This window comes from Phoenix dactylifera, unplaced genomic scaffold, assembly GCF_009389715.1.
Source record: "Phoenix dactylifera cultivar Barhee BC4 unplaced genomic scaffold, palm_55x_up_171113_PBpolish2nd_filt_p 000806F, whole genome shotgun sequence".
Lineage (NCBI taxonomy): Eukaryota > Viridiplantae > Streptophyta > Magnoliopsida > Arecales > Arecaceae > Phoenix > Phoenix dactylifera.
Window position 1 is genome coordinate 36619 of NW_024068173.1, and position 65489 is coordinate 102107.

The following is a 65489-nucleotide window of genomic DNA, read 5'->3' on the forward strand; positions in this document are numbered from 1 at the left end:
GAAAGATTTGCTGCCATTGAAAGAAAGCTGGATCTGGGCGAGTTCGGTGGATTACAAATCACAAGCTCCACAGCCCGTAGAATATCGACACCCCCTGCCAATGGTCCACCCTATTCCTTACCATGTGCATCGTAATTGCAAGGATTTGTGGATACAGACACAAGTCAAGCGGACTCAACCCCTCGGATTAGTTGAACATGAAACTCTTTGATTAGTTAAATATGTTCTTCAGATTTATTTCGCTTCAAGAATTTTAGTTCTTGTGAATATCTCTGAATGATGTGGTGCCGTATAGTGATCCAAAAATAGCCAGTTAACTATCGTACATCTCATGATTACATTTGAAAGTTCTAATAGAGAATGCTGCCCACATCAGCTACCGTGGCATGTGTGGATTAACAGAATATTTTGTGAAGCCTTGAGAAGATTCTAGGAGATCAATTTATGCAACATCCTCCGAGTCAGAAACACACTAAAACAGACCTGCTTGGTAATGAGCCGGAGAGGTGGAAGCAATCAGGTCGGACAAGATACGCAGAGGGGAGTTGATGGCCCCTGCCCTCCGTGATATGATATAAATTGGATCAAACTGAGTTCAGATGTTTCCCACAACCAGTAGAGAACAATTTGAGCTCGTTACCATATATATTGAATTTCAAAAAGGATGCAGAATTCATCAAGCTGCCTTCTTACAATTTATCAGAACTAGAAACACAAGCCTGCCCGAAAACATTTCAGGTGATTTCACTGCTTTTGCAGCTTGTCTCGCATACCAACAATCAGGCCAAAAATAAAGTCATCAAAAGAGGCGTAGAAGATGATGGTGAGTGACCATCCACAAGTTTACCCAAAAAAACAGGGCCATCCACACATTGAGTTGCACACCTCCACCAGCAAAAAGAATAAAGCAGGGTAGAGAGTGCCCATACAAAAGCATTAGCTTCAATCCTTGATCTGACCTTGGTTTTCCACTTTCCCAGCTGTAATGGGTGATTAGATATCTGAGTAGAAAACTAACCCTTCAATAACTGCTTGCAACAACCATGGTCGACGCCACAGAGCAAATCAAGCAGGGAAGAATTTGGCAAACCCATTGTCTGCTGCATTCATGTTTTATTTACTGTCATATTAGCATACCCAAACACAGGTTTGCAAACCAATAGCATGCATTCATGTTTTATTTACTGTCATACTAGCATACCCAAACACAGGTTTGCAAACCAATAGCATGCTTCTACGCAAGAAAATCAATTGTTCATAGATAGCACAACCAACAAATCGATGACAAAATTGACATCACAAGAAAAATCAAATAAAAAACTTAGAGAAGCAGTCAGAATTGATTAAGCATATTTCATTATAGTGCTCCAAATAAATTAGTTTGGTCACCAATCAACTCAAACAGAAAATGCAGAAAGCAACTATTACCTATCAGAACTACCACAAGTCCATACCATCCACTCTATCAATGGCTGGCATTTATCTTCTCAAAAAAGAACCATTTCTAAAAAAGCAAAACTAGAGCCACATTCTCTTAGGCCCCAACAACTTCTGGTTCACCTTCCATGGGGACATCATCTGCAGGCCTCTCAATCTTAACACCCACATCCTCCTTGTAGTCTCCATGAACCTGCAAACACCAATAGTCAAAAGAATTAGACAACAATGTAAGCTTTCTACTCAAGCTCCAAATAAAATGGCATTCTACAATTGCAGTGGCACAGACAGAGACTGCATAGAGAGAACGATAATGAGTACCTCCATGAGCTTCCCCAGATCAAATTTTGGGGCCTTCAGTATCTTGACCTTCCGAATGAACACATTCTGAAGCGGGTAAATGCTCGTTGTAGCTTTCTCGATCTCCTTCCCAATGACTTCAGGTATAAATTTCTGTACAAGGTCTTTGAGATCACATGACGTGGCTTGGTTGACCATAATCTCTCTCATCTTGCGGCGTATCTGAATATAATACAAAAAATGAACTATTACACTTCTTTTTGGGTAAACTTATTACTACTTCATAAAGATAATGATTCACATATAACTAGGGTTGAAGCCCAAAATGTTATTTACCTGCCGGATCTGGCTAGTTTGAGCATAGCAAGTGCGCTTGACCTGATTTGGACGTCTCTTGGTAAAGCCAATACAGAACATCCGCAATGTGTAACTATCAGTGGTCTTCACATCAACATGAGCCTCAATAAGAGTCTGCCACTTCCGCACTAACGACCTAAGCTTGTCAGTCGTAAAATTCATGCCCTGGAAGGGATAATTATAAGGAGATGAATAACAAAAAATATTGCAGTTATGAAGCTACCACCCAAGTAACGCACATACCCAGAAGTTTGTGAGGACATTTTTCCCTTGAACATCCTCTGCACGAAGCCGGATCTTTCTGTAAGCCTGGTCCTCATCATTCTGAAGGTCCGCTAAAGAAACTTCGAACACTCTGTGCTTCAGACCCTCAGATGCAATCTGGATAATGAGGGGACAAAACAGTTTAAACATGACCAACTACCAGAGAATAACAAACCAGGCATGTACATGGCAATGGAAGAGACCTGTCACAGGTGTGAGTATCTAGATGATTGATTCCTTAGGGAATCATAAGAACAAAATTACCCTAGATGTGTATCACAAAAATAACATTTATACACAAGACTGATGTGTGCAGTGATGCACAGATCATCTCAGATCATCTCAGATATGGTATTTAAGAAATCACAGCCTGCTATAAATGACAGGATGTCAATAATTACAGTACTTATTTTTCTAATCCAATAGGAATCTGTCTCTGAAGTTGCTAATTGGCTACATCAAATGAGATTCAAACCAAGCCTGAGCATAACAAGACAAATCAAAGTGTGTTGAAATCTCTCAGAGTAAATATATATATGCATAGACAAACAGACAGAAATACAAATTATACACCAACCAAGAACACCATTTTTAAAGAAAAAAAAATCTCCCACAACCAGCCCAAACCCTCTGCATGCCCAAAGTGCACAAGCACACCCCTAGAAGATCAGAATGGCCTGTCCAAGCCCCTTATCTCATATTACTACACAAACAAATCATACAGCTTCGCACACTGTTCTCATCAGGCACAACCACATCTCATGCGAGATTGCATCTTGACATGGGAACTAGACTCATGGTAAACATAAGTAACTTGAACTAGTACAGGTGAACAAGCAGTGAAGAAAGGATCTCTAGAAAATTGGGGATGCAAAAGCTCATACAAAAGCTTCAACCACTAAGCTAAACTTGTTATAAGAGGAAAAAAAATCTCACCTATTTGGCAAATGGTTTATTAATTAATTCTTTTAGAAGTGCCATTCTAATGTCATAGATTTCAAAAAACAGAGCTACAAGTGTACCGATATTTTAATTAAGCTCAGTCACCATAAAATCTGCAAGCATGAATGTCAAGAAACAGATTGGCAGAGTGAGCATGAAAGCAACATCCAAGGTAACCATCCATACACAAAAAGTGGATCATCCAAATTAAAATTTGCACGATCACAACAACCCATATAATTACTCTTGCTCACAGGGTCATTCATCTGCAAACCCCTGTTCCACTAGCATGTCTAATTGCCTGTACTTGAATTTGCATGAGTGCGAGCCTGCTGATGTCTTGCAAGCAAAAAAGCAACCTGATTAGAGCCTATGTGAGAACAAAGTAGTCCCACGGTTCTACCATGTTCGCTTAATCAACATTATATCCCGCCAAAAATGCAACCCATAACATCTTCCGAAAAAAAATATCAAAAAGATACCTACCAAGTATGGAAACGAAGTAACCATCTGGAATTAATTCACCCGCCAAACGAAGTACAGAGCTTTCATGAAATTATAAATAAACTTAAAGGAAAAAAAAGAAAAACAGATAGGCAAATTCAAATGCAAACAAAAAGAACCTACAGAAGAAACAAGATCTGAATGCTCAAACATCCTATCAAACAATTTGTGCAAAAGATCGATGCCAAGGACTCACGGCTCAAGTTATAAATCTTTAGACTGAATCCAAATATCCTCATTTCACAATCTCACACCGTTCTTTGTTCTCTTTCAACCAAAGACTAACTTTATAATTAGGTAAACGCTAGCAAAAAAAAAAAATTTAGACATCTTCAAGACTCAACACAACAAAAACAATACACACAGAAGTAGCGGAAGAATATTCTATGAACAACACTAAAAAATATCAATCAAGCACGAAAATAATAATGACTAACCTTGGTACCCTGGGTCCTTGAGACTAGGGTTTTCCCGATGTTCCTCACGTTGAAGACTGAGGGCGCCTTGATGTCGTACCAGTCCTTCTTCGAGAAGGGATCAACACTGCAATAGATTAATCAAATCATAATTGAGCGATAAAAAGAGGAAAAATAGGAAAGGAGTTGATATTAACGTACGCCTTCTTCTTGCCCCCCTTCTTTCCCTTCGAGATCCTCTTGTTCTTGCTGAAAGGATCGGAAACGGATATAAAGAGATGAGAGATTGAAACACAAAGCGAAGAAAAATAGAGGAAAAACGGAGGTAAGGATCGCATCCTCACCCGACCGCCATGTCTGCGGTTGCTGCCGCTGCTCCTCCTCCACGATAGGGTTTTCGGCGCCACGCAACGAGAAGGGCGAAACTCCTTGCCCTAGAACCCCCTCTTATAGCCGCTAGTAGGGCTGCACGGGTCGGATCGGACTCCCCCAGACCTTACCCGGTTTCATATTCGGGTGGGGCTTTTGGACCCGCCCCAACCCCTGAGCTGATCAGGTCAGATGGGGTCGGATCAACCAAACAAACTAAAAAAAAAGACAAAAAAAAAAAAAAAAAAATCATGTGGATCATCCAAATCGGGTCGGGATCGTATGATCCAAATATAACCTAAAATATTTGGATCCACGTTGGACCAATTTAGCCGGATTTGCCATTCCAATCAAATTTTTAGTTGTTCTTTTTAAAAAAATTTTGCATAAATATCTTTCTAAAAAATTTAAATTTATATAAATATCTTTTTAAAATTTATATTTATTTTTATCCTCATAAAATAATATTTTTACACAAATGCCTCTAGTATAATGGTTCTTCTAACACTATTAATAAAAATTATATTTATTTAAAATAAAAGAGAATTTTGTAATTACTTTTTTTGTCTCCATCGTGATCGTCTTATAAATATTTTTTTTTTTGCACATCTATCCATTAAGAGTATTTTAGTCATTTTAATTGAAACTGTTAATTTTTTTAACAGCGTTAGATTGCATGGGTATGTATGCAAAAATAAGGATGGAAAAGGATAGAATAGTAAAATAAGTATTTTACGAGAGTATACAATAAATATTAATGGTATGTCTTTGTGGCATGGATTGTTAAACGATACCACTCTACATACTGATCCCAATGATGTTTTAGTAGAAACTCCTACTATCCACTAGACCACTAGTAATGACAAGGGTGAGTATGGTCGCACGGAGATTCGGGCTCATTATGTCAATTCAAGACCTCACCCAAAATGGTAGCTGGAAGGTGTTATTGGGGTTTATTGATTCTATATGAGTATCCAAGATCATCACATACTTTCTGAAAGAGTAGATGCCCTATAAGCCAATCATTTGATGGGTTTCTCTTTGTAATCCTCCAAATCATGTACTTTGACACTCGATATATATCAATAAAGGCATTGTGTTTCATCATTTGCTGCTTATCTATTTTATTATTGGATGATGAACCCCATAAATTAGGACATTGGTTTTAGGGTTATGATGAGATCATACCAGTGAGACCTAAAATCCTAAAATCCTAATTTAGAATATTCCCAGTCAAATTGGTATATTGAGTCGGGGATCAATATTACCGGAAAGACTGGCACATCTTATGTATGCTCAATGTAGAGGGTGATTGATCTCACAATCACTTGTGTGAGACACTAATACAAAGATGTGGGTGCTCATTAGAGGAATGAGTTCACTGAAATGACCAGCCATGAGAACATCTTATGGATTCTTACTTAATTATCAAAAGATGGTTCTCATAGTGGGAGTTGTGCAAGTGATCCTTAGACCTGAGATCACCATGGTACCTTATGCACTTGAAGCTATGTTTTGGTTTACCCTCATTCACGACATTGCGTTGTGTACGGGGTATTCTGGATATGGTGGATTTTGTACGAAGGTTGTGAGTAGGTCAACAAGGAATCAGTCACTTCTAGTAAGAGAAGGTAACATCCTACTTACTCTAATCTTATGATGATTCAAGAAGCCTTTGATCAAAGCAAAATGAATATTAGAAAGAGTTTCTAATGTTTCATTGTTTGAATTATCATATAAAAGATTGAGAGAGACATGAATAAGTGATTGAGTTTGATATTGATCCATACTCGAGCACTTATTCAGGATGTAGTATGACTGAGGGATTGAATTGCACAGTAACTTTCCACTGAAGGGTATGTTTGGATTTGTCCAATACATTCCTCATCTTCCGGGTAGACATGATACGTTGCTAGACGTCAATCATGTCTTGTGGGTTGATCGGATCAAAGAGTTTGATTAGATCAAAGCATCAGAAAGGTTCTGATTGCTAAGTCAGGTTTAGCACTAAATTGAACCTAAATTGGATTAGAGGTATTCTAATCAGGTTAGGTCAACTTGCACCTGCACCTACTGCTGGCTAAGATAAGGAACCCAATGGGTCACACACAAGGGAATTGATCAAGGGTCTAATTGGATTAGATCATGTTTGCAAGATGAACATGCTAGCACGTGTTGCAAACCCTAGCTCCTGATTCGAATTAAATTCGAATATGATTCTTAGATTAGGTTGATCTAATATGATTAGATCATGACCTAATATGGGTTAGCCAAGAGTTGAAACCCATTTGGCTTTAATTAGACCTGATTTGATTAGGTTTAATGTTTTCTTTAAGTTGGTTAAACCCAATTGGATTGGGTTTGATAGGGCCTTCACTTCTGGACCATTGGATCGCTTCCTGGATGAAGGATCTGGTCCACTGGTTAGCGCCTGAATCTGGACCACTGGATGGCTCTCTGGATGAAAGATCTGGACCGTTGCTCAGCGCCTGAATCTGGACCACTGGATGGCTCTCTGGATGAAAGATCTGGACCGTTGCTCAGCGCCTGAATCTGGACCACTGGATGGCACCCTGGATGATGATGCCCTGATCTGGACCATTAGATGGCGCCTAGATCTGGACCATTGGCTTTGGTTCACTGCATTTGGGCCCTTGGATCATCAGGATTTAAGAGGGAGATGTGAGAAAGAAGTTGATACACCCTTCTCCTTAGCACCCCATCATGATGGGATGCATCTCTTGGCACATGCCTCATCATGATGAGGTGTGTGGATGGGATGCATCCCTTTATGATGCATCCCTCCATCTCTTATAAATAGGAGGTGCCTTGGGGTTCTAAAGATCATCCAAGAAAAAGCCTCTCCTTCTCTCTCCCTTATCCCTTCTTTCTTACAAGCCTCTCTCTTTTGTCCTAACCCAAGACAAGAGGATCTTCTTTAGGACAAAAAGGCTAGTGAATGTTTTAGAGGTAGAAAGGAAGAAGTGAAGGAAAATCAGCCAATTAAATCCTTTGGAAGGATTGAACAATTAGAATCAAGTTTTGGTGGAGCTAGAGTCTTGAACCCATTCCTGTGTGGATCAACATCGGAGGGTGAACATTTGGGCACCTTAGGACATCTTCAGACATATTGGATATAGCGTGATAGGTATTCTTCTATACCAAGATTATATTTTCTACATTATTTGGTTATACTATTAAGGTGATCTTGGCTTATTAGGGTTTCATATAATGGGTTTTATAAGAAAATTTTATAATCCCGTATCTTCCGCTGCGCCCTAGGGCACTGGGAAACCCTAACAGTGGTATCAGAGCCACCCTTAATCAGTTTAACCAAATGATAATACATGCTATTATCTTGATGCTATGAGATAGCTAGGTTGTTTGTATGCATGATTAGTTTATGCTATGAGATAGTGTTATATTCATGTTGTAGCACAGTATAATTGCTAGTACTAAATTATAGAATATGCAATGAGACCAATATAGTAGTATGAAAACTTTGGGCTGACCCATTCTGGAACAATCGACTCAGTTGGTGTCTAGGAAGGAAGCCACAGGTGGTTACTTAATTAGGACCTCACTCTCTGAGTGAGGGGTGCCTCCCACCTGCTTTCCTGGCCAATTATTTGATTGTCCTTTATGGTTGAGCTTAATGTTAGTAAGATACTATTATTTGAAAGCCCTCACTAAATTCATAATTAAGTCGTAGTGTTAATTGCTTTAAGCTGAGCCATTCTGAATCAATTGACTAAGTTGGTGTCTAGGAAAGAGGCTACAGGTGGTTATTTAATTAGGACCTTACTAAGTAAGGAGAGCCTCCCATCTGCTTACCTGGCCAACTATTTGATTGACCTCCATGGAAAAGCTAATTGCTGATATAACACTATAAAGGTCCTTCCTTCATGCTTAGATATTATTATGTCAATATCTACGCTAGCTTGTTGTGATTCCCACAAGGCTAGTATTAGGGATTGATATTGTAATATCTTGGTGCATATGATGCATATGGCATATTTTAATATGTTGCCTTGTTGTGATTCCCACAAGGGCAGCATTATTCAAATATGACTGTATAAAAATGAAGGGTTTGACTTAACTAGACACAATAGTTTGTTGTGATTCCCACAAGACTATATGTGTGCTAGAGGACAGAATAAAGTTGGGAATTGCATGGGATACAATTGGAAAGAGTTTCCTACCTTTGAACTTATAAGGGCTTGTTGTGATTCCCACAAGGTCTTTTATAAGGAATTTGGATCTCAACCCCACTAAGAAAATTAGTATTTTCTCGTTCATCATACTTGAGGGTTATGATATTCGATAAAAATAGTGGGAGTAACAATTAGATAAAAGTCCTTGTCTGATTGAATACATGTCATCATGATTGGTCTGCTTATATTAGTGTTCTTTGTAATTATAGATTAATTCTGCAAAAATGGCATCTTCACTCTCACTTAGAGGTATCTTAGATACAAACAAATTGACTGGTCCCAACTATGTGGATTGGTTGAGAAATTTAAAGATTGTTCTCACACAAGAAAAACTTTCCTACATTCTTGAAACCCCTGACCTAGGGTCAGCAGGGGAAGATGCAACTGAGGAGGAATTGGCCACATATCGTATGTGGAAAAATGATAGTTTGACTGTCAAATGTATCATGCTTGCTTCTATGAATAATGAATTGCAGAGGCAGCATGATAGCATGGATACTCACTCCATACTCCTTAACTTAAAGGAGTTATATGGTGAGCAGAGCAGAACTGCTAGATATGAGATATCTAAACAGTTGTTCCGTGCTAGAATGATCGAGGGATCATCTGTGCAAGACCACTGTTTAAAGGTTATAGACTTAATCACTCGATTAAGTCAACTTGGTTTTGCTATGGACAGTGAGCTCAGTCAGGATTTGATCCTGCAATCACTACCCGACTCATTCTCGCAGTTTGTCGTGAATTATCACATGAACAAACTGAATTCCTCCCTGCCTGAGCTTCTAAATATGCTGAAAACAGCAGAGTCTCACATCAAGAAGGACAAGGGTCCGATCCTTCTTGTTGGTGAGAGCTCAAAGAAGAAGTCGGGCAACAAGGGTTCAAAGAAAAAACTAAACCCTAAGAGTCGCATCAAAAAGAAGAAGGGAAAGAAAATCTCTGGACCCGGTACCTGTTTCCACTGTGGCAAGACGGGGCATTGGAAAAGGAACTGCAAGAGCTTTCTTGCAAGTGTGAAGCCTGATGCAAGTGTTGCATCAAAAGGTATGTTTTTATTACATGCCAATATGACATTAAGTTCTTCTGATTCTAATTCATGGGTATTGGATACCGGTTGTGGTTTTCACATATGCAAATCTTTGTATGGACTGCAGAAAATTAGAAGTCTGAAGAAAGGTGACTTCGAGCTATATGGCGCTGGAGGAGAATCCATCCAGGCTGAAGCTGTTGGCACCTACATACTGGAGCTACCCTCCGGAAAGTTCTTGAAGCTAGAAGACTGTTATTTTATGCCAAAAATCATTAGAAATATAATTTCAATTCCTTTGTTGCTTAAGAAAGGATTCGAAATAAATGGAAAGAGCAATGGTTGCTCTATTTCTTTATCTAATGAGTATTATTGTCATGGCACTATGAAAAATGGTCTTTTAGTATTATGTCTTAATAATGTTATGTTTCATATTGGCAAAGATAATAAAAGAAAAAGAGAGAATATTAATAATACCCTCCTCTGGCATTACCGATTAGGTCATATTAGTGAGACAAGGTTACATAAGTTGTATAAAGATAAATTCTTTGACCCTTATGATTTTGAATCATTAGGAACTTGTGAATCTTGTCTTATGGGTAAAATGACCAAGTCTCCATTCTCGGGACATGGAGAAAGGGCAAGTGAGTTGTTAGAACTCGTACACACTGATGTGTGCGGTCCTATGTCAACTCAAGCTAGAGATGGATACTCTTACTTCATCACATTTACTGATGACTTATCAAGGTTCGGTTTTGTGTATCTAATGAAACATAAATCCGAAGCCTTTGATAAATTTAAAGAGTATCAAAGTATGGTCGAAAAACAAACTGGAAAGTGTATTAAAATCCTTCGATCTGATCGAGGAGGAGAATACCTTTCTAGTGAATTTTTAGACTATCTTAAATTAAAGGGTATACTCTCTGAATGGACACCTCCATATACGCCACAATTAAATGGTGTAGCTGAAAGAAGGAATCGTACCTTATTAGATATGGTACGGTCCATGATGTGCTTCACAAATCTTCCAATTTCCTTTTGGGGACATGCCCTAGAAACTGCTGCATTAGTATTAAATAGAGTACCATCTAAGTCTGTATCTAGCACTCCATATGAGATATGGAAAGGAAAGAAACCTAATCTTAAGTATCTTAAGATATGGGGTTGTCATGCTTATGTCAAAAGAAATTTTGGACATAAGCTAAGTGCTAGATCGGACAAATGTATATTTGTAGGTTATCCTAAAGACAGTTTAGGATATATCTTCTATGATCCTACCGAACAAAAGGTATTTGTTGCTAGGCATGCCACTTTCTTGGAAAAAGAGTTTTTCTTAGAAAAAGGCAAGGATAGAAGAATTGAACTTGATGAAGTTCAAGACTTACAAGGTGAGACACATAATAATCCTCAACCAGATGTACCCATGGAAGAGGTACAACCACTACACACTACTCCTCTCCGAAGGTTAGAAAGAGTGCGAAATGCACCTAAGAGGTATGGATTTATCATTGAGAATGATGAAGCCCACATCATTGATAACGATGACCCTCTGACCTATTCGGAAGCTGTCAAGAGTAGGGACTCTGACAGATGGCTAGACGCCATGAAATCCGAGATAGATTCTATGTATACAAACCAAGTGTGGACTTTGGTTGATGCACCTGAGGGAGTGATTCCAATAGGGTGCAAATGGGTATACAAGAAGAAGATAGGAGCTGATGGCCAAGTAGAAACCTACAAGGCCAGGCTAGTGGCAAAAGGTTTCAGGCAAAAACAAGGCATTGATTATGATGAAACTTTTTCGCCAGTAGCTATGCTCAAATCTATTCGGATTATCCTTGCTATAGCTGCATACTATGATTATGAGATATGGCAGATGGATGTCAAAACCGCCTTTCTTAATGGTCACCTTGAGGAAGAGGTTTATATGACACAGCCAGAGGGATTTGTCTCAAAAGGGAGAGCAAATCAAGTATGTAGGCTTAAGAAATCCATTTATGGATTAAAGCAGGCATCTAGGAGTTGGAACATCCATTTTGATATGATAGTCAAAGAGTTTGGCTTCATTAAAAATATAGATGAACCTTGTGTGTACAAGAAGACTAATGGGAGTGCTATTGTCTTCTTGATATTATATGTGGACGATATATTGGTCATTGGAAATGATGTTCCAATGATGCAATCGGTCAAGACTTGGTTATCAAAGAAATTTTCCATGAAAGACTTGGGTGAAGCATCCTATATACTTGGTATAAGGATCTATAGAGATAGATCTAAAAGGATGCTAGGTTTGTCCCAGTCTAGGTACATTGATAATGTGCTGAAGAGGTTCAGCATGGATGGAAGTAAGAAAGGTTTCTTACCCATAGGACATGGCATACAACTCTCTAGGAAGATGTCTCCTAAGACATCTGAAGAGAGGAATAGAATGAGTTCTATTCCCTATGCTTCAGCAGTAGGGTCGATCATGTATGCTATGTTATGTACCAGGCCTGATGTAGCTTATGCCTTGGGTATGGTAAGTAGATTTCAGGCAGATCCCGGGGAGGATCATTGGAAAATTGTGAAAAGCATTCTCAAATACTTGAGAAGGACTAGAGATATTTTTCTGATTTATGGAGGATCAGAATTGAAACTAGAAGGCTATTCAGATTCTAGCTTTCAATCTGATCCAGATGATAGCAAGTCAATCTCTGGATATATCTTCACTTTGAGTGGTGGAGCTGTGAGTTGGAAAAGTTCCAAACAGCAAACTGTAGCTGACTCAACCACTGAGGCAGAATACATAGCTGTTAGTGAAGCTGCTAAGGAAGCAGTCTGGATGAAGAAGTTCATCACAGAGCTGGGTGTAGTTCCTGAGATTGCCGGACCAGTCCCAGTTTATTGCGATAACACTGGAGCTGTTGCACAGGCTAAAGAACCAAGGTCTCATCATAGATCCAAGCACATTTTGAGACGCTTCCACCTTGTTCGAGAGATAATCGAAAGACAAGACGTCAAGATTGAACGAGTAGACACAAAGAACAATATAGCAGACCCATTTACTAAAGCTCTACCACAGCAGCAATTCAATCGTCACCTCGATTGTATGGGGTTAAAATATAAGGGCGATTGGCTTTAGTGCAAGTGGGAGATTGAAAGAGTAGATGCCCTATAAGCCAATCATTTGATGGGTTTCTCTTTGTAATCCTCCAAATCATGTACTTTGACACTCGATATATATCAATAAAGGCATTGTGTTTCATCATTTGCTGCTTATCTATTTTATTATTGGATGATGAACCCCATAAATTAGGACATTGGTTTTAGGGTTATGATGAGATCATACCAGTGAGACCTAAAATCCTAAAATCCTAATTTAGAATATTCCCAGTCAAATTGGTATATTGAGTCGGGGATCAATATTACCGGAAAGACTGGCACATCTTATGTATGCTCAATGTAGAGGGTGATTGATCTCACAATCACTTGTGTGAGACACTAATACAAAGATGTGGGTGCTCATTAGAGGAATGAGTTCACTGAAATGACCAGCCATGAGAACATCTTATGGATTCTTACTTAATTATCAAAAGATGGTTCTCATAGTGGGAGTTGTGCAAGTGATCCTTAGACCTGAGATCACCATGGTACCTTATGCACTTGAAGCTATGTTTTGGTTTACCCTCATTCACGACATTGCGTTGTGTACGGGGTATTCTGGATATGGTGGATTTTGTACGAAGGTTGTGAGTAGGTCAACAAGGAATCAGTCACTTCTAGTAAGAGAAGGTAACATCCTACTTACTCTAATCTTATGATGATTCAAGAAGCCTTTGATCAAAGCAAAATGAATATTAGAAAGAGTTTCTAATGTTTCATTGTTTGAATTATCATATAAAAGATTGAGAGAGACATGAATAAGTGATTGAGTTTGATATTGATCCATACTCGAGCACTTATTCAGGATGTAGTATGACTGAGGGATTGAATTGCACAGTAACTTTCCACTGAAGGGTATGTTTGGATTTGTCCAATACATTCCTCATCTTCCGGGTAGACATGATACGTTGCTAGACGTCAATCATGTCTTGTGGGTTGATCGGATCAAAGAGTTTGATTAGATCAAAGCATCAGAAAGGTTCTGATTGCTAAGTCAGGTTTAGCACTAAATTGAACCTAAATTGGATTAGAGGTATTCTAATCAGGTTAGGTCAACTTGCACCTGCACCTACTGCTGGCTAAGATAAGGAACCCAATGGGTCACACACAAGGGAATTGATCAAGGGTCTAATTGGATTAGATCATGTTTGCAAGATGAACATGCTAGCACGTGTTGCAAACCCTAGCTCCTGATTCGAATTAAATTCGAATATGATTCTTAGATTAGGTTGATCTAATATGATTAGATCATGACCTAATATGGGTTAGCCAAGAGTTGAAACCCATTTGGCTTTAATTAGACCTGATTTGATTAGGTTTAATGTTTTCTTTAAGTTGGTTAAACCCAATTGGATTGGGTTTGATAGGGCCTTCACTTCTGGACCATTGGATCGCTTCCTGGATGAAGGATCTGGTCCACTGGTTAGCGCCTGAAACTGGACCACTGGATGGCTCTCTGGATGAAAGATCTGGACCGTTGCTCAGCGCCTGAATCTGGACCACTGGATGGCTCTCTGGATGAAAGATCTGGACCGTTGCTCAGCGCCTGAATCTGGACCACTGGATGGCACCCTGGATGATGATGCCCTGATCTGGACCATTAGATGGCGCCTAGATCTGGACCATTGGCTTTGGTTCACTGCATTTGGGCCCTTGGATCATCAGGATTTAAGAGGGAGATGTGAGAAAGAAGTTGATACACCCTTCTCCTTAGCACCCCATCATGATGGGATGCATCTCTTGGTACATGCCTCATCATGATGAGGTGTGTGGATGGGATGCATCCCTTTATGATGCATCCCTCCATCTCTTATAAATAGGAGGTGCCTTGGGGTTCTAAAGATCATCCAAGAAAAAGCCTCTCCTTCTCTCTCCCTTATCCCTTCTTTCTTACAAGCCTCTCTCTTTTGTCCTAACCCAAGACAAGAGGGTCTTCTTTAGGACAAAAAGGCTAGTGAATGTTTTAGAGGTAGAAAGGAAGAAGTGAAGGAAAATCAGCCAATTAAATCCTTTGGAAGGATTGAACAATTAGAATCAAGTTTTGGTGGAGCTAGAGTCTTGAACCCATTCCTGTGTGGATCAACATCGGAGGGTGAACATTTGGGCACCTTAGGACATCTTCAGACATATTGGATATAGCGTGATAGGTATTCTTCTATACCAAGATTATATTTTCTACATTATTTGGTTATACTATTAAGGTGATCTTGGCTTATTAGGGTTTCATATAATGGGTTTTATAAGAAAATTTTATAATCCCGTATCTTCCGCTGCGCCCTAGGGCACTGGGAAACCCTAACACTTTCTCCGTTTAAGCCTTAGCGTCCTTGCCAAGATGAGATCCAAATCCATGCAAATTCAATCTTAAACACTACGATCAGCTCGTGATCAGCTCAAATATACACGTGTTGCAATATCTCCTAGTCCATGTAGGTCACATACCGAGTCCGCTCTAATACCATTTGCCACAATTCAGGACTTCATCCAAAATAGCTAGTCGGAAGATATTATTTGGATTTCTTGATCCTAGATAAGTACTCAAGATCTATCCAGCGAATAACCAATATGAGACTAAATATGCCTGCATGGGTCATCACACATGGTCCTGGTAAAATGCTCATGGATGATGATTGCAGTCTATTGTGCAGTCCGGAAGATCCCCTTGTTTCTGAGAGATGCGTCTAGAACCAAGGGAAGCAGTGGCATAGGTGTTAGCTTGCAAGGAACAGTTAATCAGCGGCACTGGACTTGCTAGCAGCCCACAATGGCAGATCTTCTCGGAGTTGCCATCAGCATTAGAGACACTAGAAACTTGGAAGCAAGACAGGCTGAAGGATGGTATATTTCCATTTCCATATTGAATCCAAGAGCTTAGTATTTGGTGATGTGGGAGGATGTGAATGGCAGCAATTTTTCTTTCAACGTCAACCACAGATTATTGGTTAACATGCAGGGATTAACTGATTCTTCATACAGATATTTTTAATGTTTTTTTATCTGTGTTCTGATCAACATAGCTTCTTATCTTTTATGATAATATGAAGGTCCTTATCAAACGGCTTCAAGCTATCAAATGGCTTCTTGTCCCCCCTCCTCCTTGTTATGGAAAAACTGACAACTGATATGATTTTCGCCCATAAAAAAAATTAGAGAGATGCATGCAGAATGCTCTCAGAAAGCCTTCAAAAAGTGATACATTGAGGTAGCAGTTTGTTGAGTTTGCTCTGTTGGCTTTACATTTGTAGAAGGTGGCAGGTGTGATCTTTCATGTAATGTAGACAGTGCTGCAGGCGCTTAAGCCCTTCAAAGATTTATTTTACAAATTAGGCTACATTATTACTAAATAAAATATGCACCAAATGAGGATAAAAGAATATATCTTTTTGCCTTTATTATTGGGAGCTGATTAGATGCAATCTCATTTCGTGAAATCCACTAAATTTAACATACAAAATTCATACACCAACATGTTTATCTATGTATCTATTAGGGATGCTCATTTTGGCATTATGATATGAGATAATGAATCACATAGGGAACTAAAATCTACATTGGTGATTATAATTGAGGTGCAAATAAATGCCAATACCTGATGAATCATGAACACAAAGTCATCTTGTTATAGTTGTGGTTGCATAGAAAAACTTAAGCGAGGTGTATTTGCTCAGAAAAGAAAATAGATTTTATGTAAATGGTTGGCAGTGGTATGCAGTACCGGTCGGTACCAGTGGGTACCGGTACCGGTACGTCAGTGTCGGTACCCTGACATACCGCATATCGTACCGTACCGACACTCGGTACGCCTATGCTAGTGTGGCACTAGTACGGGGTCCGGTACCGGTACGGCGAACTTTGGTTGGCACCAACACAAATTGACTTGAAGGACAGAATGAGAAAGACATCAACAAAGAGAAAAAATGTTTTCTTAATCTCTAAATAACCAAGCCTAACATAATTCCAAGGGATCAATTAACCTCTCCGTTTCTTCTATGGTCTTCAAAGGAATACATGCACTACTATCTACAGCAAACATTCCTTTTTTTTTTGAATAATAATAAAGAGTCTAACAGACCCTCCTACCTGAGACCTTTATTAAAATCATACCAACACAAACTGTACAAAGAAAATAAAAGAAAAACAGAGAACAAAGAGCAGAAAAAAAGAAAAGAAAAATAGAAGAGAGAAGGGAAAGAAGGAAGCTATGATCCGGAGCAAGAAAGGATAGCTTGGAGAAAGACAATCCATTTAGCCTGGGTCTGCCTGGCTGCACATCAACAGTTCCACCCCCAGCATCCTAGAGAGCCTTAAGGAGGACACTAATTGTCACGCCCCGGACCTGGATCCGTGACACGGCCGTGCTATTGCCGACTACCGCCCACAATAGCACGCAGCCTCATACCTGGGTAACAGGGTAGTCAAACCAACTAAATCTTTTCATATGAAAGCATTCTTAATACAACATGCTGGTCAGTACCCAAATATAGAGCTTCTATGTAGTTTATGTACACAAAAGTATACTTGCTTTACCCCAAAAGAAAGAAGCCCTGATACCAAATTAACGTGTCTCTGGCAGCTATCAGTGATGAGGATCTGAAAGAAAAAGTAAATAAACGGATATGAGCTACACGGCTCAGTAGGTAATCATACATAATCTTACCGGATCGAACATAATGGTAACCATGTTTATGCAGGGTTTGAGAAGCTGACATGCGTATTATCTCACAATTTATCATGGCAAAATATGTATGCTTGGAAAACAAAGCAGTATTTTCATAAAACATAAGAATTCATGCGATTAGCATCATTAAAGGAGATAGCGGTTTTAGCAAAATACAACATTTCATAAGGATATATTCAAAAACCCGTTGTAAAACAATATATGCTTTGGCCAGGCACGTTCATAAATGTCACGGCCCGCCTTCGCAGGGCACGTGACTATCGGGCCTACATGAGGGGGAAACACGGGGCTCCCCTGCCAGATGTTGGCCGGTTTCGGAGCTTCACGCAAGCGTCCTTCACCCCTCACCGATTTTGCTTCTCCCCAAAACGCATCTGCAGGATTTGGAAACACCCGCCTCATATACCCAGGCTCTGAAATGAGCCTCATGATCATGCTTCAAATATCATTTTCATAAAGTATGCATATGAAACTGTGCCCCCGGCAAGCCGTGGTCCATTCTCTCGGATGCTACTGCGAAGTCCATTCGGCCACTGGCGGAGCCAGCTAGTCATTCTCGGCCACTAGCAAGGCCAGCGAAGTTATTCTCGGCCACTAGCAAGGCCAGCTCAGTAGCATCTTTGAGCCCATTATAGTGCCTCTTGGCTAGCTAAGACTTTATAAACTTACATGCATGATTAAAATATCAGCATCATCATGTTGCATACATAGCCATAGCTTCTAAGATCATGCAAGTTACTTATGCATTGTAACATATCGTGCATGAAACATATATACTTAAAATAAATGCTTAGGAAACATTAATAACATGACATGATCCATTAAAGGATTAGAACAGGTTACTTACTTTCTTCACAAATCATGTATACAATTCAAATTGTATGAAAAATACTGGTTCATCTTATAAAACGTAATACAAGATCTATGATAAGATTAAGACAGATTACTTACATCAATTCGCTTTCCAAATTGCTCAAGTCCAGGTGACAAATCCTTAATCACCTAAAACAACATCATAGGGTTTACATTATTCCCCATTTATTTATTATAAAATTTCTTAGTTCATCATACTATGAACTTACTTGCTTGGATCCCATCCAAGGATTTAGCCCAAATCCAATTTGAAGCCTTTGGGGTTCGATTTAAAACCAGATTGGGTCCACATGGTTTGATTGGGTTTTTAATTAAAGGATGGGGCCTCGTTTATAATTCAGTCCAACCTTTTCTAGCCAATTGGGTCCTCTGATTTGGTCAATGTGGCTCATTTGGGCCTGAGTCAGGGTTAGCCCAAGATCAATTCGATCTTCTGTCAGTTGAATTGGGCTTGAATTGGGCCTGATTCACAATCAATTAGGTCTGCTGAGACCAACTCAGCTTAATTGGGTTCGGACCCATTTCTAGTGAACTTAAATTAGCTCGGATTTTACCCAATTTATAGTTTGGGCTCGTTCAGACTTAGCCCAATCTGATTGAGCTCAGATTTAGACTTAGCCCAGTTTAATTGGGCTTGGGTTAGTCAAATTTGGCTAAACCCATTTCATTTTTTTTCTTTTTTTTTCTTTTTTTTTTTCTCTTTTCCTTCTTTTTTCTTTTTCTTTTTCTTTCCCTTTTTCTTTCCTTTTCTTCTCTTCTCTTTTTTCTTTTCTTCTCCTTCCCGAAGCTTCCTCTCCTCCTCTCTTTCATCCCGATCTCCCATTCCTCTTCTCCTCTCCTCTTCTTCTTCTTCAATCTCCCTTCTCAACCTCCCATATCCTCTCTCGCTCCCAAGCCCTCTCTCTTCTCTCCTTCATCTCTATTGTAACCCTCGCCTCCGGCCGGGACCCTCGGCTTTCTCCTCCTCCGGTCCTTCTTCCCCTTTTCCCTCTCTTTCTCCCTCTATCTTTCTTTCTTCTTTGTTTCCGCCGAAAACCCTAGTCTCCGACCCCTTTGTCCCCCTCCGAAACCCACTGTCTCCTCCCCTTTTTCTCCCGCAGGCAACCGGGGAGACGAGGCTCCCCCCGATCCACCAACCGAGGCGGGGTTCCCCCCCCCCCCCGGTGCACCGGCTGAAGGGAAGGCCAGCCCTTCCTCCCTCCGAAGTGATGCCGGAGAGGGGAAGGGCTCGGAGATGGGTCGGGATCCGGCTATACCCGAGAGCCTCCACCCGCTCCGTCCACGGCAAGGCATGGCCGGAGGGGATGAAGCCTCAAGGTCCGGTGAGTTCATTTTTCTTTTTTTTTTTCTTTCTTTCTTCTTCCCTTCTTCTTTTTCTTTTCTTTGGTCCTTCCCTCCGGCACCACTGCCTCTTGCCGGAGAGGAGGCAGTGGTCCGGCCGGGGCTGGCGGCCTTGTGGCCACGCCGGTTGCCGGCTCAACCTGACCGGCGGCCCGGGGCTGCCCCCCGAGCCCTAGAGCAGCCGCAGCCGAGGCTGCGGTGCCCTGCAGGCGGCTCGGCCCGAGTGGTCATCGGGCCTGGCCTTGGGCCGCGGCCGTTCTCAGGCCGGTCCGGGGTCTATGGGTCCGGCCCGTGACCCTTCTTCCTTCTGCCGGTCTCCTCCCCTCTGTCCCATAGTTGAAACAGAGGGGAGAATACCCCACAGAGGGTTTCTCCACTCCCTAAAATTTTATTAAAAGGGGCCACTTACCTGGATTTTTGCCGGTTACCGTTGGGCAGTTCTTCCCCCTGGTAGTCCCTCCTTCCTCTTGGAGCTTCAGGGCTCCTTCACCTTCGGCTCCAGGGCTTCGGCTCTCTGTGTTCTAAGGGGTCTGTGATTTTAGGTTACCGGCTGAGGCTTATATAATTTGTTTAAGGGATGAGGCTTCCTCTGAGAGGTCCCATCCTCTCCTTTCCTCCTTGCTCCGGGACTGACAGCTGCCCCCCCCGGTCTCAGGCGCGCCGGAATCGGCTGCCAGTAGGGGGGTTGAGGTGGCGGCTCCAGGTTCTGCATGGCTGGGGGTCCCTCAGTGAGGTCCCATCCCCCCTGCTCTCTTAGCTTCGGGAGCTTCCAGCTGCCCCCCCCCCCCCCCCCCCCGCTCTGCCGTTGCGTCTGGCCTTGCCACGTGGGGCGTGAGGTGGCCCTCCCCTGTCGGCCAGTTGTGGCCTTATCCTTTCTCTTCTCAGCATGAGGTGGCAATCTCTTCCCGGTTGCCACTTTGATAGTACTGCCCACAGTAAAAATTTGGGCCCAAACCTCTAACTGGGCCTATTTCTTATTGGGCCTAGTAGGTTGTGGGCCCGGACATTACACTAATGATATTGCCCTGCTTCTTCTGGAATAGCCTGGAGTTTGTTTGCCACCGAAGGTTCGAACAAACAACGATAACTAATTGGTCCCAGCCATATCTGAAAGTTCTTGAGACCCTCGTAGACATTCAGGTTATCCACAGGGATAGTAGAGATAGGGTATCTCCCCTAATTCCTAAACATGTATTCACACAAATCAAATACTTTCACTGAAAATGCAATGGAGGAACAAATGCGAGCCTGTTTCGTTACACCAAACAGGCTCGTACTGCGGAGCAAGTCTGGGAGTCCTTTCCACTCATTGAAGATTCTATCTACAAAAGAAGGTCACTCCTATCTACCTCCTATGGGTCCGCGGATTGCTGCCTGGGGCGAGGCGTGCCTACCACTTACTGTCTGACGGACAAAGGGGCCTACTCCAAGACCCGGGCAACACAATGTTTCCTCCACTCCGAAGGTCACACTTGCCCTCCGAAAGCCATTCGATGTCCAGCTTATGTAAAATCTTCAGTTGTTACCAGTCCACCATTATCTCAAGCTTGCTTTCTGGCAAAGGGACTTCCTGGCATTACAGGCATCACCTGCCAATTTGAACATAGTGATCTTTTCGCAGGCCATTGGAATTCAAATTATTGATATATAACATCTATGGTTTACCAGCATGTACTGTTGGCAAGAGTAGGTCTCCATCAGTTTCAAGATAATGGCTTGGAATATAAAAGCCTGCTTTTTAAGATGAAATGCCTCCATGGCCCTGGAAATTGGAATGAAGCAGTTTTAAAGGAGGGAATCAGAGTGGCTTCAACATCATGCATAAAATTCCTTCGTGAAACAAAAATGAGAGTCCATTGTACATACCTTGAAAACAGATTTTTTTTTTTTTTCTTTCTCACTGTAGAACCACACTTAACTACATACCGAGCAGAGATGCCAATATATCCAGAAAGTAAGAATGATAATTCACTTGTGACACTAGGTTTCTACTGAGAAGAAAGATAAAAGCCCAGTGCAGTTCCAGATATATTTATTGTCATATAATGGGTATTTACAGGACAATCCCATCCTGTTTTTACACTTGACTTGATCTATGGATACATAATGACTTTTTGCTGCTTCGAGAAAAAAAAAATACAAAGAGACAGACAGACATTACATTATCCCCAAATAAGAAAACGTCTCCGCATTAAATTTCTCAAGTGAATTTGCTCGGAGTATCTGTACTTTCGCTGAGCAGAATGCAACCCAAAAGCAAATCACAAATATTATTTACCTGAGCAGGAAAAAGATGAGGTCAAGACAACAAACCGCAAAATTCAAACAAAATAGACTTCAAGTTCAATGTGTTAATTTCTAATAGCAAGTTCTATCATTTTATAATTTTCAGGGAAAGAGAAACACAATATACTAGATGAAGGAACCCACCATCGACTATTTCATGCCATATCATGATTTTGTATGATGGCAATACAAACATTATGGTGACCAAATAATATTATGAGCATTATGAATATGTTATGACAATTACACTGGGGTTGTATAAAAAATGTTATTACGCTGATGAATAAATAAAATAGCATAAAGAAAAATATTTTATCATTCTTTATATAAATAGAAATATCAAGGTTAAATTAACATTGTTTTGGAACAAGTGATTTCATTAAATGACATTGTTATTTCTCTGTTATAATCCACCATTTTCTGTTATAATGGTTAAAAACAGATGTTACATCACGATAATGAAATTATATGAAAAGCAGTTCTCTGAAAACTTTTAGACAAATAATAGTCCTCTATAACGTTATAATGGCTGACACCAGTTAGGAAAAGGGTATTCATTTTTAAAAAGCTAGCACCAAATAAAAGATGCCATCAAAGAGCAACTTTCTAGGATAGTCTCTAAATTAAATAAATACATATTACTCCATTGTCGTAAACCATAAATTTCTAATAATGAGAAAGCTCATACCCGACAAGCCTTACCAAGATATTTGGAGTTGAGTAAATGAATATTGAGCTGCCATCTGTTGGTCTAGTTTCCGTATAAGTATAGTTTAGAAAGCACCACTTCCCATGCCATTTTAGTGCTTCTTATCTCCTTAGACTCATCTAGCCAAAACTATATCTCTTGTTCACATGAGTTAACTTTGGCCTCGATACATGACAATATCTTGATCAAGCCTCTATCACCCTTGGTGGCTACTCTATCTGCTGCCATGCTTCTTGAATGTATTCATTTCTACATTTGTCCTTCACTTTTGCACATATTGTTCTTATTATCCTTGGAACACTTTGTTTTTATGCTATGAAAGTCTATAATTATTAAAAGATGAGTGCCTTCCAGCCATCTTAGCATCAATTTTTGCCTTCAACATCCAGATATAAAATGTTAGTACAGCAATCAAGTCATGGACTCAGTGCACTATTTCATTCCTAAAGATTTGGTCAAATGTCGGCAAAATGGAAACGCGCAACCTCTACTACTGGTCTATCTACAAGCTTGACTTAAAGGAGCAGTTTTCATTAACAGATGATCCACCAAAACCTCTTCTGAAAGTTCTATATCACATGTATCACAGATGCAGATAAGTTTTGTTTGTCATATGTAAAAAATAGAAGAGGCCATTGCTTGGAAATGTCAAGCAATGCTCAATGACAAGTTCGCTTATTCACAAAGCAAAATGTTATATCTAACATAGATTCCTAAGGAATTCACTTTAGAAGTGGCAAATAACCAAATTAAAACTATAAGACCATGGAAAATGTTAAACTAAGGTGCTGATCAAAATAATGTTAGATGATTAAGACTGATATTTAAAGTTTAACTTTCAAGTGATCACTACATCTTCTACTAATATAACTTTTGAACAAGATTAAATGATTTATGCCACAAGATTCCTTTCGCCAAGTCATATATGAGAACCATCACGAAGCACACTAGAATGAGGTTGAGCCTACGACATAAAATATTCAAGGAGGAATATATATTTACTTACAAGCATAATCATGAAACAGGTGCTAAGGCAGGACAAGGATCACACCTGTTGGGAACTCTCAAGCCTAATACATATCACAAGGAAAAGATGTTGGGTTTGAATATCTGAAATCAGACCCTCTTCTTTGAGAAATAGCTGATCATCAACTAGTCAACTGCTGGTCCCTCTCTTACAAATTTGGCTATTAGAGTTAAGATTTCATACAACTTAGCAATCCAAGTAGCAAGACAAGGATGTTAGAGTTCAGTCTGTACAAAAACAGGAAGCACTCTCACTCTTGGGTCCTTAAAAGTTTGTATAGCCCATTTCAAATTCTTTACCTATTAAACTGTAACTATATGTCAAAACAAACAAGCACTTCTATTGCCCTACTTATGACAACCTTTCAGTATTTGGGACAAGCACATGTTTTTTCTGTCTGAAACATGCTAAGCTGGATTTTTTCCTTTGTTCTGGTAAGTATTTGATTATATTAAGGGGTATATACAAACATCAAAGACCATTCAAGGGTGCTCAAAACCCTAAAATGATTATCACAAAGCAACACTCAAGAACTCAGCAACCAAAAAAAAAAACAACAAGGACAATAAACGACCATGCAGAAATCACAAACCCACTAAGCTGGAACTTTATTTGGGTAATTATTTTACTATTTGGGGGTATATAAAAGTATCAAAGACCATTCAAGGATGGTTAAAACCAAGAAATGATGATCACAAAGCGACACCTAATAACTTAGTGACCACATACCCACAACAAGGACAGTAAACTAGTTTTATTAATTTTATATGCCAATAGGAAAGAATCATAACGGAGGCTTCATCCATAAAATAGTTTTATTATTTTTATATGCCAATAGGAAGGAAAAAGATAAACATTAAAAGAATAAAAAGATAAAAACTAAAAAGGATAAAAATGATGCAAAGGAATCATCCATTGATTATCTTCAATTTCAAATTTGTCGGTGGAGATGCATTGAATCAATCTGAGGAGACATTACTTCAAGTCAAATGGTTACATCTTGTTACATTCATCACTGTCTGTGGTCAATTGTCAGCTCAGTGATCATCACAACAATCATGATGGAAGATAGGAAATGAAAGAAAAGTGTTCCTTCACTTAAGACTCCTTAGTCTCTATTAATTAAGAGATTACAGCACCAGATCTTATAATCAATTTTAGCAAATCCTCATTCCTGTCCTTATTAGACTGGGTGTCTACACTACCAAGATAAGCAGGTATTATAGCTTAATATCTTAAAAGAGTTGTGCACTTTGTCAAAGAAGATTGTATAAAGACTTGCAGCTATCAGCAAGGAATCTCAAGGAAAATACTTCTATTAGTCTTGCTTAATCAAATTTGTCCTCAAGTTCCTTTTTATTGTTTCATAATGCTCCAACAGAAAATTGACCACTCATATGGACATGTCATTTGGAAGCACTTGACAGTGAAGCTGTATTGCTTAAACCCATCATGTAACATTTTTCCAATATCAAGTTTTATTTCCTAGGCTTGACCACTAAATCCTGATTAGCCTCTTGATATATGGGCATTGCAGCTTATTGGGAAAGGTCCCGAGATAAGTTTCACTCAAACTCATATGCTGAAAAACTTAACTAAATCAACAATAACTCCAAATATATAATTGTTGATTAACATTAACAACAGCTCAATTTAGGCAATACTAGCAATTTAAATAAGTGAACCAGAATATGGCAAAACAAAACAAGTATCTTTTCTTATTCTCATATATAAGAATTCCAGAATATTCATTAGCTTTAAAAAAAAATAAATTGTTTGCACTTTTGAACTTCATTTATCAAAATAATCTCATCAGCTTACACGATCATGGTCGATCCCCAAATCAGCTAGTATTCATTCCCATCTGCCACTGCACCCATGAGACAAACCCAAAATTTAAAAAACGAGGTGAATAAAAACAAACAAACGATTTTTACTTCTCTCTGCATTAATTTTAACCGAAAAATCAACGATCTTTGAGGTCTAAAACCACCTTGAGAACCGGTTCTCCTTTGTCAGAGACACTGGATTGCTTCATTGCTGCCATCTGCTTGATTGCCGCTCTCCCAGCTGCCGACTTCTCAAACTGCTCTTGCCTACAATTCACCATAATGTGTCAACGGAACCAATCTAAAAGTCGAATAACAGAAACCCTAATCGACATTCTCGTCAATACACCAAAAAAACTCGATCTTTCTTCGTTTTTAAATCAAAGAAAAAACGAGAGAAAAGCACAGGCTAATGGAATCTCGATTCCGATGTTGTAAACTAAAAATTCCATCTACAAACGAGGATTGGATAAGATTTAGATTGGGGATTGGAATTGCTTGCCTCCTCTGAGCCGCCTCGGCGGCTCGGAGACGGGCTTCTTCGGACTGGATGCGCTCCGCCTCGAGCCTCTCTGCCTTCGAAGGTCCGAAGCACGAGCAGAACGCCATCGCCCGTCCCCTTTCTCGTTTCCTTTTTTTCCCTCTTCGTGACCTCTTCGTGACCTGTGGGTAATTAATCTTTTGCCGGGGTACACCAGGACACGCGGGAATACGGGATATGCCGTGATCTTGGCCGGCAACGGTGGGACCTCCGCGTTGCCTTTTTTTCTATTGTTGCCCCGTGCATGGGCTAAAGTCTGACCTCGGCGTTGCCTTTTTTTATTTTGTTGGGCCGCGTTCTTGGTTCGCCGTTGGAGACCACACCGATGACGTTAGACTGCAAAACTTCTGACTGTTTTTGCTATTGAATTGGTTTAAGCTAGACATGATTGGATGAAAGATGGACAGATTAGTTTTTATTCACCATGGGATGGATGAGGTGGTGTCTTAACTTAGAAGGATTAATCAAGACAAATAAATCCTATCACATATTAGTAAAAACTTGTCTGCTTTCTCTCAACTCTAACCAATCTATTAAATGGTTTTCACTTGTATGCTTCCCTCCTATCATATATTTACATCCATTGTAGTTAATACATCTCTTTATAAAATACTAAAAAGAAAGAATAATTCTGATAAATGGGACAAATATGTCAAATTTACTCTAAACAAATTGATTATTAGTATCACAATCATTCTACTAGGATGTACCCCTTTCTATCACATTTGCATTATTATGCCAACTACTAGATTTGTTATAATATAAACTTATGAGTTAGAACACACCTTTTCCAAGCCATGCCTGAGGGTATTTGATACTTTTCATATCTTATGGCGACAAATGTTAAGTCGATATTTTATTATTATTATTATTATTATTATTATTATTATTATATATACATATATATATATATACATATATATATATATGTACAATATATGTATATATATACATATATAGATATATGCATATATATATACATATATACATATATATACATACATATACATATATATACATATATATATATTACATATATATACATATATACATATATATATAATATATATATATATATATATATATATATATATGGATATATTTGGTAAACCGGCGTCTCGCTACTAAGTATGCCTCGACCAATCACAGTACAAAATGCGGGCTAGGCCATGCGGAACGAGGGTAGTGCCCTCCCATACAAAAACTTCCAGTATGATGTACTGCAAAAAAGGCAACCTAGTCAGCCGCACTGTTCGCCTCTCGAAATACATATGTGACTCCAAAAGAGTCGAACCTCTCCAAAAGGTGCATACATCATGGGGGAAGAGGATGTAGGTCTGGCTCGGTGTATCCACTTCTGATTCAGTCAATCACTACAACCGAATCATTCTCCAAAAGTATCCGCTGAGCCCCTAGGTGTACTTTAGCATAAACGAGGCCCTCCCACGCTGCGCACAGCTTCGCCACTGGGATTGACTCGTCAAATATGCGCCGTCCTCCTACCACAATCATTCTGAGTTCATGATCTCTGATAATAAAAGCCCATGTCACATCTACTGCCATTCGCTGAAATGTTACCGTCAAAGTTTATTATATTATTTTTTGCATGGACCGTTGGTATGCAACTTTTAAGTAAGTAGGAGAATAGAGCTAGAAAGTTTAATGTTATGAATACACTTTTTATTTATTTATTGATTTTTTAAGTAGATGGAAAGGGAAGCAAATCATTTTGAGTAAACCTGAGCCCAAGCCAACCTAATTTATTTTCAAGTTACAATAAATCTAGAGCCAACTTATTGATCAATTAGGTTGAGTTGGATCCAATATCAATATATCATCTTAGCACTTCCAATGGTGTGCGATGGGACCGGATCGGGTCATGAGTTGACCCGACCCGTTAGCATTTCAAGACCGTTGGTACCATCAATTGCTTCGTGCCCGTGAAGCACTCACGTGCGTTGCACTTGCTTTAATGAAAGCAAGTCGCTTTACACTTCGCGTCTTACGGCCTTACCGAAATAAAAAAACTCCGACCATGAGCTCCTCCTCCGCCGCCGCCGCCGCCCGCCGGCGGCGACCCTTGCACTCCCTCCCGCCGACCGAAACCCTAGAAATCGGTTAGCGGCCTGTCCCTCTCCCCCCGTCTCAAGCTCCTCCTCACCTTCTTCCGCGCCGACCCCGCCGTCAAGCCCGTCGACGAGTGGAAGCTCCGCCTCTCCCTCCTCGACTTCCTCCGCTCTCCCTCTCGCTCTCCGTCCCCGATGACGACCTCCTCATCCGCAAGCGCTCCGACCTCCAACAAGCGCAAGCGCAACGACCCCGTCGCCTTCGGTACCCTCTAACGTCCGCGAGCTAGGGTTCCTCAAGAGCAAGACCACAAGAGACAAAGACCGTGACGAAGAAGACGACGAGGAGCTCCTCTGCAGGAAGTTCTTGGACTGGCGGAGCTCCGTCGTGGACCGGCTGGCCGGGATCAAGTTGAATCTGGAAGGAGTCAAGTTCGAAATGAGCGTGGAGATCCCTCCCTCCGAAGATTTTGAGAAGATGGAAGAATCTTGGAAGAAATTCTATTCTGGTTCGCAGGGAGCTTTCGACTTTAGTTCCTTTCGCACTGCTTGGTTCGGAAATTTTCATTTTGCTCCTGTTTACAGGGAATTATGCAAGCGGTGCGGCCAGGCGGGCAGACACCATTATTGTGCAAGGGGTTCCTTCGAGATGGTTTGCTGAGCCACGAGTGTCTCAAAGGCCTCGATGCTGGTCACACATTACCATTTTTTCGGTGTTTGGGAAAATAAGGGTACATTTTGTCTTCTTTTTCAGTTGTAGTTGCTGAAATGTTTATCTTTCTATCTTTTCTGCCATTGTCGCTATGAATTTAGCTTCACGATAGCAACGCTTTTCTAGAGAGAACAGTCAATACAAACTTGTTTCCATACTATAATGGTTAGTGGCCAAAAGTAAAAAAAGGAGTTAATTTGTGGCAACTTTCATCGATTATGCTCCAGAAACTAGCACATGGCTGTGCTTAGAAAGCACTTGCTTATTCATACACGAATAAAGAGCTTGTCCCACTTAATTGCAGATATACAAAAGGTTGCAAATGGACTAACTGAACTTAAATTAATTGACTCATCCAACTCAAATATTTTATTTTGCTGGCAATCTGTGGCATTAGTCTGCATTCAGAATTCAACAAAATTGGGTTTGACTCTACTGAAGTTGGAGCCAATCATATTGAACCCAAATAGGATTTTTTAAAACAATTCCTTGATAATATTTCTTAACAAGCACTGAACGAGTTAATAAGTGTTGCTTTTCAACATGGAAGACCCTCTTTGAAAAAAGGGAAAGCAATATCAAACATGCCTGAATAGGGGTATGAGCCCTTTAAAAAGTGGGAAACTAGCTTTTTCTGATCATTATATATTATATATATATATATATATATATATATATATATATATATATATATATATATATATATATATATATATATATATATATATATATTTCCAATAAAGGCTTAAGGAGTTCAAACAAGGAGAAATCAAGGGCAAACAATTTCAAGGCTAAACTTCTTAATTTTCTCAATTGTGGGGATCCTCTCCCTTTATATTTATAGGGTGCTTATTTAGCAATTTTTGTGCTTTGTGGCTAGTTGGTTGATAATGCTTTAGGGTGTTTCTGTTTAATCAAAGTTCATTGAGATGGCAACTGCAATTGGGCTTTTCTTTCCCTTTGTGTGTGTGTTGGGGGCGAGGGGGGGCGGTGAGGGGCTCCTATTCTTTCTATAATTCATTGGATTTAGAAGGGATGACAGATCATTCCAAGAGTCTTGATTGTTTAACTAAGTTCATGCTCACTTTCTATGTAATGGTTCTCGCTTTGAAGGGACTTTTGCTTAAAGGCCCATAAGTGCTAATACCAGGGAAGAAGTAAGGTTTATAGAATGTTTGGAGATGGTCTCACTTATAAAAGTTTCAGCTGTTCTATTTGAACCTAAAATATTTCAAGTGTATTTGAGAAATGAGACATTTTGTTTGGGCCCCTTTTCTTCACCGTGTGATAATAAGGGTATGATACATGCACAAGATTTTCAATTGGATGATCATAGCCATCATTTATATTTTTAGAATATATGATCTCTTTTTGTTTGGATATTCTTTCCCTTTAATTAGGTAGCTATCACCATGCTTAACCCAACAACCTGCATCATTTGTGAGACATTCTGGGTACAATTAATCTTTTGTGGAGGACATTGATGTGATGAGATTAGCTCCTTCAGCCCAATGTCCTGGCTGGTTACTAGGAGAATTGCTATATTCACCAATTAAAACTTCAAAAAATATATACTAGGAGTGGGAAAACTTCTATATTGTTTTGCCTAGTGGTGGTTTAATAGTATGCATGCACAGACTATGATATTCACTTCATGATAAAAAGATACATCATGTATTGTGGGTTATAGGCTCTAGCATATTATCTAATGGAGGGGGGAGTACGTTATCAAGGAGAGATCATATATTCTGAAGTTATAAATGATAGCCATGATAATCTAGTGAGAGGATCCTTCATCAGGTTCCTAACCCTCGTTGGCTCAAGGTGAAGAAAAGAAATGCCAAATAAATTTATTTCATCTTTCAAATGTATTTGAGTTCCTTTTAATTCAAATGGAACAATTTGAAGCACCCATAAGTGAGAGCATATTTGGAGCTTCTGTAAAATGCTATATTTTCTGATAAAGGCAAGCATAAATCCTTTCAAAGTGAGCTCCAGCCATCACTCCCATTGCAACATGAATTAAAGAAAGTATATTAGGAGCCAGTATAGTCGGCTCTTGAGCCATCATCTTCGTCACATAAAAACTCTAATTCATTAAAATGCTCTAAAGACATTATGAGTGTAGCCATTATAGCAAGAAAGGATGCTAAATAGGTTTCCTTTGAAGGATTGAATTATAAAGAAGTTAGCCTTGGAACTAGCCTTTCTTTTCCTCTTCTTGTTTGAGCTCCTTGGGCCCTTGTTATAATATATTTGGTCACACACAACTTACTTCCTACTTCTTGAAGGTCTTTTGCCAGATAAATCATTGATTAAACATGCAATAGCTCCCTTAAACTACTAAGATAAAAATGCCCTCTGAGATAAAACAGGTGATTGTTTGGGGGATAAACTTGTCATACACATTACCATGTAATGGGAACGCTCCACTAGTTTTTCAATTTTCCTATGAAAATATCCCAGTCTCTCCTTAAGGAAAGTGGCATGTTAGCCTTCAAGCATTATAACTTCGCCAAAGCTCTAAATAATTTTAGGTTTTTATTATGTTCTCTTTCTAGAAATCATTCTTCCACCCAAACTTCCAGCACTTTACTAACAAACTGTATACTCATGCAATATATTTTCAGGGTTTGCAATGGGTTTAGTTGGATTGGGTTGGGTGAATGTCTTATATTTATCAAGTTCATATGGGCTTGACTTGAACCGGCTCGTCCTACTAGTGATCAACTATATCTCACTTGAAAGCCAACCTGGGGTCAACGCAACTGACCTGAACTTGAGTTTAGCCATCTAACAAGAATGGTGATCAAATGTGGTAGGCTAACCAGAATTAGGTGTGATAGATGATGGATGACGTGGAGTGGGCTAGATCAAATAGTGGGCAAACGGAAGTCATGTTTAGGTGGTTGATGTGGTGATAGGCAATCATATCTTTGTAGGGGTGCGGGCACCTAATTTTGTGCATAGATAATCATTTGATGCGATGATTGAATTTTCTATTGGAAAAGGGGGTTCAGGCATGGATTGGCAGGAATTTGCATGTGGCTGAGTCTGGTGATGTGGTGGCTCTATTTGGTGGTGTTGCAGCCAAATTTGTGTTAGCATGAGTAGATTTGGCAATGGGCCAATCTGAGACGATGAGTGGGGGAAAATGGGGAGAGAGAGAGAGAGGAAGGAGTAGGAGAGGAGTGGAGAAGAGGAAATGAGGACAAAGAAGAGGGGGAGAAGAGAGAAGTTGAAGAGGGGAGGGGAAGGGAGTGTGGGATGAGGGGTGGAGGATAGGGGAAAAAGAGGGGAGGCAAGGCGAGCTGGAGAAAGGAATGAGGATTTTGGTTGGATCACCAAATCGATTATGTAGATTGGTTTACTTATCCTACAAAATGTAACAATATGGATAATGTAAACTATGTTTATTGTAATTAGATATAAGATTCTGATGCATCCCAACCTGAACATAACCCAATTTTGTATGGAAAGTCTGGTTTGCTTGAGCTGTGGACCAATAGGTTAGGCAATCCAGATTCAGGTTCAAGGTACGACCCCTATATATGTTAGTCTAGTCTTTGAAGGTCATCTAAATCAGTATATTTCCTTTTATTCTGAATTTTCCTTTCCTACATGGATGACCAAGCAGCATGTTATAACTTATAACCTTAGGATTTTAATAGATATATTTCTTTCAGAAAGCCTCATGGTTCTTAATCCTTCCATTGTGTGATATTTGGATCGTAGATTAATGAGCAATAGATAATCCATAAAATATGCGTACTGGTGACTTTGAGATATAACAGAGTAATTTGCTGGTTCAAAATAACACCCGAAATGCAATTCATTCAATTACCATTTATATAATACCATTAGGATCATGTGGAGCAGCCAGAGGTTCCATAGATTTATCTTTTATAAGGATGGCTAAATTCTGATAGAATTTCTACATAATGTTTGGGGATCCAATTAGGACATGGATTCCCAAGGGAATCTGGATAAATTCTAGAATAGTCTCCACCAAGGTTCGCCGTACCGGTACCGAACCCGTACCCGGTGCCGCATTAGTATAGGCGTACCGAGTGTCGGTACGGTACCGTACGCTCGGTACCGACCGTACCGACATTGGCTGTACCGATACCCGGTACCCATCGGTACGGGTACGGTACGCTCAGGTACCGACCGGTACCGACCGGTACAGCGAAACATTGGTCTCCACTATTTGGGAGATTTGAGTTTGAGGCTTAAGGAATTCTAATAAAACTCTTGCGGTCTCCCCACATGTGGGGTTGTACCCAAAAATCCCTGAAAAGGAATGTAATAAAACTAACCCTGCAAAGTGAAAGCTATAAGCTTTATAAGCGCATGTACTAAAATTAAAAGAAAAAATTGTTTCAAGTTCACATCCAAATTTAAATCCATAAGAAACTATTAAAAAATAATTCAAAGCTGCAATCATATATGTATTACACCTTAAACCCTTGGATCTGATTTCCCGACCCCATTGTGCATGAATTTTGAAACACAGAAGGCAAACAATCTCTACAAAAGTGATAAAAATATAGCATCAATATCATGGACATGGTCCTGAAAACTTGACAAGTTAAAAAGGGTGTTGAGCCTCTCACATTCTTTGGACTCATAAACAAAAGGCCAGGGGGGCATTTTGTTGAAGCAAAAAATAAATTGCAATAATATGTTAATCCATGTTAAAGGAAAAAAGCTTGAATATTTGTGGGCATTGGGAATAGGTACTCTTTATAAATATAGAGAAAAGGAGATTACAAGGTCTTCTTGTTTCAACCAAAAGAATCTAACATTACTGACTTTGATGAATGAATTATTCCTTTGACTGCTCTGAGCTATCAGTCGGTTCCGCATCCCCATAAGTCCAATTTCTAACTTAGCCACTATTAAAGAACCCAACAATCTAAAGGAAAACATATTTGAAAACTGGAAAGGTAAGAAAAAGATGTTGTAATCAGCATAGCCTGTCAAGCATAGAAAAACTGAAAAACATTAGTGAGAAGACATTGTATCGCCATGGCTTTTGGTCATCTAAGTGCTCATGTTAGCCTATAACCTCTTCCGCATCCCCATAAGTCCAATTTCTAACTTAGCCACTATTAAAGAACCCAACAATCTAAAAGGAAACATATTTGAAAACCGGAAAGGTAAGAAAGAAGATGTTGTATCAGCATAGCCTGTCAAGCATAGAAAACTGAAAACATTAATGAGAAGACATTGTATCGCCATTGCTTTTGGTCATCAAGTGCTCATGTTAGCCTATAACCTCGCTAGAAAAATGATCACACATAAAAATCTCTTGTTGGGGTTGGCCTAATTTTAATCAAGTTTCTCCTCTTTGAATGATGGGTCTTTTCTTCTTGGCTTGGTCTAGTTCTAAGTTTAGCATGTCAAATGTTTGACCTTCTTTCTACAGGATTAACCTAGTTTAACTGAGTCTTGGTACCTGGAAATGATGGGCCTTTTTACTATCAGATTGGTTGCATTCTAACTAAATTCAGGGTTAGCCTAATTCTAAAGAAGACATAGACACAAGAGTCAGATTCAGACATGTCTCCAAGTGTTTGACTCGGCAAGGGAAGAAAAAGGAGATTCAGGATACATAGAAAAAATAATTTAACTAAATATATTTAATTACAATATAAAAGAAATATCAAAAAAATTATCTGTAAGGTCTTCCCAATATGCAATGGTTCTCATCAAAACTTTTTAGTTAGCTTAAGGATTTTAGGGACATGATTATTTATAAAATTATTTTAAAAGTACGTTCTTAATCAATCTCTATAAAGGAAACAACAATCGCACTTTAACATTTATTATAGTGGCTCAAACTTACTCTTTACCAATTACTAAAACCTAAATTATTAAATTTTGATTAAGTATCCGAATGTTTGATGCATATCCGACTCGGACACATATTCGGTACGAATTCTAGGAGCCAAATGTGAGTGTGTCCAGGTAACACAGCATAGAATGTCTTACCTTCTTCTTGAGGGTTGGTTTATCTCTAATGATGCTCTGCATTTTCAAGCTGATTCAAAAATATCACGTGCTTTAAACTGAATTGGACTATATGTCCTTAAAATGGATGTGACTTAGATTCAAATGAACTATGTCTAACCTCCACTTGCCTTTGTGTGTGATTGATATCAAACTTGTAATGCATATGGTCTTAAAAATCTTATGTTTTGAGCTCAAGATTGCATTGTTCCTGCACAACGTGTGCCTTACATGAAGAGTATGCTGCTTTAGGTTTTGAAACTGTTTTCATGAATATTTTGGGTATTCAAGGAACGGGAAATCTGGGGACCAACTGCATCTGCCTCTACTTCTATCTCCTAGTGTAGGCATGCACAAGACTCAGATTACTCGAGGGTTTGAAACCTGAGTCTATATATAAATTTGGGACTTATAGATCAATCTGTTCCTCTCTATGCCTTACTGTTGCCCTATACAGTATTTAGGTTGCCTAAAGGTTTGGAAACTGGTTTCCAGGCACAACTTGGATTCAGGAATTCTTTATTTCTATCTCAGTTCATTGATGTAGCCTTTACAGAGAAAAAGGGGTTACTTAAGGGGAAAAAAGGTTACTTAAGGATTTGAAATATGTCCGCCTCTTATGTAGTTTATACAAATTGGACTGCTTTAAGGTTTATCAATTCTCTCATAGCATTTGTAATGTCCTTTTCTCCTTTTCACCTCATTCAATTAATTCCAGCATTTTGTCTTCTGCACTCTATTTCCTGCCCGCTTAAAAGCATATTAAGAATTAAGATATAGATTTTCTACTTTCAAAAGGATATGAAATGTGTGCATATTGACATAAGCTTAAAGCATTTTGAAATGTGTGTAGATCTATACTATATTAGAAAGAGCGTGTTCAAGCATTTGGGTCTGTCAAATATGCCCATACTGAAAAGCGATTAATCTATTCATCGAATCATTTACATGGATAAAATTAAACTAAGCTCTTGTTCTAGCTCTACCTCTAAACTTTTGCTGTCTTTCTTGTTTGTTTACTATTCATCTCTTTTCTTTGTTTCCTTATTGCTATTTTATCTCAATAGTAATGCATTCTTTTGAGAATGATCTATTCAAAGAGTTTATTTTATCTATGTCATGGATCTCTCAATAACTTCTAAAGCTGACTTTTGTTTCTTCCCCTTGTTTCTGTAAAATCTTAGATCTTTACATGTTTTCACATGCTGCTCATACATAGCCCCCTTTTAAAACCCAAATTCCATTTTAGGCCGGACGAACCTTATATACCTGTAAAAGACAGGGCAGACTTCTTAGTTCTCATTCTTCTGCCCAAGCTATTTTAAAATCTGGATGCCAAGCACTTAGTGTGAACATAGCCTTTGTTTCTTTCCCCTCTTTTCTTGTAAAGTGTTGAATCTTTCATATTGTTTTCTCAAATTGGAACAGTAGGTTAAAAACCAAAAATCTTATTTTAGGCCGACCATTGACCTTATTTCCCAATAATTGTGGCACCTTGTTAGATCTTTGTTTACAGAGCTGGACAATAAGCGCTTAGAGTGAGCATAGCCCTAGATCAATTCATTCTTTAAGTCAATCTATGATATTCCAATTTATAATAGTCTTAGAATCACTTTATTAAATCCAATTTATAGGTATATCTTTAGTTTGCAAGCTTGATTTATTCATGTTCATGAAGGGAGTATGGTTATGGAAACTAACTTCTGAGTAATGAAGCATCATAAGTGGAATGATCTTGTTGCGTCATGAAGCTATTCACCTCACTTTTGTTAGCTATCCTTTTGCTCATTTTGATTTTCTTTGAAATAGATGAGAATTGGAGGATTTGGCTATTTTCGACTAGCACTATGATGAGGACCTTTGATTTCCCACTACAACTGCTTTTGGCATAATTAAATACCACATCCTCTGAAGTTTGTTTCTTTTTCATAATTCCAATTCCTTATCCAACCGTCTCCTGGTTTGGTAATTGATACTACCGCTTTTGCCAACATAAATACATTGGCGCTCATGAATATCAACATTTTCATGTATGACTTACACAATAAGGTTCAATGCTTATAGTTGGCTAGAGCTGTGTGAACTGGATATGGGTTTGGGTGGGTTCCTAGCTTTATTCGTTCATGGTTGCTTAGAACTGTTGCTGTCTCTTTTGTTTTGAGTCTAGTGGATCATGATGGTAAACTAACTTGTCTCACCGTAGTTCCTTTGACACTTGTCATTGATATTTCACATGACCCTGATGACCTAACATAAAAACTAATGTAGAAACTTCCATTGTGGTGTTTTGTCATACTTGTTCATAGATTCTAGGTATAAATTATTCTAGGTATTTTGCAAAAATGGCCACATACATTTTAGATCAGCAGGAATGGCCCTTTTGTGCAAGTCTGCAAGATCAGCCATTTTTTTAATTTTTTCTGATCGAGTTACCCCTGCACCTATCATCATGATGGATAGGCTTGAGGAGATTTGTAAACATGTAGAGCTGGTAAAATGTGACCCCGATCCGTCAACTTGACCTATGTTCGACTTGCCATAATTAGGGTTAGGTTTGGCTAATGAGTTCGGGTCATAAACAGTCAATCCGTTTAACCTGTTTAACATTCGGATTGGGTTTGGGTTTGAAAACATCTTACCTGTTCTAACCTGTTTAATATTCGGGTTAGGTTGGGTCAAGTAATCCGTTTAACCTATTTATGATATGTTTAACTGTTTAAAACCTGCTTAGCATGTTTGTCCTATTTAAGCCGATCCGCTTAACCTATTTAACCTATTTAAATCCATTTAACATGTTAAAAACTCACTTAACCTATTTAACCCGTTTAAGCTGACTTGACCTATTTAATAAATGGGTTATGCTGGTTGAATCGGCTTTACCTGTTTAATAAATAAGTCAGATTCAAAATCTGAATTTTTGACCTGTTTAATAAACAGGTCGGGTTCAAGTTGATAAATTTTGATCTGACTCACATCTAATCCGACATATCTCCGACCCAACCTGATCTGATTGCCATCCCTATAAACATGTCTAATAGTGCACATATTTACACTAATTGGTGCACAAGTTTGCCATATCGGCTGGTGCTAGTGCTTACCGATTGTACCGTATTGGTTGGTTTCGATGCTAACCGATTGTACTATATTGGTTGGTACTGGTTGTTAACTGACTATACCGTACCATATTGGCACCAAATTGGTACATGGTATAAAAGGCGTACCAACACTCGATACACCAAACTGGCTCCTGTACCAGATGTAACCGACACTGTAATAGGATGGTACGTGATACAAGGTCTGGTACCGAAAACAACAAATATTAACACATATTTAGACTAAGTATGTTTCATAATTTCTTTCAATCTAAAATAATTAGTATTACTCATTTTTAAACTATCTGATGTACATACCTCGATAGGTAGACAATCCAAGGTACATATATTGGAACAAGTTGATGTACTATAATTGTGATGCGGACATTTAAACTAATCAATATATGCATTCATCAGAAATCTGGATTAGTATATGCAACTTGAGGATGCACACTTTTTACTAAATGATGCACATATTCTAGAGTGCAAATTTTTGTTATTGGATGCGCAATGTTCATGTAGACTGGCTAGGGGCAGTTTGGTCAGAAAAAATGAAAGAACGACTGACCTTGCAAATCTAGAAAACATGACCGATCTTGCAAGAGCAATAAATGCAATATGCATCAGCCCATGATCAGGGAATGTAGGCAAAATTAGTATTGACCTGCCCACCAATCTTCGACCATTAGATCAGCATGGTCGCGAGAGGGAAAAAGAAAGAGAGAAGGAAAGGCTCTGGCAGTCGAGTCAGCAAGGTCATGAGAGAGAGAGAGCATTGGAGGCCATCGATTTGCCCTTTGATGCTACTTCCCTTCGGCGGTCTGGTCTGCTGTCAAGCTCCAATTGTCTGGTGAGAGAGAGGGATATTATCTTGTCACCTTCTGATGGCCATCCATTAAGATTCGGTGAGGGAGGGACGATGAGTGAGTGAGAGAGAGAGAGAGAGAGAGAGAGGGAGAGAGAGAGGCAGGAAAAGATCGGTCTTACTTGAATGCTGGAGGACCAAAATGGTGGTGGTGGCTGACCATTGGCTGTTCGGTGTTGGAGAGGAGGGTCAAGGATGAGAGGGAGGCCAAGAATCATGGGATGTTGGGAGGAGAGGGCTCGATGAATCAAATCTCTAGTCCTAATCTATTCTCACCTGAAACAATAAAAGGATTTCAAGAACCGACCAATTTGCCTCGAACATGGAGCAGTTCGACAGAGTCGGCGGTTTTCAACTGTGGGTTTAAGCAGTTTTTACAAGACTAGGCTAGTTTTTATCTCAACATGGTTTTAGAGTCATTCGGATCGGATGCTAGATCGTTTGATGGTCCAAACCGGTTCAACTGGCTGTCCAATCTAGTTTTTAGAACATTGCTTTCTCCTTCAATTTACTCCGTTTAATCTGACTATTTCCGCTTCCAAATGCAGCCTAGTCTGATAAGCATAATATCAACCATATCAAATAAAGTTTACTTCTACTTGATTAATCATCATGCCATGTGCTATCGATAGAATAGTCTTGGCATTGAACCATTTGAGGCATGTGCATATGAAATCCAATCAAAATCCACCCATCATTTTGCAAATGTTAATACCGATATGTTTACATGTATTTAGATTCCAAGTTATATGATTTACATGATAAATATGCATGTTACTGATTTACACACGCCAAAAACCATGACTGAATGACTGCAGCAGTTAACTCGATACCCCCACCTTATTTCTTATTAGAATTTTGTATTAAGACAAGAAAACATGATAAAAGAAAATACAAAACCAGATTTCGGAGGCCAAGAAAGGCTGTAGCAGTATATACCAACTATATCAATGCACACCATTCAGCTCCTTTTATTTGTATGATCCTTGGTATCGCACATACCATACTAAGCCCGTCTCACTATGCCCCAATGCCTTAATATTCGAACCTTGGATTAGCAAATTGGTTTTCTGATCTAGAATTATCTACAAGATCATGCAAATAGGACTGTAGGCCTTCTCACATTTGTTTGTAGAGATCCCCTTGTAGTGCTATTGTGTTCAACTGTTCATGCAGCATGTTTGAGGATTATTTATTTATTTATTTATTTATTCAAGTGTTGTCATCTTTTGTATGTCTTGGATGAAAGATACTCTCTGCAGATGCTCTCACTGCATATAAGAGTAGGTTTTTTTGACTGTATAATTGTCCTAGAGCACAACCCTGGATCTTTGTAGCTGTTTATTGCGAAAGCTGTCTGGATAACCTATCTACTCTACATTATTGTATATTCATTTACCACTGCTTGAGAAAGTATTTGCTTCAGCGAACGCGGACTGTTATTTTATAAGATAGGACTATTAGATTTGTGTTTATATATTTCAAAACATACTTGATACATACATTAACAACAAACGCATGACGGTCTGGAGAAGACATCACCACCAAACCAATATAGAATTTTTGGCTACTCAATTTGACATGCATGTCTTTTATCTATTATAATTCTTAAGAATGTTTGCATTCCCATTTAATATTCTTTATGAGATTCTGGGGTCATGGATATTTATCTTTTTTTTTTAAAAAAAAAAACTTACTTTAAAGTCAATCTGTGCCACCATCTATATACCCTCTATGAACACCATCCTTTGACAATCTTAACTTGCATTAAATAGGAATCTTAATGTTGCTGGCGACGATGATCTAGGTAAGAAAGCAGAAGATGCTGATGGGGAGATTGTATCTGGCCTTAATTGTAAAGTCTGTGTCCAATTTGAGCATTACAGTGACTTCTACAATGCAATGAAAGTGCTGTGTGGACGATCAATGCAGAAGGTAAAAAGTTGCTGTTGAACATTCTTTTTTTAATTTGTATAATCTTTCACTCAATTTGCTATGATGATTATCTATAATTTTGTTGCTCTCTGTCCTTTGGATTTGCAAGTGTTGCATTGCCCTAGTACACAAGTTAGGAATCTCTCTCTCTCTCTCTCTCTCTCTCTCTCTTTCTTCTCTCTCTCTCTCCAGCCTGTCAGCAGAATTCAGGATGATGCTCTTCAATTACGCAAATTTAGGACTTAGATCCATGTTAGTAACAATGTGATCAAGCCATACCCATGTCATGTGTACTCTATAATTTGTCTCACAGTGCAGTAATCCACCTGCTTCCTTTGTTACTTTGGGCCTTGGGGCTTTGGCCATGTATAACATGTCATCCTGCCTGGACAGATCCCCTCCATACCAATCCTGAGTCTTTTACGTGCACTTTTTATATTTTTGAAAACTTTCTAGTCAAGTTTTATGTGGCCCTGTCATGCATATGGCCAATAAATTGATTTTTGACTCGGACTGCTTATTTTTCAAAATGCCTGTTTCTGCTGGAGCCTTTGTTTTTTTTTTAATTTTACTGGTGAAAAGTGTTTCTTGAATTTATTATTTTTTGAAATGCTGATTGTCTCCTTTTTATGAAATTGAAGAAGTATAAGCCAACCATAATATTGTGTTTGCAGGAAGGGTCACGCCTGAAAGTAGACTATGAGGTAACTTGGGACAGAGATGGTTTCTTCCGAAGTGTTCATCCAAAACCTACCCATAGTTACGGGCAAGAAAGGGGTGCCTCTATGATGATGGCAGGACATATCAGAAATGAAACCATTAGGCATCAGTCACAAAATACGCGTTTTGACTCTGATGGTGCACGCTCTAAAAGGTTCAGGGTAGGTTTGCTCTCCCATTTTCAGTATCACAGATATGTGCTCTTCCAGACTATTTGCAATGATGTACTAAAGGGATCCGGCCAAAAAGTCCAATATGTTGAAAACTTGTCTAGCTGACATGCATATCATTGGTGTTACTAATTTTATCATTGGTGTGCAATCTGCATGCCTGCTGCCTTCTATCAGTCACCTGTCTAGGACAGGGCCTGCACTTATGAGCCAAGTGTCTCCAATTGTGCTGTTGGGCTGATACCATACACTAGTCTAGTATCTCATGTCAATTAAATTTTTATTTGATCTATCACTTTCCTTTCCTGTTTTATTCCTTCAGTTTTATCAAACTAATCTCACTTTGATAAGTTCTGTAATGAGATGCAGGAATGAGGTTTAACTGCTCAAAATCTGGGAGGCATGGTGGCACCTGGCAATACCAAATGCTGAACCTGAGACTTCAAAGTGCAAGTTGCCAAGTAACAGAGCTGAACGACTTTTTTTATCTTCTTGTAGTCCACAGTCTCATATATTCACATGTCGATTTTAAGAATAACATTTTGTATCACCATGCTTGAAAGTTATTTAGCTGTTTTAACTCATTTGATTGAGAAAATGATAGTGACATGGATAAAGCCTGACGAAGGCAGAACATAATGTTGGTGTCTAGTGAATACATCACTTTTTGTTCTATCGATATTGATGGATTTCTGCTCATGAATCTTACCTCTATGTTTGGAAGATTTGAATTAAAGAGGTGATGACAATGGATTAGCCTGACATGGTATGTGAAGCTCTTCATTGATACAATCTATTGGATAGCTGGAGCTTGTAAGGCATAATGATATTGTCGATCTCGGGTCATTTTCTAATTTGACCAGCAAGATCAACGGCAAATGTGGATGATGATGTAACCAGTAGTTCAGAAATTTGAACAAGACTGGAGCCGCAAACTGGGTCATGGCCTTCTGTAGACTCTAAGATTGGATGATACTCTGATGCTTTAATTATTAGCACAATTCTTGTCCCTGTATTCTGGAAACGCTATACTTTTAAGAGGTGCCGCCCCACCTGCCCCTACTGTGCAGTGGATGACTTCTTTCAATGTTGGTAGCGAGACAAATTTAGGCCATTAAAGAGGAGGTTGGAGCCACCAAGGTGATAGCCTAGTGGTACTGGGCAGCAATTCTAACCACAAGGTCCCAAGTTCGAATCGCTGCAGCGACGATTAAATTGTGGACCGAAGCTCACTACTTTGGCCACTGCTTGGACTTGTGGTGTAGGACCGCTCTTGAACCGCTAGTAGCCGGGATGGTGCCGGGTATGACGTACTCACACGTGGGACTTGAGCCAGAGCTCAGAGGAGTAGCTGAGCCGGGCCTACGGGTGGGAGGGTATGAGTAAAACCGGTCGGGTGCCCAACACACGGCCATTTCTGCCCGCATCGAACATTCTCCTGGCGGGCGGGGGCCCAGTGGGGCTGCTACGCGGGGGTGGCTTGTCCCTTCCTCCCCCCTACCCTTTTCATTAGCCAAAAAAAAAAAAAAAAAAAAAAAAAAAAAAAAAAAAAAAAAAAAAAAAAGAGAGGAGTTGGATAATTAAAGAGGATGACTTCTTTTAATGCTTTTCTTCGTGCTGAAACATGAGTATGATGTATCGGATGTTCTACAAAACCATCTAGAAGTCCTTGACGTAGAAGTTTGGAAGCATACCAAGGTTTTCTAGTACAAGGAATTCAACTATAGGTATTGATGTCTATCAAATACAGGAAGCGTATCAAGATTTCCTAGCTCAAGCTCAAGCTCGGCTTATTTAATATGTATTAAGCCAAACTTGGGCGAACATATTTAATTTTGAGCCAAACCTCAGCTATTCAAAAACAACTTATTTATCTAAGAGATCCAGTGAAGGTTTAAAGATATTCGAAATGTCATTTTTATGGTTTGGTCCATTCATCTTGATTATATTATAATTTGATAGATGAAAATATATTTACTCTACATAGTCTACATTAATTTATAAGAAATAGATATAAAAATATTTAAATACAGGTCATAATAATGATAATATTTTTATTGCGCCCAAATAGGATTAGAAATATCTACCTTATCAGAAAGAATACCTTCTACAATGGGTTACTAATCTATCCTTAGTTCAGAAATGGATTCTTTGTTGCAAAGAAATTTATAATTTCAATTCAAATACACTTGGTCTAAGTGTTAATTTAGTTATTTTTCTTACATCCCCCCACCCCGTTCAAGGTTCAGTTATCATATGCGCTCCTAAAATAAAGAGCTTTGAGTACTAAAAAAAATATATATTATATATATATATAATATAATATATATATATATATATATATATATATATATATATATATATATATTATTATTATTTTTATATATATATATATATATATATATATATATATATATATATATATATATATATATATATATATATATTATTTGAGTATTTATATTTGAACTAAAACAAGCTATGCTCGGGCTAGCTAAGTCCAACTCTAACAGCTTACTTGCTAATCGATTGAGCTAAACTGGCCAAACTCTCCATGGCTCGCAAACATGGCACCGTATATCTCGCTTTGATGGATGTGCATCGTAAATGTTGTATGCACTATAATCAGTTAGCTTCTTAGGACTTGTTTGGTTTGTGAATTTTTTTTTTTTCTACCGGAATGCTTTTTCTAGAAAGATAATTTCTAGAAAGGTAGCTTTCCTATATTTTTTATAGATTTTTTTATAAAATATGAAAAATTTATTTTTATAAAAAATTACTTTTTTTTTGAAAACTCTAACTAAATATATTTTTATTTTTTAGTTGACTTTTTTTAACCATACGAGTCCTTAATCACCAAGTGCTAAATTACCGTTCCAATGCCTAAAACTGCAGTGCACCTCTTTTCAATAACGGCCAATAAGCACCAATATCAGATTCGTTAAGTGGAAGTCAGGGTATCTCCTCGTCCTTCTCTCCACCATGATGTCAGATTCCATCTCACCATTGCCATCATGTGAGCTTTTGGCAGACCACCAAAACATTAACCCCGAAAGGATGATCGACCTTTCTTCATTGAATCACAAAAGTTGAATGAAAAAAAAAAAAAAAAAACTCCTTGATTATTCAAAGCATGAAAAGGGAACAAGCATCCAACAGTGTTCCTGGTCGGGAAGAAGAAGAGAAAACCAACAGCATCGAGCTTTGAGCCCCTAAAGATAACATAAAACTAGACATTGCCCCCTATCAAACCCAACATGGATCAAGATAATTTACATAAATAAACATGCTAATTAGAGGGGAAAAGGGCAAAAAAGAGGAAAAAAAAACGAAAACCGAAGAAGATCAAGAAGAAGAACCTTTATGTTCATCACCCTCTCTTCCCATTTCTATGGGCTCTAGGTGATGACATCTCTTGCACACCACCCACATTCTTGGCCTGAGAAGAAGTTGCCACCCCCAAACTACTACCCAATCTCTTATCACTTGGCCTCCTCCCATAGTCCTTCTTCTTCACAGATCTCCTTACATTCCCACTCCCTCGGTTCATGGTGGGTACCAAATACCATATGGAGGTGCAACAAATGGCAAACACCCTCCCAAACATCACCAAACAAGCCAATATCAGCACGATCACCAAAGGCCAATAATAACTAGGCCTCCACCTCCCCAGGTGAAGCACCACTTCACCTTCCTCCCCGTTACTGGCTCCGCCTCCTTCGCAACTTCCTTACCGTCGATCGATCCAACCGGAGGAGGCGACGACTCCTTGACGACCTCTGAAGTAGGCTGGCTCGGCGGCGACGGCGGCGGCGTCGGCAGCGCCTTCGGCTTCCTGGCATCATCCAGCTTTGTTTTCTCTTCTTTCGCATCCTCTCTTAGCTTCACAATGATTGGGATCCAGTCTTCTGAGTTCGAGTACACGAACCGCACCATCGAGACGCCCTCCGTTCCAACTTTTGCCATGATCTTCTTCCTCCTGGCCTCGAGTTCGGCGAGCACGGTCGAGAACTTGTCGAGCCCCCTCGTCGAGTATGGATTCTTGTTGCCCTTCCTCTTAGATCCCCTCGGCGACCCCGGAGCTGAACCTGGAGCCCCTGGCTCCCCGTCGATCCGTTTGAAGCTTCCAGTCCCGCAGAACATAGTTTGGCTATGGCATATGAACCTTGGGAAAATCCCAAGTTCTAAATGGTTTGTGAGGGATTTATAAACCTAAGGAGCTCTCCTTCATTCCTTCCATCTCTGGTCTGCGGAAGACTCGATCAAAGAAGGGAGGTGAATAGTCAATGGAGATAAAAATATCAAGTTCAAAGAAGCTTCTTTTTCTATATTTCCTGAGGTTTGACCTGGTGGGGTTGCAGGCGCTGTGTTAGGAGGAGGCCCCAGCCTTATCTGGGCTTTGAAATGGTCTCCAAGCAAATCCTATCAATTCAGACCATACTAGTTTCCCTTGTCATGAGATGGGGATTATTCATTTAAGTTTCTTGTAATTTCTTTTAATCCTCACAAGGTAAATAACACGTGATTTTTCATGAGTATTATTAGTAGTTACACTTTTTTTTTTCAAATACAAAATTAAAAGTTTATTCCATCAAGTTCCAAATGTTATCATTTAGAATTTTAAAGTTTTTTCGTATAAAATTAGAATTTAAATTAGTTCATCATCATATGTATATGTGTGTGTGTGTGTAATCTAGAGTTTTCTCAAAAAACCAAAAAAATATATAGAGTAATTCATTTGTATTTGGATTGATCAGCTGAATGATAAAGAATGCAAATGAGCTTTAGATTAATTTTATATCTATATCCATCGATTTGATGTACCATAATAGCCATCTATAGCTATCAGAGATCAGCAAGCTAGATTAGTGGCAGTCGGAGGTCGGCATTTTTCGATCAGTCTATTGACAACACCAAGATTAGAACAGCATGGGAGGGAGTGTCCTTTGTGTGACGAGTGCTGGAGGCAGACCGCATCATCCTTGAGGGAGACTCCGCCACGGCGATCGAGAGGATCCAAAGGTTCGGGAGTGCTAATAGAGAATACGACTGCTCCATAATATTCGCCGTTTGTCAGATGAATGCATTTTTCATCGGACTACTCATGGTTACAGAGAGGCTAACAATGCAGCAGATTGGATGGCCTCTTATGCGGCTCATCATTCAGGCGAGTTCATCTGGATGGACCAAGCTTCTATTCTGTCTCCCCTACAGTCTATTTTACTTTCTGACTCGTTGAACAACACTCACATCCATTATGTGTGAGTTGCCGATGTACTAAAAAAACAAAAAAAAATTATAAATAGTACTAAATCGACCGGTTCAAGGCATACCATATGTTGCATGGAAAAAGATAATTAGCATTGCATTGATTGTTAGATAATGATGCATTAATGAGATGGATAGATTGATATTCCGTTTATAAACTTGTGGCCAAAAAGTCATCCATAAAATAGTCTAGGTTCGCGTGATAAACGCAGAGCTTAGCTTCCTCCGGTGGATGGGTCAAGTTGTGATGCGTCATGTGATGGATTTGGTTTGGCCTTTTGCGTTCCCATTTCAACCTTCTGGAAGCCGTATGTCATCAGGTGATGGAGATTTTAAATAGTATTTAATACGTGTATGCCACGTGAGCGCGGCCTCCCCGCTGTCTGATTACGCCGGCAAGCGAACCGGGTGGACCGAACCTATCCGGATTTGAACCAAACTATGAGGAGCTTGGGAGTCAAGATATCTCCTATCCATGGCATCTATAGTTTCCAACCAATAGAATAAGAGTTGTGACTAGAACAAGATCTTGAAAAAATAGTACAATGCAATATTGGCTATCTTGGTGGGTGAATAACACCAAAATGAAAGGACATCTTAGTTATCTTTTGTGGAAATGTCGAAAAAGTTTCGAAACAATCAAGATATTTTGATGTTTGGCTAAATTGAGATATCGAAATCTTGGACTAATAAAATAGAACTAAAACTAATTAATATTTTTAGACATTAATTTAATGTGTTTAATTAACTTTTTAACATAATAAAAGTAAAGTTCGGAAAGTCTCAAGTAATATACTGGCATAGTATTAGTTGATATTTTAAAGTATATTGTTTATATTGGCTGATGATTAACTGGGGAGAAGAAAAAGATTTCCTTCAACCTTCTAAAATTGGACCTCTAAAAAATTAGAGGAAATAAGAAAATCTTGAAAGTAGGGGGAAAGTCCTATTTTTCTTCATTAATTCTATGATACAATTGATCATAATGCTTCAATATATATTAGTGATGTCTGTCGTTATCAATCTGAGATGGATTCTTTGTACATGTATCAAAAAAAAAAATCCCAGTTGTATTTCATTTCTAGTTAGAAGTTACAATTTTTTGCAATAGTCATAGCCAGTGGAAATAATTATGAAAAATTAAAATCTTTTTAGAACTAGATCTTGATTTTTACATTAATTTTGTCTTCAGTCGCTTTGCTTAATTCTATTCGAATTGAGAGATATTTCCAAATATTTTTTAGAAAAAAAACTTTTGCTTCGATCAGCCCATTTGAAGGCTCAAACATTATCATATGCCCCTAATCACTATATGCATCTTACCTTTTAACATGGAAGTAACATCATGAATCTCAAAAAGTTATTCAATTTTTAAAAAAAGAATCATACGTCGTATGAAAAGTTATGGCTTACGAAATCTTGGATGCGTGATTTGTCTTTCAATGTTGCATACCAAAAATATCAAAGTAATCTATAGCAGGATTGGTGATCCTTTTGATCTTGTCAAGATAATAAAAATCAAGATTTATACATTTATTGTATAATGGATGTTTGAAACTGATAGAAATTTGGTATCTTGGCCAGATTAATACCCTGGATTGGAAAAATTAAACATGATCTGAATAGACCAGCCAATTTAAGCCATTAAGACAAATTTGTGTTTACCCTTGGCGACCCTCATATTGCATACATGCATGCATCCATGCTTAGAAGTTATTGTGTTGAATCTATGACCTACAATTAAGAGGTTGCACAGTATCTATTATATCAATCATGAATAAAATGTTTGCCAGATGGGTCCTCAAGGATATGTGAGAACCCATGCGGGTGTGTGTTTAGTCCCACATCGTTTATTCGTCGGATAGATTTTGGATACTTATACAGGATCAAGAAACCCAAACAATACTTTTCGGCTAGCTATTTTAGGTGAGGTCTTGAGTTATTACAAATGATATCAGAGCGGACCTAGCCCATAACCTATTTGGACTAGGGAATACTACAGCACGAATCCGTTGGGACTGACTATGGGCCAATCGTGGTACTTGTGATTAGATTTGAATGGATTTGAACCCTTAGTCTGACGAAGACGCCATGGCTTAAACGAGGAGAGTATGCGAGGACCTATGCGGGCATGTGTTTAGTCTCACATCAGTTATTCGCTGGGTAGATCTTAGGTACTTATATAAGATCAAGAAAACCAAATAATACCTTCCGACTAGCCATTTTGGATGAGGTCCTAGGTTGCTACCGGCTTTGAGAGCAACAAGTTTATTGGAGTAGTAAAATATCATTGATGGGTGGAGAGAATCAACGACTTTAGTGCAAGAAACTAGCAGGCTTCGCAATTTTTCTATTTATCTTATATTTTCTTAAAGCATGGGCACACATCGAAGATGACAATGGTTGCTGATGATGGAGTTAGGCATCACTGCTGCATGGAGTTTGGATAAAAATTTTATGACTCAATCTATCAACTCAACTCATAACTAATCTTCTTTGAGCAAATTCAGGTTTGATATAAATTTGTTTGGACCATAAAGGAGACCACCTGTTTCGAGTTATTTATTTATCGGATCAAGTTTAGGTTTAGATCTTTGACCTGTTTAACCTATTTTGACCTGTTTAATAATTGGGTCGAATCATGATTTGACCTATTTCATCTATTTGAGATATGTTTAATCCGTTTAAAACCTACTTAACTTATTTTTGTCCCGTTTAACCCAACTAGCTCAACCCGTGTAAAACCTAGTTAACATATTTTTATCTCATTTAACCCATTTAAATCCATTAAATCCATTAAAAGTCCTCTTAACTTGTTTAACCTACCCGTTCAAGATTATGCTTGAGTTACCTATTAATAAATAGATCCGGTTCAAATCTAAATTTTTGACTTGTTTAATGAATAGGTCATGTTTGGGTTGAAATTTTTTTGATTAATCATGTATTTGATCCGACCTGACCAGATTGCCACTCCTAACACAGAGAAAGAGGAATAGCAGCCCAGATTAGTGAAAGACATGTAGCAAAAGGATGAAGCAGTCATAGGCGACATAGAGCCATGAGAGCCCTAAAGTGGCCATTGAGAGATGGAAGCTCAGAGCCGCCTGGAAGGATATATCCTTTGCCTGGTGGACATTAGATGCAGACCGGCTTATTGTTGAGGGAGATTTGGCGACAATGATCGATTGGGTCCGGGGTCAGGGTCGTGCAGGTGAGGGTAGGCCATTGCTCGTCGACATTCACAGACTTCTGCAAGAGTGTGTCGCCTATCAGGCCACACCACATTTCAGGGAAGCGAATGGTGTAGCTGACTGGGTTGCTTCCTATGCGGCCCATCATTCTGGAGGCTTTGCATGGATCAACGTGACAGAGTGCCAAACTCTTTATCTGCTTTGTTATTTTCTGATTTTGTTGGCCACATCCACACCCGCAGGGTGTGAACTGCCGTTGCACCAAAAAAAAAATAAAAAATGATGGAAGGTCAAGAGAAAGGTGGGGGCAACGACTATGGTGAAGTGGGAGGAGAGGAAAGGAGGACTTTCAAGTTGGCAGGAGTTAAAGGAGGCATATTGGGTACCTATAAGGATGTTTAAACGAGGCTTATGACCCGTTTGTAAATTGTGATTACATGGTCCCCGGTCAGGTGTTACTTTCCGCGCTGGCTTGTTACCAGCAGACCTCAACTTCCCAGAGGAAACTGGCTTAATTTAGGGAGCAATTTATTCATCCAGAGGCTTTTCCCAAGAATTTTCTGTTCAGTGTCCAAAGCCAAAGAAATCTGGGCAGGCAGACCATTGTTCTTGGTGCCGTGACCTTCTTGTCCATTTACTTTTCTCCTCTCTCGTGGAGGAATTTTCCCATGAGAGCCGAAACTTAGGACAAGAATTCAAATTTTGCCCACAACCCAACTATCAATGTATGATGCACTAATCAGACCATGACTTGCACCATTCTGACTTCTATGGACCCAAACTTCTTTTGCTTTGCAACAGAATTAAGGAGTTGTTGGTGTATTATTTTTGAAATATGATATTTCAAAAAAACCAAAAAGTTTCATCTAATGTTTAAACAAAAAATAAAGTAAAGATTGATATATTGGTTCTATTCATACAGCTCAAAGTTGTGTTGTGTTTAAGATTCAGTTCCTCATTTAATGTGATTCAGACACCGGCAATTAAGTTACCAAGGCATTGGAGCTGCAAATGTATTGGATATGGATTGGGCATTGGTATGTCCATATCCATATCGATTTTCATTTAGTGAATCAAATATAGTTACAAATATTAATTAGATATAATAATTTATATCTATATTTGTTTTAAACTGATAAGCATACAAATTGGACGTTGAAAGTGTGAATATGGATAAAACTCTGATAGTTAAATTATATGACCAAAAAAATCAAAATATGTCATTATGGAAGGTAAAATAAAGTAAATAATATGTTGGTATAGTTACTTATTTCTCTTAAAAGTTTATATGAGCTATATGAGATTAAATAGAATTATAAATAAAAACCAGATACTCTAACATGAATCTGATAATTATCCATGCATATCCCGCATCTTTTTTTTTTTGACGAATATAAAACAAATAGATATTAATTATATATTTAAATTTGCATCCATATCTAGATATATTCGATCACAAAAATATATCCTTATGTGGTCCACTTTCAACCTTAGGGGGCATGGACATGATTGGGGAGTGGAAAGGAGCTGGATACATCTTATTTGGCCCATTATTGTTGGTCCAAAGAGGACTTTTGGGCACAACCAGCTACAAAACCAATCAAAGCTTTCTCTTCTTTGCGTAGGTAGCAAGGGTGGGAGGAGACTGGGAGCGTGGACCTTGGGCGGCAGCCAAGCCCCCTTTCCTCTTCTCTCTTTTGACCTGGGGAGTCATGCTCCCCTCGCCAAGTCTTTTTTTCTTTCTTTCTTTATATGCATACATACTTATATATTTCTTTCTTTCTCTCATATATACATATATAATACACACACAAATACTTATATTGAGCATGATTTCATTTGCAAGTACGTAGCAAAAGATGGCAATGTCACGACCACAGGGTAGACGGGCTAAAATAAATGTTAATTTTGGGAGCATTATCCTCTGCGGCCCTCCGCTGGAATCTTAAGCTTTATTAGAAGGTGAAAAACCTTGGGTTTGTCTCGAAGTACCATACAATTGCATAGTGTATATTGGGAGAGGCATACTCCAAGATTGGGTGCATCTTGGAAGCAAAATTTATCATAATTTGTGCAAAGGAGTAGATTACTGAGAGGTGAATGGGACAGTGGATTGAATAGCTTTTTTTATAGCCGATCACTCCAGTAGATTGCTCTAATGCCAAGGGTTTTCCGGAACTTCTTCTTTTTTATTTTTTTTCCTGATGTATTTACACTAGAGTGGTGTGAAACGCCCGTCTTGAAGTCCTCCCCATGCGGTCAAAGCCACCTTTTGAAGATAGAATTCTAGAGACAACGTACTATATATTAGTCCCCTTGTAATCGTTATCTCAGGTTTGTTGATGTATCTTATGGTCCTTCAGCAACGTCAGGTTTGGTCTAGAAAACTTGAAGGGAACACATAAAGTCTTGTAAGTGCCATTCACTTGAAGGGCCTTCTCTTAGAAAACTTTTTCACTAGCACAGATTTGTGATACATTTGTAGAGATCTAATGCCAACCAATGTTCCACACTCTGCAACAACTAAAGAACTGATACTTATAAATATTTTAAGAAAATCACTAGAAAAAGGCATTAGTTCAGATTTCAACTACTTGTGAGCTCCAAATAGTTGCCGTCGGCAGATGACAATATGATCTATGAGAGGCATTGGATCTCCTTGCATGCTTAATGACCTAAATCAATTAAAAGAAAGGGTCGACAAAAGGATAGTAAAAGACTGCTTGCCTAAGCCTTGCTTGGTTATTCTTGTATCATTGTCATCACTGTCGTTTAATTTGTTTATCTTTTTGATGGAGAAGTAAAAGAAAGGATGTCCATTCAAAAACCTTGTTAGTTATTATAGCTTGAAAGCATTTCACCAAAAGCCAAGACAAGATTAATATAAGAAAGAAAAAAAAAGAAGAATATTGGGACACAATGCCTAAAAATCTAGACACTGTATCTGGCGTTTGGTGATCAGTGGGGCAGAGACATTCTGGCCATGAGATGCACCAAGTACCAACCGAGCCCACTTCCCTTCTCATCTCATCATGGTGGTCACTCGAGTAGGACTGAAGCTAAACCCGTGGGTTGTCCTCACAATTCAGGTGAGAAGATATGAGACATCATTCGGAGTGGTGGTTCCTTTCTTGCACCGTAGAAATCCATGGGAAGGATGGCCATCTTGCGTGCTGTCGTGGACCTCGAGGTCATGGCCGGGGGGCAAATATTTTTGAGTGAATATAGAGGAAGTAAGATACTTCCCCCGATTTATTAATCAAAAGAAAAAAAATTTAAAATGAATGGAAGAAGTAAGGAGGATAGTGGGATCCCAAACAGTTCCTAATGAGAAGAAATTTACATAGAATCCCCAAATATATCATATGAGCATTCAGCACTAGGAGTTTTGTAGAGGAACCAAGCTGGGTAAGGAATTCCAATCTGGAGATGACCTTCAATCATCTATTTGGAGTAAAGATTCTTCCAGAGGTAGAAGGTTTGAAGCATCTTCTGAAGAGCAACGAAGCAAGAAATCCAGTGGGGCAAATGTTAAAGACTTCAAGGGGAAAGGTTTGAAATAAGAGCCAATTACCCAAGGCACGCATCTGTCACACAGTTGAGAGAGTTGGCAAGTAGATACATATGTGATTCGAGAGAACTAAAACACGTAGAAAGAGCAAGGAGTCATCATTTTAAGATCAAAGATGATGTGAGTAGAGATAATAAGATTACCGTATTTGTCGCACTCAGATCATCTCCACTCCACAAATCACCGCTTAACCCGATGATGGAAACCCATCCTTGAGGTCGGGTATCTGATATCATCCCAATACAGTAATCTTGAACTAAAATTTCAAGATAAAAGTTGCCTTTCAGTCCAGTAAAAAAAAGAATATACTGATATATTTAATATATTATATCCATATATATTATATTATATTATATTAATTTTACATATATTGTATTTATGATATATATTATATTATAATATATCATATTATTATTAAATTATAATTTTAAATTATAATAAAAATATACCATCATAATTTATAATTATATTATGAAATTATTTAATATATTGCTTCTATTTGCGTTACTTTCTGAATCAAAATAAATATTAGTATTAAAATATTAATTTTATAATAATAATTAATTTTAATATATGATTTAATATATTTGATGAAATATATAATGAGTAGTTTTGGAATAATATGACCAGTAATGTTGTTTTCTTATGGAATACCAAACAACTTACTTATGGATACGCAGGGATCTTTAATTACTGGAACATAACATGCCAAACATGGTGATCTTATATCATCAAGATCAAATGACGATAGAGATTTTTTTAGGATCACCTTTTATTTGGATAACCAAATGCTACCATATATTACATTGACTTTTTTTTGTAATTTATTTTTACTTTAACGAAATATGAGAAAAAAATTCTATTTTCTTTTCTTTTCTTTTCCTGTGTTGTTCTCTCTCTCTCTCTCCTCTCTCTCTCTCTCTCTCTATATATATATATATATATATATATATATATATATATATATATATACATTTTTTAACTATTTGTTCTTCTTTTTCCATTTTTTTTAAGAATAAAATCTCATCTTTAACAATTTAATATGTGATCAGCATTTTGGCAGCAGCAACCCTCCATGGGCGTTAAAGTGACATCCATCATATCGAGTAGTTCTGTTTGTCTGGTCCTTTTCTGCTGGCTAGGGGCTCATGAGGCATTAGTCAGCTAAGTAGAGAAATATACTTATTATCTTATAAAAGATGTTATTTCTAGAGAATAAGCATTTCTTTTACTAATGTTAATGTATACTTGTAAGTTATTCCAATTTTCATCAGCCTATAGACCACATTGAGACCATTAGGTCAATACAATAAGTGTACTAGCTAAACGGCTCCTCTTGTGAATCTATAAAAATATATGTGTTTTAGAGAGTTTAGTTTTAGCGATGGACCAATCAAAAGTGGATTCGCCTCAATATGAGGCAGCACCAATCATTTGACTATAACCATATTGGTTAAATTAATTGATCTGAATAATTATTTTTATGTGGGTAAAGAATTTGTGTTAGAAAAAACTTTTAGTCTAAATCTATTGATTTTACATATATGGTGGAACATCTGCATTGAATTCTAGTTAACAACATGAGAAAAAAAAACCCTAAAGATATAGTCAGTTTACTCATCATCAAAATTTCTCAAAGACTTTAAGAGCTTGAGCAAAGATTTCATATTTCTCAAAAAAAGAAGCAAATGTTTTGCTAGTCAATTTGCATTGACATTTCGAAACAAAATCGATTTCAACAGTAGAATTAGGATGCTAGAAAGTCCAATGTGCACTACACAAATTGAGAACCTACATGATCTATCATGATCTGATATATTATTAGAAGAAAATTTTGTGGGCTATAATTAATGGTCATAAATATTTACAACTACAAGACACACATCTTAGTAACTCATCATCAAAATTCGTTCATTTGATGCCTAGTATGATATTGAACATTGTGAATTATGATTAAATATGAATTGTCAGCATCACTATTGATATTTTTCAACTAATAGTATTTCATTCTATCTTACTACTAAGGATCACAATCGGGTCAGGTCGGATCAAATATAAATCCGTCAAACATTTATCAACTCGAACCCGATCTATTTATTAAATGAGTTAAAATTTCATATATGAATTCGATTTGTTTATTGAACATATAATCCGATCCGACTCACATTATCCATTTATTAAATAGATCAAGTCAGGTTAAACGAGTTAAATTGATTTAAACAGGTCAAGTGGATCGTGTTAAATGAGTCAGAAATAGATTAAGCAAGTCTCAAACATATTTTAAATAGGTTAAATGGGTTAGATAATGATCGACCTAATTATTAAACAAGTCAAAACGTATTAAAACGGATCAAAAGTCTAAATCTAATCCAATCAAGTTAATAAATAGATTTAGATGGGTTGACCTGTTGATGACCAAAATTCATTTATATCAAAACCCAAACTTATTTAAGAGGGTCGTTCGCGTGCCGGATTGATGGATCGGATCATAAAATTGCCACCCTTACTTACTACTGACTATATTTGTGGACAGTGTATCCTAGGAATGATAATACAAAGAATGTTGATTACATCTGGAAAATAGAATAGAGAAGCTTGAATTTCATGACTCCATGAGAGCAACTTGACTGCAACCAGAAGGGTGAAGGTAACTTTAGAGGGTAGCATTGCTAAATCCATTTCTTCACCATCTGATGGAGCTTGTCAACATCCTTGAATGGGTACATACCTAGCTAATTAGGACATCCCATTTTAAGGAGCAAAGCACCACACCAGATTATCGAGACGATCATACCTATGACCATAATTAGAATGTGTTATCCCCTAATATCCTAGTCAATTATATGAAGCCTTGCCATTTTTCTTTCTACAGTCAAATCTGAGTGTGCTATCCCTAATATGCTGGTTTTTCTATAGCTTTTTCCCCCCTTTCTTTGCTTCTCTCCTTACTCTTGATTGGAGAAAATCATATGCCTTCTTACTCTTGATTGCATCAACCGAAAGATTCCCATTTTCAATGTAGTTAATATATCATTCACCTTCTTATACCTAGATATTTAATGCACCTTGCTTGATGTCTTGCCATAAAACAAACATATATGATCCCAAATGCTAGTAAGTCCAAAATGCTTGTAAGACTACTTGATTGCCTAAATCACTGTTAGTTGCATACCCTGCCTTAAATTTCTTCAGTAAACAGCATGTGCTGATGACATTTCATCTGCCTTGCATCTCAGGCATTTCAATGATGACCCATGCCTTTGACACTCCTGTTGGATGATCAAGTGGCCTTGGCAGTGTTGCTCCCCAAAGTGGTTGTCCTTTAATATTGAATAGACTGTCATAATCCTGTTTAAAGTGTTCCCTTCTCCAAATAGTTGTCCTTTTAACATATACATAGAGAGAGAGAGAGATGAGAGAGAGTCTAGACATAAAAATTTGATTATTTATATAGGTTTAAAAATCTAAAAAAATATTTTCGATTAGTCTTTTTGGATGAGGTCCTAATTGTTGCAAATGATATTATAACTATGTGGGTTTAGAGACACTACAACACGAGTCATTAATATTGATGTTTTATGATTAGATTTAAATGGATTTGAACTCTTAGCCTGATGAGAACATCTGAAATTAAATGAGAAACATATGTAAGGATCCATGCGAATATGTATTTAGTCTCACGTCGATCATTTACTAAAAAAATATGTTAGGTACTTATATAAAACTAAAAAATTTAAAAAATATTTTTGACTAATCTTCTTGGATAAAGTTTGGTTGCTACACAAAGAATAACAAAAATGCTCTAGCAAACTGAAAATGTTAGCCAAAAAAATCACTCAATTGGTGCGTTGTATTCCCATCAGTCTCTTTGTATTTGCATCATGACTTGTGCCGCATAATGAAGCAACATAAATGATGGAATATAGTTGAGTGACTTGACATCGAATTGCAGGGAGAAGAGACTCCAAATGAGAAACTACTATCTTAGACCGCCTAGATGGGGCTCTGAATAACCAACCAACTTCACCAGCGAGATAAACTCAGAGACACCTCTCTCTGTCTCTCTCCAATATACATACTCATACATACACACACCATATATATTTACACACACACACATATATATATACATATATACATACATACATACATATATATATATATACATACATACATACATACATACATACATACGTACATACATATGCGCGCACACACACATCATTGTATCAGCATCCTTTTTCCCCTGCCTTCTTGTCATCCCATTCCCCGTATCCCATTCCAGCTGGCTTGTCCTTGGGCTTCGTGGAGGGGTAAAGAAAGGCCAGCAATATAAATAAAGTATCAAGGTGATAGAATATGTGGTGGTAGAAGGATAGGAGAAGAGAGGGCTCAGAGGGGCATCCCTTCCGGTGTCTTCTTCTATTATAGATGATCCATTGAGAAGGCTCCGAAAGGACAAAGCAAAGAAGAGCAATGGCATTCCAAGGACACAGACGAAATGCACGGCCTGCAGCAAGACGGTCTACCTGGTGGACAAGCTCACCGCTGACAGCCGAGTCTACCACAAGGCATGTTTAAATGCCACCACTGCAAGGGGACTCTGAAGGTACCCTCTCTCTCTCTCTCTCTCTCTCTCTCTCTCTGCCTCTCTATTTATCCATCTCTTAATATCTATTATAATTGTTATGGAATTGTTTCTTCCTCTGGTGGACTGTTATTTGATCTCTTTTAAGTTTTGAATGCTATTAGTCTCATTTGATTAATAATGTCTTTGGCTACCTACATTTCTCAATGCAGTCTCTGTTCAAGCATGGAATGTTTAGAAAAGCTCTTCTCTGTTGTAACTGAAAATTTCTTCTTTCCCCCCTCTGTTTCTGCTGAAGAAAAATATGCTGACAATAATATTTGTAATTCTGATCCCTCTTATTAAATGATGATGGATATGTGGTTTGTAATCTATGTCTTTATTTATGTTCCTTTTGCTCGGATTGTTTTAATATTTACTCCATTCAATTCATCTGTATGATGCTGGGAAAACAATGTCTCAGTTTTTGTCTATTGTGAAATCTCATTTCTTGTTACAAAATTTTCATGTACTCTTATTCCATTGGAGATGGTAGAGATCAAGCTAATAGCATAAATCACCTGTTAAAGGTTTGAACCTTCAATTTTTCAACAGATTATGAGATCAGCTTCAAATTGATACAAAATCATATGTCAAAACCAAATATTCTACAGCATTTTCACTCTCCCCTTTTCCCACTTTTTCATAGGAAGAAGATTTAGATCTGTTTTGTTTTTTATAAATTTCAACAGAGAAATGCTTGCTTGGGGACTTCATTAACAGAGAAATGCTATCACATGCACCTACAAAAGAGGCATAACCAAAAATGCACAAATAATCTCTTCCATTATTAAAATTCAAGATTTAAACAAACTATGAAGCAAACACCTGTTTGTGCTGCTGGCTGTCACCTCCACTGACAGTTTCTTCTTGCAGCTGGGAAATTATAACTCGTTTGAGGGAGTCTTGTATTGCAGGCCTCACTTTGATCAACTCTTCAAGATGACTGGCAGCCTGGACAAGAGCTTTGAAGGTAATCACTCTTCCACTCATTCCCTCCAACATACTCCTTTCGATTCTGATACTCAAAATTGTCTTCAATCACCCTCTTTCAGGGACTCCGAAGATTGTCAAACCAGAAAAACCTGCTATTACTGAGGTATAATAATCCATCTAAAGGCATTTCTAGACAGAGCCATGAGAACACTATAAAACCTATAAACTAGTCCTTCAAGACCCTTTCGTGCTTCCCTTAAAACTTTGATGATTTGTGGGAAGCAGTCACCTTTGAGTTGACAAATTTCTTAACCTTATCCCTAAATCTAGACTGAGTGCTTGCATGTAGATATCTTTAAAAGTTCTTGTTTCCTTTTTTTTTCCCCTTGAGAATATATTGTCCCTATATTATGTTGTGGGTGCTGCTAATCTGTCTTGGACTACACTGCACAGAACCCAGCAGCCAGCAAAGTCTCAAGTGCATTTGCAGGGACCAGAGAGAAGTGTATTGGATGCAAGAAGACTGTGTATCCCATTGAGAGGGTAAGAGCTTTCGTTCTAATAGTTTCTTTCAGTTTCCAAGTCATTGTGCTAGCAAATCTGTGCACACACTGGCACATATTCTGCATACATCAACTTAGATTGCCAACCATGGATTTGATTTTCTCATGCCAATTTCATGGTGTTAGAATATATAATGGGCTATTGAATTTGAAATCTATGTTGTACATCATGATTTAAATTCCAAAATACATAAGAACGATCGATTGGTTGGGTTACTTGCAAGCATGAAATACATCGAAACATTTGCCATACTATCAAAAAAATTGATCTCTGTAACGACAAGATGCATCTTTGAGAATGGTCATATGTCTCACACATGTAAACTAAACAATTCTCAAAAAACTTCCACATTCCTTTTCAACATTGTTTTACAGGTTACAGTTAATGGGACTGCATATCACAAGAGCTGCTTCAAATGCACTCATGGAGGATGTGTGGTTAGCCCTTCAAATTACATTGCTCATGAGGGAAGGCTGTACTGCAAGCACCACCACATTCGACTGTTTAAGGAGAAGGGGAACTACAGCCAACTTGAAACTGAGCAGAGAAGATGGGGAATGAGGCACCAGCCAGTGCAGGAGAACAAGAGTCATAATTCATGAACACAGATGCAGCTATCCTATTTCGCTTCCTGTATGCTTCTTTATCACTTTCAGAACAGTGATTCGCTGAAATTTTAATGTATGGACCATTAAAATTGTTCAGTTGTGTTTTCATTGGGATTTTTCCATGATATCTGCTGGCTTCGGAAGAACTCTGGATAGAACTGGTGTCTGCTTGTAAAATTTCTTATTGGGTTCATTCGTAGTCCGGATGAGGTTCTTTTCAGTTCCATGCTTTGATTTCAGATATAATCTTGTATAATGTCTAAAAACTGGAGCTATTCAGAGCTTAAGATTTTTATTTAATTAATCATATTGGTAGGCAGTGAAAGCTGAAAAGAGAGGCATTGAAGGTGGAAAAAGACAAATATTTACTTATTCAGAGGAAAATCAGAGAATTCCTATGTCAAATATGCCTTCATCAGAGCTTGAATCTGGTGCCCGTTTTGCAATTTTGCTTAAATTTGTTTAGAGGCTCCAGCTATTTCATTCAAGGGGCCTCTTGTTGCATTATTGCCTCAAAAGGCCAGAGAAGCATGAAACTTCAATTGGAACTAAAATGGAAGACATGCTTTTGAAAAACTTCCCAGCCATCAGATACAAACTGGGAGATCACTCCTATTATCTAATTAAGCAGTGAAGAGGCTGTTGGAATGGATTGGACTGTCAGAACTAAAAATGAGTAAAACCAGAATGAAATAAGAACTCACGACATCCATAAAGATTAATGATCAAAGATGAGTTGGACATGTGCAGCAGCTTAAGATTGAAGAAACTAGGAGAACTGATGAGGGGGAAAACATTGACCAACAAGAAGAACGCAATAGATAATCTGATCAAACTTCTATTTTGAAGGACTGGGTCATGGACAGGAATAAACAGCAAACCAGCTTCTCTATTAATACTGATACTTCAACTTCTGTTATTGCGTACCAGTTGCATTGCTAGGAAAGATCTGTTGCTACAAGCCCCACACTCATAGCCTGGAACACAATAATCAGTCATTGTCAACTCATCTGGTATAAAACCTACACTCCCTGGTTAGTACATTGCGGTGTAGGTGAAGGATCTTCAACAGTCTGAACAAATGACAAAACTGCTTGATTTTTCAATTCAACCTGAACAAGGTAACAAACCCAAGCCAAGAATCTAAACCATCATTATATCTGCCAAATAATAGCAGAACAATTCTTCACAAACTAAAGAATGACAAACTCCTGCCTGCGAGTATCGATAAAATAAATGAGAAGTAGAACTGAATAAGAAACTTTTATCAGAATACAGATCGAGTTAGCCATGTGGCCGCTCATCAAAGGACATCAAAAGTGTCTTCCTACTTTGCATGTCGACTACTGATGCATTGACGAATAATAAAAAGGTACTGCAACAGTAATGTATACTTTCATTTGTTTAGGCAGTCATGATGACCTTTCAAAGATGGACATTAGATGGTCTATGCACCTTCTACCTGCATCCACGTACAACCAGGACAGATCACACTCTAGCTGTCTCTGGACCAACAGAGAAATTTCCTTTCCATTGCTTGCACAATGTCCAGAACAAAATTTTCATTACAAAGTTGAGGTCTCAGGTTGGTTCATAATGCAAAACTGAGAGCACTGGTACCCAAAGTGGAGGGTTTCTCACTGGTGACACTTGGTGCTCAATTTACAAGTATGTGGCATAACACAAAAATTAAGGTCTTCTGTCAGCATGGCCTCTTATAGTGTTTTTAAAAATCGTTCAGATGTGTACAAGATGGTTTTTTTTGAAAATGCAAATAAACATCATCAACACAACTATAGATAATTACATACAGAATTTATCACCCTTGATGCTACAAGTGGCAAATTTAGTTTCATCCCACGTCAAGGTGAAGAGATCCAGGGAACGCTTGATACCTAATATTTGTTTGGATCATTTAGAGAACCTTCCCCTTTTTCATGGTGGTGAAATATGGTGGTTACTGATAGAGAAATTTAAGATATAAAGGGCATAATGATGAGGAAAGATAACTGCTAATTTCTGAGATTAGAAAAAAACTGTGACAGAATTATTAGGAAGACAAAATAGATGAAAAAAACATATCATGAGGAAGACGATAAAATGCAATACCATCTGTCAATAAGATCTTAAAAAGAGCATTGCATTTCTAATTTGCTAAGGAGAACCAAGATTTCTTGAAACATCACCTACTTTGCATCATCTAACTTCCAAAGAAGGCCACCAAAATAAGAAATAACCAAACCAATTGACAAGCCACCAACTAGAATAATGTAATCTAGTACTTTACAAGCTTAGTTTTGTACTAAAATAAAGCATGCATTTGAAATAAATCTCCCTTTGCAATCATGTATATATGACTGCTCAAGCACTATAGTACTTGGGTTTTTGTATGAGCTAGAATTATTTGTGTTTATTCGAATCTTAGAATTTCAAGCACCTATATTTCCTATGTACTTGTCACACACTTCAGTTAGCTTTAAGAAGACAAAAAAGTAAAATTTACAATATACACACACAGAACAATATACCATTGCACATCTATTCAATATTTAAATCATTTTTATTCCATGTATCTATGATAGGAAATACATTTTTCATGACAGATCCAAATACCTGTAAGTATGTCTTAAATTTTGAAGAAGGTTGGATCATACTTGTACTCCCTAACATAGCTTTATCCCTGTTAGTATCTATTTAACATGGCCTAATCATATGCTTGATGTAGTTTATCAAAGTTTTCAGTATTACTGTTGGGAACCCGCCCATGCCGCTGATATTTCAAAAATTTCAGATGGCAGCGGAATCGGCATGCACGGGTTCGACGTTCATCGCATGAACGTTGTTTCGAGACCTTTCGTAATTAGGTAAGAATTAAAACTTTTAAAACTAATAGGAAGATCAAATCTTCACCTTGCGCGGGTAGATGATCACCGCGAATCTGAATTCGTGGTTTTGGAAGAGGGTTCGCTTGAAGCCGTTCAAACGTCCGGCCTCTACGGGTATCCACACGAAGTAGAGACCGATCAAAGCTTTCTTGTCTTCCGGGGTGCTAGCTCCCTTGCAAAGACTCCTTTGATGGCTGATCTCTTCTCTTTCTTTCAACTCTTGAAAGTGCTTGAGAGGAGGAAGAAGAAGAAGGAACTCAAGGAAGAAGAACACAGCTTCTGCAGCCTTCTTTCTTTTCCCTGCGTTGAAGAAGGAGAGGAAGAGGAGGACGCCAACGCTTGGACTTCTCTTCCTTTGCTTGCGGCTGAACCAAGAGAGGAGGGGAGGGTGGCGGCAGCAAGAGGAGGAGGCTCCAATCTAGGGCGCCGGCCTCATGGTGCTTCTTATAGCCATCAAGGGCTCCTCCAAAGTAGGAGCCCTAGATGGTTTTCCAAAGAAAGAAGGGGGCGCCGGCCCCTCTCTCTTCATCCGCACCATCCAAGATGAGAGGGGCTGATGCCCCTCTTACTTGGTTAACCTAATCCTCTTCCAAAGAGGATTAGGTGCCTCTCTCATGGTTTAATCCTAATCTAATTAGGATTGGCCAAATTGGGTTCAATCTATGCTAGTCCTAATCCAATTAGGACTTGAATGAACCATGACTCAATTGAACTCTTCAATCCTAATCCAATTAGGAGTCATGTTGATTCATTAGATTAATAATTAATTTAGACTTAAGGAATCCTAATCCAATTAGGATTTATTTAATTTTAGTCCTAATCCAATTAGGACTCTATTTGAATCCGAAGTCCTAATCCAATTAGGATTTCTAGGAATCCTACTCCAAGTAGGAATCCAATTTTAATTCAAAACTCCTAATCTCATTAGGATTGAGGAATCCTATTCCAAGTAGGAATCCCAGTCCTAATCCAATTAGAACTCTAGGTATCCTACCCGAAGTAGGATTCTTGTTTCAAGTCCAATTAATTAATTCCTTTTTCCTTCTTCAACTTCTTATCAATCAAATTGATTTCTTGTGATTCCTAATCACGATTTCAACCATCGGATCGGTCAATACTTCTAGTGTGTGTGACCCCATAGGTTCTATTCTGACTGGTAGTGAGATATATTGTGATCTCTATCTCAATATCATTGAAAACTCCTTTCAATGGGTTGGAACGATTCCAACTCAACTCATTAGGGTTTATCGATCATCAAGATAATCCCTATGAGTCCCACCATCCACCAGTGACACCTAGCAGCATGTAGTGGCTACCCAGCAGAATGGAATGATGAACCTCTAGGTGCAGTTAACATGTGATACAGTCCTACTATCGTGGATCCCTACAGGACGGAGGTCATGGACAACTCGTCAAACCCCATCGTCTGTCATATGTCAAGATTTATTCGACGAGTTCGATAGTGGAAAACTCTTTCTCCACTTATACTGCCCTGGCCAAGGTCTTAGAACTCAGTCTAACAAATCACATAGGATCTCTCCTTTCTATCAAGGTCGATAGATTCCTTATAGGTGCATACCCTACTCCTACAGTGAACTTACTGCAGCCAATCTACACTGCATGGACCCATATGGCTAGAGACCATGTATGTGTGCAGTCAAACTACAATAACCTCACTGTGAGTAGCCGAAGCACCGCAGGTCAAAGGACCAGTCACACTACTGCAACATCAAGCAAGTCACTGACGAGTGGATAGACATCCAAGTGACTTCTTGTCTTGGTCACGCTCAGTACCCTTGTTCTCTAACAAGCACCTGCACTATCACTTCAGTGTCCCTACACTGTGGACTCAAGTCTCGTCCATCCAGAAGGAAGTGATCTGTGCACTGATCGGATCGATCACCGTCCTCGTGATGATCCATTGATCAGGAGCATTTAGAAATTAATCACCAATGATACATGGCTCAAATTCTCAACTCTTGAGAATATGTATCATCATCTTATTAATT

At 38.5% G+C, this 65489-nt stretch overlaps 3 protein-coding genes, 1 long non-coding RNA gene and 1 pseudogene across 4 annotated transcripts; 2 read left to right on the forward strand and 3 right to left on the reverse strand.

The window, feature by feature from the left end:
- Positions 1-1315: 1315 nt before the first annotated feature.
- On the reverse strand, positions 1316-4668 carry LOC103717777 (40S ribosomal protein S3a). Its single transcript, XM_008806289.4, has 7 exons — positions 4565-4668; positions 4422-4469; positions 4242-4347; positions 2338-2475; positions 2074-2259; positions 1759-1959; positions 1316-1630 (listed from the first exon to the last, which is right to left on the reverse strand). Exons 1-7 carry the CDS (start codon positions 4573-4575, stop codon positions 1535-1537), a joined length of 786 nt encoding a protein of 261 aa, XP_008804511.2. The 5' UTR covers positions 4576-4668; the 3' UTR covers positions 1316-1534.
- A 16942-nt stretch (positions 4669-21610) lies between these two features.
- Positions 21611-25981, reverse strand: LOC120107252. Its single transcript, XR_005509139.1, has 4 exons — positions 25879-25981; positions 25707-25755; positions 21730-22141; positions 21611-21625 (listed from the first exon to the last, which is right to left on the reverse strand). It is a non-coding gene; the product is annotated as an uncharacterized LOC120107252 (long non-coding RNA).
- A 2621-nt stretch (positions 25982-28602) lies between these two features.
- Positions 28603-42509, forward strand: LOC120107253. Its single transcript, XM_039120464.1, has 5 exons — positions 28603-28830; positions 28907-29052; positions 40782-40940; positions 41615-41821; positions 42200-42509. The coding sequence occupies exons 1-5, from the start codon at positions 28761-28763 to the stop codon at positions 42203-42205; spliced, it is 588 nt and encodes a 195-aa protein (XP_038976392.1). The 5' UTR covers positions 28603-28760; the 3' UTR covers positions 42206-42509.
- A 2954-nt stretch (positions 42510-45463) lies between these two features.
- On the reverse strand, positions 45464-46120 carry LOC120107257. The gene has a single exon (XM_039120467.1). The coding sequence runs from the start codon at positions 45971-45973 to the stop codon at positions 45464-45466; it is 510 nt and encodes a 169-aa protein (XP_038976395.1). The 5' UTR covers positions 45974-46120.
- Positions 46121-53446: 7326 nt separating this feature from the next.
- LOC120107249 lies at positions 53447-60589 on the forward strand (annotated as a pseudogene).
- The last annotated feature ends 4900 nt before the right edge of the window (positions 60590-65489 follow it).

Excerpts from the sequence above, each read along its gene's own strand:
- LOC120107253 (XM_039120464.1), top strand. The coding sequence starts at position 28,761 with ATGAGCGTGGAGATCCCTCCCTCCGAAGATTTTGAGAAGATGGAAGAA. Across the intron at positions 29,053-40,781 it reads CGGTGTTTGGGAAAATAAGG|AATCTTAATGTTGCTGGCGA; the intron begins GTACATTTTGTC and ends GCATTAAATAGG. Across the intron at positions 40,941-41,614 it reads GTGGACGATCAATGCAGAAG|GAAGGGTCACGCCTGAAAGT; the intron begins GTAAAAAGTTGC and ends TTGTGTTTGCAG.
- LOC120107257 (XM_039120467.1), bottom strand. The coding sequence starts at position 45,973 with ATGTTCTGCGGGACTGGAAGCTTCAAACGGATCGACGGGGAGCCAGGG.
- LOC103717777 (XM_008806289.4), bottom strand. Across the intron at positions 4,348-4,421 it reads AAGGGGGGCAAGAAGAAGGC|TGTTGATCCCTTCTCGAAGA; the intron begins GTACGTTAATAT and ends AATCTATTGCAG. Across the intron at positions 1,960-2,073 it reads AAACTAGCCAGATCCGGCAG|ATACGCCGCAAGATGAGAGA; the intron begins GTAAATAACATT and ends TATTATATTCAG.